The sequence below is a fragment of the Ostrinia furnacalis genome, unplaced genomic scaffold (assembly GCF_004193835.3).
Source record: "Ostrinia furnacalis isolate ACB-3 unplaced genomic scaffold, ASM419383v2 OfSCF1580, whole genome shotgun sequence".
Lineage (NCBI taxonomy): Eukaryota > Metazoa > Arthropoda > Insecta > Lepidoptera > Crambidae > Ostrinia > Ostrinia furnacalis.
In genome coordinates, this window is record NW_021131819.1 from 1 (window position 1) to 51,023 (window position 51,023).

At 37.2% G+C, this 51,023-nt stretch overlaps 4 protein-coding genes across 4 annotated transcripts; 3 read left to right on the forward strand and 1 right to left on the reverse strand.

Annotated features, from left to right (window-relative positions):
* Positions 1-1,672: 1,672 nt before the first annotated feature.
* On the forward strand, positions 1,673-16,339 carry LOC114353059 (titin homolog; the record flags this gene model as incomplete). The annotated part of the gene is made up of 13 exons (XM_028304878.1): positions 1,673-1,795; positions 2,097-2,291; positions 3,460-3,611; positions 4,682-4,744; positions 4,964-5,090; positions 6,089-6,217; positions 7,831-7,923; positions 8,612-8,729; positions 9,599-9,702; positions 10,336-10,411; positions 10,601-14,260; positions 14,366-14,447; positions 15,130-16,339. Coding segments are annotated over 13 exons (4,950 nt in total), but the record flags the coding sequence as incomplete, so codon positions are not given.
* A 6,398-nt stretch (positions 16,340-22,737) lies between these two features.
* LOC114353060 (protein FAM98A-like) lies at positions 22,738-31,219 on the forward strand. The gene is made up of 8 exons (XM_028304879.1): positions 22,738-22,848; positions 23,307-23,539; positions 23,880-24,019; positions 24,493-24,628; positions 25,594-25,768; positions 26,616-27,114; positions 30,192-30,392; positions 30,815-31,219. The coding sequence occupies exons 1-8, from the start codon at positions 22,811-22,813 to the stop codon at positions 31,217-31,219; spliced, it is 1,827 nt and encodes a 608-aa protein (XP_028160680.1). The 5' UTR covers positions 22,738-22,810.
* Positions 31,220-31,490: 271 nt separating this feature from the next.
* On the forward strand, positions 31,491-32,738 carry LOC114353061 (WAS/WASL-interacting protein family member 3-like). The gene has a single exon (XM_028304880.1). It carries the CDS (start codon positions 31,491-31,493, stop codon positions 32,736-32,738), a length of 1,248 nt encoding a protein of 415 aa, XP_028160681.1.
* A 2,174-nt stretch (positions 32,739-34,912) lies between these two features.
* Positions 34,913-39,539, reverse strand: LOC114353062 (probable cation-transporting ATPase W08D2.5). Its single transcript, XM_028304881.1, has 2 exons — positions 39,403-39,539; positions 34,913-36,161 (listed from the first exon to the last, which is right to left on the reverse strand). The coding sequence occupies exon 2, from the start codon at positions 36,113-36,115 to the stop codon at positions 35,321-35,323; it is 795 nt and encodes a 264-aa protein (XP_028160682.1). The 5' UTR covers positions 36,116-36,161; positions 39,403-39,539; the 3' UTR covers positions 34,913-35,320.
* Between the last annotated feature and the right edge of the window lie 11,484 nt (positions 39,540-51,023).

The window sequence follows — 51,023 nt, forward strand, 5'->3', positions numbered from 1 at the left end:
GGTTTAAACGATCGTTTTCGAGATTTAGGATCTTCAAATCTTCCGAAAAGACATGGAATGAGTTATTTTGGCATTTTAATTTTTTTGAATGCACACATGATGGCTGACTGCTGTTGAATCATTCAGAAGAGCTGTCTGCCTTCAGCATCAGCAAGGAAGTCAAATAAAAGAAAGTTTTTTCAACTTAACAACTTCATAGAATAGGATCATCTCTAAAAAAGAGTGTTTTTTTACAAAATTATCATATTTTTTTAACCAGAGCTGATACAGATATTTCAATCACAGATTTAAAATCGTCAAAAAATTGGACTAATATCATGTAACATAACCCAATCATCAGAAATGCTGTTGTGCAGTGTAATTGACATCAATCGTTCACCTAATTTTGAAAAGTGACCGGTCGTATACAAACGTTTCATGGATTTAAAAAACATTCGCTAAACCTCATTTTTTTTAACAAATAATAAATCAAATTCATGTTTAAATGCAGTTTATGACATAATTTTTAAATTGTCACTATTAATATTTTTTACTGAATAACCTGTAAAAGTTAATTCTACAATTTCTGAAAAGTAACCTAAAAGTAACCTTTTCATTAGTGTAACCTAAAAGTAACCAATGCAGTTCAAAAGTAACCTAAAAGGTTACAAAAGTAACCTTCTGGCAACACTGGGGAGGAGTAATAAATAGGCTTGTGTAGTACATGTACTATGTACTAATAGGAAGCAATTCCTTTAGTTCACTTTAGTTAGTTAGTTAAATTGACAAGCGCGCGCGTGCGAGATGGATTCGGCTCTGCGAGTGTGTTGCGAGTATTTTGCGACATTGTACTTAAAGGTGATAGTAAAAAAGACATTTTTCTTCCGATCATATTAAAAAAAAATCGGTTTACTAAAATGAACTAACTACATTAGACCGATTGTACTAGTTCGGAGCGATCCGTTCAGTGTCCAAGTAAGAACAAGCCTAGTAATAAATAATATTGCACGTTTTGTATTGGTCATTTTGTCGATTCTTGCTTTCATTAGCAGCGTTGGGGGATTCGAGTGGGAGTCGATGAAGACTGAGTGTGGGTTTTTGCTTAGAGTTTAATCCCAGCTCAGTGGCATTAATACCCGCATTATTAGTGCAAAAAGTACCCGTTAATATTTTGATTGACAGCGGGTCGGTCATTTCGTTAATTTCCGAATCAGTTTTGAAGCGTTTTAATTTTATTTTAATAGAATCCCAGCTTATCGTTTGATGCGAGGAATCGGAAGTCAGGAGGTCGAATCAACTTCGTACGTGACGACTTTTGAAAATCTTGTAAGCAACGCGATGGTTCTTGTGGTTTTCATGATGGATCACAAGACCATGTCTTGGTGAAAATTTTGGTTTGACCGGGCAGAATAGTTATGTGGTGGGTAACCTTCCCACGTCTTCGTCAGTAGTACTACCGTCGACTACATTATCGCGCCCTGACCCTGAGTGTCGTGCGCTGCCTTTGCTGGATTCCGAGAGGCGCATTCCTGTGGATCCGGTGGCCCTGGGGGCATGGAGCAGGAGCAGCAGCGCGACCCGCGCATCTACCAGGGAGGACGTAGTGAACAGGAATATTGGCGCTTTGTCTGGTATGCTACAAACAAGGTCCTGTAACTTTTGTATTTCTTTTNTCATTGTAGCTCATCTTTAGGCTAACACTCGCATCGTCACCTGTGACTTCCCTCACTACCTCGCTGTAGTGTCCAGAGTCAGGCAGGAGGTGCACATCATCGGCCCTGAAGGAGGCACCGTCTCCAGTGCCCATATACCACAGGTAATCATCATTGTAGCTCATCTTCAGGCTGTCACTCGCATCGTCATCTGTGACTTCATTATCACCTCACGGTGGTATTTATTGTCAGATTTCAACTTCCACAGATGGAAAACGGAGCCTGACTTTATCATTATCATGATCATCAGTCTCTACTGCAGGAGGAAAATCATAATTAAGTTTCTCAGTTTACCACAAGATCATAATGAGAAAAATTATCCTCATGATGATTGTAGTGAATACTTAGTTTCGTCATAAGCGTTATTTTACAAATTAACACGGTGTTTTTCATTATTTTGTGCAGGTCCAAGCGCTGTTCCCGCCGGCGGCTCTGACGAAGCGCATCCGCGTGGGACTCCAAGCGCACGGCGCCGCACCAGCGCTCGCCCGCCGCCTGCTACCACGTCACGCTGCAGTCTCGCCCGTGTTGACTGTCGAGCCACGCCGCCGCAAGTTCCATCGCAGCATCACGCTTACGGCGCCCCTGCCGCAAGCACAGGTCAGTAGCGGAGCGGAGAGGACGCTGGCGGAGCGGAGAGGATGCTGGCGGAGCGGAGAGGACGCTAGCGGAGCTGCTTACTACCGCGTCATGCTGCAGTCTCGCCCGTGTTGACTGTCGAGCCACGCCGCCGCAAGTTCCATCGCAGCATCACGCTCACGGCGCCCCTGCCGCAAGCACAGGTCAGTAGTGGAGCGGAGAGGACGCTGGCGGAGCGGAGAGGATTCTAGCGGAGCGGAGATGACGCTAGCGGAGCTGTTTACTACCTTGTCATGCTGCAGTCTCGCCCGTGCTGACTGTCGAGCCGCGCCGCCACAAGTTTCATCGCAGCATCACGCTCACGGCGCCCCTGCCGCAAGCACAGGTCAGTAGCGGAGCGGAGAGGACGCTAGCGGAGCCGCCTGCTACCACGTCACGCTGCAGTCTCGCCCGTGCTGACTGTCGAGCCACGCCGCCGCAAGTTCCATCGCAGTATCACGCTCACGGCGCCCCTGCCGCAAGCACAGGTCAGTAGCGGAGCGGAGATGAAGCTAGCGGAGCGGAGAGGATGCTAGCGGAGCGGAGAGGACGCTAGCGGAGCCGCCTGCTACCACGTCACGCTGCAGTCTCGCCTGTGTTGACTGTCGAGCCACGCCGCCGCAAGTTCCATCGCAGCATCACGCTCACGGCGCCCCTGCCGCAAGCGCAGGTCAGTAGCGGAGCGGAGAGGATACTAGAGGAGCGGAGAGAACGCTAACGGAGCAGAGAGGACATTAGCGGAGCCGCCTGCTACCTCGCCATGCTGCAGAAAGTAGCGGAGTGTTGAGGCGAGAAGAACAACGAAGCAGAGATAACTGTAGCGTAGCAGAGAAGATGCGTAGTAGAGACAACAATAGCGGAGCAGAGAAGAGAGTCACAGACCAAGAGGATAGTAGCGGAGCGAACGCTGTTTAGAACTCCCAGCAGCTCGACTATAGCTTATTTAACACACCCGCAGTGGTGGTAGAATAACTAAGCTAAGTGCCTTAAGAATGTACACACGCCCACACTGTTAACTATCCATTTCCGTTTTTGCTCTCGCTCTAATCAAATGGCGATTCTTTGCGATAGAACGAGATGACATGACTTTCAATGGGCAGTTAACACTGTTGGCGATAGTACAGAATAAAAAAAAAATTCTCTTCTGCAGGGCATGCCAGCAGACAAGCAGGGTCAATCACTACGACTCTTATGCTCCATCATGGGAGGACAAGCGCGCGCCGTGTGGGAGGACGTCACCGGATCCACGCCGCTCACCATCACCGACGACTGTGCCTCATTCACCACCACCGTCTCCGCCAGGTACCACCAAAAAGCGACATGAAACTAGAAAAATTCTATAAATTATCATCTACAGGATGGAAACGATAAGTGATCTCACTCGATAATTTTTAAACTACACAAGATATCGAAAAACTGGTTACTGATCCTTAAAGTGCTTCACGAGCTCATTCAAACGGTACCAATAATAGGTTACAGAATAAACTGGAACTATCCGAAAAATTAATGTTTCCAGCTTCCATACTAAATGTATGCCAACTACACAATATTAGAAGTGTAATTTATTTTTTGTTAAATAATAAAGTTAAAAAGTCGGTTAAATAAACTCGTAACTTGCATCTTATTTAAAATTATTTATGAAAAACATTACTTTTCAGCTTTACTTGCTATAATTATTATCAAGAGATGAGTGCCATGACTGTGATAGTACTAAATGTGTGGAAGATGGAAACATTGAATTTTTGGATAGATCCAATTTATTCTGTAAGCTATTGTTGATACCGTTGGATAGAGCTCGTGAAGCACTTTAAGGATCAGTAACTAATTTTGCGATAACTTGTGTAGTTTTTAATATTGTGGAACTTTACCAAATGTATGGAAGCTGGAAACATTGAATTTTCGGATAGTTCCAGTTTGTTTTGTAACCTATTATTGGTACCGTTTGAAAGAGCTCATAAAGCACTTTCAGGATCAGTAACCAGTTTTTCGATATCTTGTATAGTTTAGAAATAATCGAGTGAGATCACTTATCGTTTCCACCCTGTATATCAACAACATAAGATCCATATCAGGTAATTCAGTCTTCAATGCAAGGGGACGATCCTCTCTAATTTACTTGAGGCAAATGGACACTTCTTCAAAAGAGTGGAGGAAACTTGATTTTCGCACTTTTCTTATCGAATGCTACATGAAGTCCGGTCGCCGAGCAGATAGAATTTCGTCCAATGTGACTGTACGATCGCGACAGCAATATAATTACGCGTGAGCGATAAGGATGGGTAGCTTGGGGTGATTGGATGAAATTCTGTGTGCTCGGCGACCGGACTTTACCTACATAAGGAAAGGCGTCTAATACTTTAAAATTATTTCAGATTCTGGCTGATGAACTGCCAAAATGTGAGCGACGCGACCAAATTGGCTACCGAATTATACAGGTAATTCTAATATTTCTTTCTTTTTTACTGAGACTTAAAAAAATAATATTACGTTGCTTTTGAATTCATCGTGCCTGAGTATATACGAGTATTATTCGTTTACCAGATGCCGAGCAATGCCTTCATTAAGCTTAAAGAAAACAATAAATCGAATGTCATACGTAATTGAAAGTATGAAACTATTCAATCTATATCTTCACAACCCACCTCTTTCCCCAGGGACATGTTACTGGTCCCGTTCGAGGTCCGGATCGTGGTCCTGGGCAAGCGCCTGGACGCCCTGGAAGGAAGACTACTCGTGCTTTACATCACTGACAGATATGCCTACGACACGCTATTGCAACAGGTATGTAATTTTTGTGCTCCTCCTAGTATTACCGACTTAAAAAAGAGAAAGTCAGTTTGTCTGTATGATTTTTATTATGGTTGATTTCGGGACCAATACTATTTTCCCGTTCGGATTCTATTAACGATCATGCTGTAGATAGGAGTTGCAGCGGTGAGAACGAGTGGTGTGAGTAGTCTCGTCTCGAACCTAGTTCTGTTTAAACAACGAGTGTCGTCTAATGAGGGCTATCGTTTTAGCGCTCACCAGTTGGCGCCACTGTAGAGTAAGGTCCTGTCACTTGCTAGTAGCGAAGACAGTAGCACCAACTGGTGAGCGCTAAAGTGGTAGGAGGACTATCGCATTTGCACTAATCAAGATGACGCCACTGTAGAGTAAGGTCCTGTCAATCGCCAGGGGTGCCAACTGTTAAGTATAAAAACGATAGCCCTCATTGGCGCCTAAGCTTATTTCTATAGTCTAGAACTTTTTTTAAAGATATAACCTTAAATTGGGTTTATATGTGATCATTAAACTTATTCTCTATTGGGATTGGATTGCTTGAAATATTGGAAAATTTTCTGTTGAGTAATTGTTTCTTATGTCATGTGTAATAGCGACCGAGTTTCTTGCGCTGCTTCTTCTCAGCACTGGCCCATTTGGTCGGCCGTTTGGTGTAGTGGTTCAAAACGGACTACTATACCGAGAGGTCCCGGGTTCGATTCCCGGCCGGGCAGAAATTGAAATGATGAATTTTAATTTCTGTGATGGGACTGGGTGTTTTCTATGTAAGTATGTATTTACAAAAAAAAAAGTATTTAAGTATGTTTATATCCGTTGTCTAGTACCCATAGTACAAGCTTTACTTAGTTTGGGGCTAGCGGCGCAGTGTTAAATGTCCAAGGATGTCCAAGGATATTTATTTATTGTCCCGAAGCAGTGGTAGGGTTAATACTGGGACGTGTAAAGAGTTTTTTAAAACGCTACTTTCAAAAAATAAATGAGTTTTAATTGCTTAGGAGCACTACACGGAGGTGGCGCAGTCGACGGCGGTGCGACTGCTGGACTCGCGGCCCGTGTTCCTGGAGTTCAGCGGCAACCTCGTGCCCGTCACCAAGTCGGGCAGCCAGCCCATGCTCAACTTCGAGGTGAGCTCATCATCATTATCATCGTTGAAGCCAAAGGACGACCACTGCCAGACAAGAGGTTCCACAACGACCGACCCTGCGCCCTTCCTATCTGTCACCAATTCCGGCAGCCAGCCCATGCTCAACTTTGAAGTGAGGCGTCCCTTCGTCATCATCAGCCAGAGGACCTTCACTACTAGACCAGGAGTTCTACAACGACCGATACTGCGCCCGTCGTGCTCGTTATCAAGTCAGCCAGCCCATGCTCAACTTCGAGGTGAGCTCATCATCATCACCATTATCATCATCACCAAGTCAAGAGACCCTCCTAAAACCCTCCCTCCGGTAGCCAACCCATGCTCAACTTCGAGGTAAGGCGTCCCTTCATCATCATCATCATTGCTTCCAAAAAGACGTCCACTGCTGGATAAAACCATTCCCCTGGCAGCTACCCCATGCTCAACTTCGAGGTGAGCTCATCAACATCACCATCATCATCATCACAGCCAAGAGACCCTCCTAAAACCCTCCCTCCGGTAGCCAGTCCATGCTTAACTTCGAGGTAAGGCGTCTCTTCATCATCATCATCATCACTGTACCCAAAGGACGTCCACTGCTAGATAAGACCCTCCCTCCAAGTCACCAAGTCCGGCAGCCAGCCCATGCTCAACTTCGAGGTAAGATGTCCCTTCATCATCATTATCATCATCGTAGTCAAGAGACCCTCCTAAAACCCTCCCTCCGGCAGCCAACCCATGCTCAACTTCGAGGTAAGGCGTCCCTTCATCAACATCATCATCATCACTGTACCCAAAGGACGTCCACTGCTGGATAAGACTCTCCACCCAAGTCACTAAGTCCAGCAGCCAGCCCATGCTCAACTTCGAGGTAAGATGTCCCTTCATCATCATTATCATAATCGTAGTCAAGAGACCCTCCTAAAACCCTCCCTCCGGTAGCCAGTCCATGCTCAACTTCGAGGTAAGGCGTTTCTTCATCATCTTCATCATCATCACTGTACCCAAAGGACATCCACTGATGGATAAGACCCTCCCTCCAAGTCACCAAGTCCGGCAGCCAGCCCATGCTCAACTTCGAGGAAAGGCGTCCCTTCATCATCATCATCATTGCAGCCAAGGATATCCACTGCACGAAAGCTTTCCAAGGATATCCAGAAAGACTGGTTCTGCGCTGCCCGTATCCAGGTCCTTCCCATGACTTTTATCAGATCTTCAGATCATCATTCGACCCTGGTCGCCACTTGAGAACTTTTCTGCCCCAATAGTCATTAAATATACAAGCTATGTGTCCCGCACACTGCCACTTAAGTTTGGTAACTGTGCGGACTATATCGGTTATTATGTGGTTCTTCTAAGGATATTCTCATTTCTGATTCGATGTCGTAAGGAAACTCACAAAGGGAATAGCACGACGCTCTATCGCCCTTTGGGTAACCTTGAGGCCCATACTTAGCGACCATATCTCCGTTCGGCAAGACATAACGGTTACCAGGAATGACGACACACTGGTGAAAGAAAAACTTTATTCTTGAGATACTGCGGCAAGTGAATCGAATCATTACCCCCACATGCATACGTGATTACTAAATTAATATTATATTGATTTAATTTCAGGCATTCAAAGATAACCGAGTCGAGTTCACGGTACGCGTGAAACACCACGAAGAGAGCCCATCTGGAAGGATTTATTTCATGAACGAACCTAAGGTAAATTTCTTAATGTTCTTAAAGTCAGTTTCACTCTTTGCAATCAAAATAACTGTCAAATAAAAGAATTAAAACATTAAAATGACACAACTTAAGGGATTTTATTACTAGGAATCGATCACTTCCTTAAAATTTTAGATAGTTGCCTTGCCTTACATAGAACTCTATCCTATGTTATGTATAAATGTTGCTGATCACATCACACTACCTTGTTTAATATACCACGCAATTTTGTATACCCATTCTTATAAGATACACTATACAATAATGCATGGTAAATTCAGTGAACTGCTCCTGAATCGAATGTACCTACTACTGCTATTTCTATTTATTTATATTAACCGGCAGACAGTGGTGACTGAGTTTGTGGCGGCGCTTCTTCTCAGCACTTGCCAAATGTTGGTCTCGAAGCGCTGGTAGGGTAAAAAGATTATGAGACATGTAGAGGCTCCTTAAGAGCAAAATGACGATTTGTAAGAACTATTTATTAGTCTAAACAAATAAAGAAATTTTGACTTTGACTTTGATCATCGATGTCTTTCTTGCCGGATTACCGGATATGTTTATGGAATAAATAACTATGACTACCGAGATGTGAAATCAAAGGTTATTCATATACTTTATTTACTATTTTAACAGGGATTTTTTGAGCAAATGGCTCATAATAAACTTGATTATATTTTGTTAGGTGCCCAAAGGCGAACAGTCACAGACACCAGCCTGTGTGCTGGACGTCGAACTACCCGACAGGATCGCGCCGCGGGCCGGGAAGAGCCAGGTCGACTACCTCAACCTCGACCAGTCAGGTATGACGTCATAAAACGTGTAAATGAGGTATTTGTCCTATCGCCGAAGATGTACGAGAAGCGAGTAGAGCTAGATACGAAGCGAAACGAAAAGCATGTTCTGTTACTTTTGGCACATATAAGAATGGGCGACCCCCAGCATTATAGAGTAGAATGACTGCTGGTCGGTGTCTTAGCAAATGTTTCGTAGTGACCATTTTTTGCTGTAAATTATCTTTGACAGCTATTTTCGCTGCGACGAAGTATTGCAGATAGAGGCGAGATCTAAGAGTTCAACTGCAGGCTTAAACTCGTATTTTTTTTTTCACGGGATCTTGCATCTGCAGTACTGGAGCGCCAAAATATTTAATAATTAGTAACTCTCTTGTCAAAGGTTGGAAAAGTGCTTATGAAACAATAAATGTCTATTACAATGAAAAGATTCTTATACAGGGTGTTAGGTAAATGGGTATATGAGCCGACACTAGCCCATGTTAACATGGTCATATAAATGGTATGGTGAAGTCATAAATTTGATATCTTCATTTTAATTATTTCATTTTTCATACAAATCGGATTTTATAAAATTTATTTTGTATGAAGATTAAAAAAATTAAAATGATGATATCAAATTTCTGACTTCACCATACCATTTATATGCCCATGTTAACATGGGCTAGTGTCGGCTCATATACCCATTTACCTAATACCCTGTATAAATATTTTGTTTGTAATGTTTTTGGTATACCAACATTTTCAATGTATCGCTGTTGGTTTCTATAAATAAATAAATAAAAAAACAAATACCTTAATAAATAAGATTAAAACACTTCGTCGTTTCGTAACTATTTTGTAGCAGTAGCTATATGTATACAAATATGTTTCCTTAGGCTTCGACGCGCTAAAAGACGAGCTGAGCTTCCACTGGGGCGGCGAGCACCCCAGCCTCGGGCCCGTCTCTGTGCCCGATGTTCCTGCGCACTTCAACGGACACGTAAGTAGCCTGATAGTTACTGTACCGCAAGGAAATCTTCTATATCTTAAAAAGTACCTACCTAAAGTCCGGTCGCCGAGCACATAGAATTTCGTCCAATGACCCCAAGCTACCCATCCTTATCGCTCGCGCATAATTATGTTACTGTCGCGCTCGCACACTCACTGCGGGCGCCCGTCGCACAGTCGCGATTGCAATATAAGGAATTGAGCTTTATGAAACAAAACATAGTGGAAAAACTACGCATTTTTATATATTTAATATTATTTTTATTAAGAAAAAAACGCATTAATTACGCTTTTATTTCATAAAAGCTAGGTTAGGTACTTTTGAAGATATTGGAGATTTTTTAACACTTTTTTTTACGGTCCAGTGTAGATGTTTATATTACTGTCATATAACTGGTGGTGCACAATAATACGTCTTACTGTGCACCACGCAAAACAGATATTATAAAAGAAATGAAGTCAGTCCCCTTCCCCCATCTGTCCTTAAAAACTTTAGTAATACTTACTACTTTTTTAACCAGATACTGTTTGTTTTAGTGTTTCCACAGGTTTTTTCTAATTTTAAGAAAAACTTTTCGTTCGTTTGAATAAAAATTTAAAGACTAAATAGAATATTTATTTTCAGGATAAAATTATCTCCAATGGTGGCGTAAAATATACTGAGACAAAAGATACAAACGACAAAGACAGCAAACCTCAAGGTAAGACAAACTAATTGAAACAAAGTTTGATTGAAAATTAAACAATAACCCTTCTCCCGATGTATTTGTGCTAAATCCATACACTAATATTTATCCTGTGTTCTGTGTCCCAATACACCGATTTGTGTTTCTGCCAAGCTCATTCTCACAACCTGTTTCAAATACCCACAATAAATTCTTCCATTTCAGTCAACGGAGACGCGTTGCACGTGGATTCTAACAAAGTGAAAGCCACCTTCGATTCAGACGAAGACAAAACTCCAATGAACACGCTAGAGAAAGGCAAGAAGAAGCCGGAAGGAGGCTTCCTCAGTGGCATCACAGACAAAGTCAAGAATGTGTTCAGTCATAGCGACGAAAAAGATGAAGAAAAAGAATCATCGCCCAAACCCAAGCCCAGAGAATCCAAAGAAAAGAGCCCGCCTAAGCCAGCCCCCAGAATCATCAACGAGGAGCTTCTAGGCAAAGTTGATGATATGTTCAGGGATCTCCACTCAAAGCCTCATCAGAAAGAGGACGAAGACTTACAGAGCCAAGTTTACAGCACCAAACTAGTTGTGGACGAAGTAGACAAGCCTCTAAGTGAGGTAACTGCGGAGCTATATGACCAGTACGCCAATATGCAACCGGTCGACACGCCTCTACGTCAGAAAGTACAAGATCCATTCCAATTCCCGAAATGTTGCGACGGCAAATACAAACACAGCCACGACGAAACCTCCAACGCGGTTGACATCGTCGAACACGTTAACTTCACAGCGCACGAAAAGTTAAACGAAGCAGGAGACAGGCTACACAGTGATCTACACGAAGGTCTGGACAAAATCGAGGAAGAAAAGGAACTTATCAAACAGAAATCCAATGATATCAAGGACGATCTGACTCAAGGATTCGAAAATATCAAAGGTGACTTGATAATTAAAGAAGATGAAGTTAAATCTGGAGTGCAGGATAAGATTCGCGATGCTGAAAAGGAAGCTAACAATAAATTAGATGATTTATCTAAATCTGCAGATAAGTTAAGAGATGATTTCAGTGCTGAAGCTTCTGACGTCAAAGAAGACATTGCGTCTGGATTCGACAATATTAAGTCTTCAGGTAACGACGCATTTGGCTTCTTATCAAACAACGCTAGCAGTGCTAAGGATGAGCTAAGAAGTAAAGCCAACGAAATGGACTTTGCTGCTAGAGAAAGAGCCGAACAACTCAGACTCAAAACTGGTGAATTCGTCAAAGATTCCGCCAACGATCTCAAGCAAAAAGCTAAAGATGCCGAAGAAAATGTTAAAAACAAAGCCCAGGAAGGTTCGAATGCTGTTGTCGAATCCGTCCACGAGGTCAAAGAAAATATAAACCAAAAAGCTAAAGACTTAAAGTCAGATCTCAAAGAAACAGCCGACAATGTTGTTGAAACAGTTGAAAAAACTAAAGGAAAAGCCAAAAAGGAAGGCAAAAAGAAGTCTAAGGAAGGAAAGAACTTCTTTACTGGTTTTGTGAGTAACATATTTGGAGAGAAAGATAAGATTGAAGAGGGAGTCAAGGAAAAAATTGCGAAAGGAAAACAGGCAGCTAACGACCTCGCAGAAGAAGCTGCAGCTAAAAAAGACGAGATCGAAGAAAGTGTGTCAAAAAAACAAGCCGAAATCAAACAAGACGCCGAAAATGTCACAGACAAAGTTGGTGAAATTAAAGAAATTGTACAAAACAAAAAGGAAGAAACCAAGAAAGCTATCCAAGATAAAACACAAGACATTGAGAGTACAATTGAAAAGAAGAAGGATGAGGTTTCAGATGCTGTTCACGCGAAGGCAGAAGAAGCGAAGAAAGCTGCTGAGGCGTCTAAACAAGCCGTTGAAAATAAGGCACATGAAATGAAAGATGCCGTCAATGATAAGAAAGATGAAATTGCTGATGCTGTAAAAAGTAGAGCAGATGAAGCAAAGAATGCTCTTCAAGACTCCAAAAACGCAGCGGTAGACAAGGCACACGAAATCGAATCTTCACTACAGAGCAAGAAAGATGAAATTGTAATAGCTGCTCATGACAAAGCAGATGAAGCCAAGAACGCGCTCGAAGATACCAAAAACGCTGCGGTCGACAAGGCACACGAAATCGAGTCTACACTTCAGAGCAAGAAAGATGAAATTGTAGCAGCTGCTCATGATAAAGCAGATCAAGCCAAGAATGCGCTTCAAGACATCAAAAACGCAGCGGTTGACAAGGCACACGAATTTGAGTCTTCGCTTCAAAGCAAGAAAGATGAGATAGTAACAGCTGCACATGACAAAGCAAATGAAGCGAAGAACGCGCTACAGAGCACTAAAGATGCTGCTTTGGATAAAGCACATGAAATTGAGACTGCTGCGCAAAAGAAAAAAGATGAAATTGCATCAGCTGCCCAAGACAAAGCAGATGAAGCGAAGAACGCACTACAGAGCACTAAAGATGCTGCTTTGGATAAAGCACATGAAATTGAGACTGCTGCGCAAAAGAAAAAGGATAAAATTGCATCAGCTGCCCAAGACAAAGCTGATGAGGCGAAAAAAGCTTTCCAAGAAAAGAAAAGTCAAGTAATTGATTTCTTACAATATGAGAAAGAATCTATGTTTGATAAAGTTGATGAAGGAAAACAAGTACTTGGTAATAAGAAGGACCAAATTGAGAATGCATTTGTCAATAAGACCGATGAAATTGGAGCTGCTATAAACGATAAGAAGGGTCAAGCTGTAAAGTTTGCTGAAGACAAAACATTCGAATTAGGAAATGCGATAGATGGCACTAAAGATGCCTTCCATGAGAAAGCAGAAAGTGCAAAGGGCATATTAAAAGATACAAAAGATAATGTTCACGATTTTGTACAGAAAAAAACGCATGAAACCGGCAAAGCGATCCATGACACAGAAGAAAACTTAGCGAACACATTACACGACACCAAGGAACATTTAGAAGCCAAAGCGGGTGATGTAAAGAGTTCTCTACTAAACAAAACACATGAAATAGGTAGCGCTGTTGAAAGCAAAAAGGATGAAATTCAACAAGGTCTGAGTAATAAGAAAGACGAAGTACAAAACGCCGCGCAATCAGAATTGGATAGGATACGACAAGAGGCTGAATTAACGACCGAACAAATCAAAAAGTCCGCAGAAGACGCCATCAACGCTGCCGCAGAGAAGAAATCAGAAATCCAGTCCAACGTCGCAGACAAAATAGACGCCGTCAAAGTGTGTGGGAAAGAGCAATTTGAGAACATTCAAAAGGCTGCAAGTGACAAAGCGAACGATCTGCAGAGGTCGTCGAAGCAAGCGTTCGATCACGCACAAGATTCGACCTTAAGTTCTTTCGATAAGATCGAAAGTTCGGCTAAGGACAGAGTGAGCGACGCGAGAGACACCTGGGAGGACTTGCAGAGTTCGACGCGCGATACCTTCGCGGACTTCAGGGACGATTCCCACAGCCTGGCCGGCTCCGCACAGGACACGCTTCACAGCTTCCAAAGCTCCGCTGGCAACACCTTTGACAGTCTCGACGACTCCGTAAAAGAATTCGCAACCGGAGCACAAGGGTCGATCCAGGAATTCGAAGACGGAACCAAGGGTGTGTTCGGAGACGCCAAACACTCTTTCGAAGGCTTCCAAGTGTCGGCTGATAACAAACTGGAAGATGTCAAGGGCTCGGCGAAGGGCTTAGTCGAAGATGGCAAAGCGAGGCTCGGCGACGCGAGCGAGAGCGCGATAGCTGGCGCGAAAGAGACGGAGCAAGCCGTCGTCGACGCGGTGGCGACTGAGGCCGACAAATTCACGAGCAGTCTCAACGATTTGGGCAACTCAGTCTTCGGGTCCTCAGGGAAAGGTAAATTTTACCATAACGCTTTTTAATTACCCCTTGGTGTTGCTAGAATATAGCCTGTATTTAGTGTGTTGCAGCTAAATGGTAAGCTAAAATGTATCTTTTCAGGATTCATGAAAGATTCAAGCACCAAATTATTGGAATCGGAAAAATCACAATCCTCGCCATCGCCACACAAAAAGGGATCTGGGTAAGATATTTTTGCAAATTCATACACAATACACACATAATTCATATAAAAATCATATGTCACGATTTTGTACAAATGTAAATAACGGCACGCCAGTTCTAGCACAGAACTAAATCACAAAAACGAATGTCAAATATCAAGTGAACTATTCATTCAATTTTATACACAATCGACTTTTCACTGTAATTTCCATTATTTTAGAGCTGCGAAACCACAATTTTGATTTCGTAAAACTGCTTAGTTAATTTAAGAAATATTGTTTTATTATATATAAAAAGTTTTAAAAACTTCATATTTTTTGGTTTCACAGTTTTCATATTTTGATAGGCGTTTACCAGGAGTACTTTCAGTTTTTTATAGTCCTATTTTAATTACACTAACAATTTGTTAGCTCTCAATAAGACTACAATGTTTTATGACAGAACAGAATAATTGTAAAAGATTAATGCTCGATTTCACCTTCAATCTCAATTTTTTAAGTGACCCCTATGGTAACACCTAAAATGCATTTTGTTTTCATTAGGGGTCACTTAAAAATTAGGGATTGATAGTGAAAACGTGCATAAGCATCTTTGAACCATAGACTACAATCAATAGACTCCATTTTTTATTGGATAAAACTCCTGTATCGCGCCATTTGTAAACTAATGCCTGCCCTTAACTCCACTCGCACGCATTTCAGAATCCCGAAGCTAAAGCGGAAGAAATAGACGCCGAACGAACGCTCCCGACCGATGTATGATATAGTTGTCTAGTTGTACTTGTATTTATTTATTGTTACGAAGCTTTACTACGGAATGGTGGTTTCAATGTCTATCGATGTATTTTGTTGCGGTTTTTTACCACAAAGTAAAATTCGACAATGTAGAGTTCATCAAATGTGATGAATCACTAAAATAATCGAGAGATTATCATGTTTTAATGAAAATAACTACCTACATACTCTTTGCCACTCACTTGCACCACAAAGAGAGGTAAGGTGTCTGACATTATGAAATTCATGAATGACACTAATTGACATTATTTTCATTTAATGGGTAGTACAATGAAACGATTATTCCGTGCGCACTTACTTAGGAGCACTGTACATGTTAAGTTCCAGTGATTTTTGATCTAAAGAAGTATCTGTATATCCAATCGGATTTTAGTCAGACCCGTACTAAGCGTTACTCAACGCTTATTTAAGTATTTCACTGTGTCAAATTTGAATGTCTTAACTTTCGATTTCAAAGAAATCATTAAATTACAATGTCTAGTTATTAACTTCGAAAACGAACGATGGTTAATCTTAAATTTTAACAAACGTTTAATAATTTATCACAAATGTTTAACGTCGGTTAACGTCTTTCTTATAAGTTGTAATCTTGCCTGTAACTGATATTATTTTTATATTTTGACGAGATCTATTAATAATGTTGACATTTATATTACAAATCATTTTTGTAGAATTTTAACGCAATTTTAGTGACACCGAATCAGATTTTTTGCATTTTATATTTTATTTTAATTAAGTGTTTTTACAAATTAGATGCCATTTATTGGTGATTTATGTTGCATAATTTATTGTATTTTAATTGTGTTTCATTTATAAAGTTTACATTGCTTTGTACAAACATTTGTCTGCTTAGATCAAAATATATTAAATGTAAGCATGTTGCAACGCTTCGTAGGTAGATGTTAACGGATATCCTATGTACCTACAGTAGTCCTGACTACTAGAATAGATCTGCTAGTTTATTTATTTTCTGTAATAAAGATTACAAACACTATTTTTAATTTTATGTGGAATAAATTATTACAAATAGTGCTTGGAATGCTGTTGATGTCACAAAGCGACTTTCTTGTATTTTGATGTTAAATACACTATCGAAAGAATAAATATTTACTATTTATAACTCGTGTATGATACTTTTCCCTTTATTATACCTTATTTTAAAACGGTTTATATAAAATTCACTAGCTGATAAAGGTAGTTTCTGTAAAAAAATCTTGATATACCTAAATATTTACTTTCAGTAACATAAAAATAAAAGTCATATTTTTACGAAAGAAATGGACAAATTCACTGTAAATGCACACATCCTATTATTATAATATCCATTGTTTATTATAGTAGCTCGATAATTTCTTTATTATGCCTAAAATAAAGGCGAATTTTGCATTTTGCAAGGACACATCAAATTAACAAACACTATATTATTACAATTCATTTTCAACTATCACTGTTTGCGACACATCGCACGCACGTTTTTTTCACACTTTGGGTAAGTTACTTTGCCTCATTTTCTTTTTGTTGCATATTTTTTGTAAAGTTTTTCGTCATTTTTCACTGCACTTTAGCTTGTTAAGTGTAATGCCAATACCATAAAGCATTTTAAGCTTGCAATTTTAAATAAAGAAAGAATATTTTAATCACAAATTCTTACAGCCTTGACTCAAAATAAAGTTACATTACTTACGATCCTCGTAATGAGTCGTGAAAAAAATAATAATTTTACAACTAAATATTTGTTGCGAGTACGGCTGTAAAAGTAACATTTTTATCGTTCCTATATTGTAATAATATTTCATATTCAATAATGTTGTATTATAATAATTTCAGTTTCTTCAAGAAGCTCCGGCGTAACTGATGAAGGGAAGTTCATCGAAGGTCCTGACGCCATTTCTTAGTTATAGCAGTAACCGTAACGTTGTTCACGTAGGTAGCCTAGACAAGTACAGTTCGAATAACATACGAAGAATTGCCTGTTTGTTACCTTTGTTCAAAATTACCTGTAACTTACAATCCGATCGAGGAAACTGCGCACCTCGTTGGAATGCGACTCTCTCGCACTTACCCGCAGTGTTGCCAGAAGGTTACTTTTGTAATCTTTTAGGTTACTTTTGAACTGCATTGGTTACTTTTAGGTTACACTAATGAAAAGGTTACTTTTAGGTGATTTTTCAGAAATAATTGTAGAATTAACTTTTACAGGTTATTCAGTAAAAAATATTAATAGTGACAATTTAAAAATTATGTCATAAACTGCATTTAAACATGAATTTGATTTATTTTTTGTTAAAAAAAAAATTAGTTTTAGCGAATGTTTTTCGATAATAAAACGCAAATCCAAGAAACGTTTTTATACGACCGGTCACTTTTCGGTCTTCATGGAATGGTCAAAATTTCGAATTTAGGTAAACGATTGATGATCAATTGTATTCATTTTCCATCCATGAACAACCTTACACAATNTTACTTTTCTCTATGGTTACTTCTTATTCAAAAAGGTTACTTTTTTTTTATATTTCTGGTAATTTCTGACAAGACCCGACTGGCAACACTGCTTACCCGAGTTTGCCCCGTCCGTAACAGAGCGTCGATGTGACGTCACGGCTGCCAGGTCAGGTGCGCAGTTAATTCGACCGGGTTGTAAGTTTAGAACTTTTTGTAGGTCGCCAGTGCCATTAAAGTCTACTACAAAAGTAGGGTCTTTACAAATATGGCTGGATTTACCGAAATGTACGTAGAATAGCGAAGTATGAGCAACCAGTGATCAAATTCGATTGCTTTTAATATTGTATTATATCCATCCTTGGCTCATTAAGGCAGATACCAGTGATTTTATTAGGTACCACAGAAATGTAAAATTTAAACTGACATCGATTGCGATAAACTTCGAGTAAATAAATAAGGAATCAGATTCGTTGAGAGATCGTTCACTAAACTGAATGTCAAATTTTTGATTATGTAATAATCTTAATTTCACCCTGTATCTGATTTGTGATTAAAATAATGCCTCAATTTAAAGAATTACAAAATTAAACAGTAGGAAATATTATGCTGTTACCATAGGTGACTAAAGTAAGTTTAAAAAACTTTCATAAATTACTAATTAATTAAAGATATACGATAGTTCTACTAATATTATTACGCTGACGTCTTTTCATAGCTCTTAGTTACTACTATCGATTCGTTTGTTTAATCTTATATAAAATAGCCCACCTAATTTGATATTAAAGTTCATAATATCCATATTAAGAATGCAAGTAAAAATTGTGATGAGAAATTCGTTTTTCTAGGCCACTTTGTATGAACCCAAAAATCCTTTTTATTTTTCATATTAATAGCATAGAAGATTAGAGGTGCTTTGTAGTCTTCAAAGGCTTAATAAATGGAAGAATGTATGTTTTCGGTCCGAACATTACCTAATAATTTGGGAGGGAATATAGTTCCCACCATATTTTTAATTTTTTTATGGTCCAAAAACAATGAAAAAAGGGCCTTTTTCCCGCTAAAGGCTTAAAATTAAATAGGCAATTTGGATCTTTGTCACTTCAGGATTGTAATGGGCGGTTTCAGGAAAATGTCTATTAGGTTAGGGTCTAGGTTTGTAACCTTATAATCTGATGTTCTTGTCGCATTACATCACACTATAATAATCCTATCTGCACCAATCTATGTACGTTTACCCTTTAAGAAATGATACACATTTGATCTTAATATACTGGTGAACAAAAAACCAGGTCAACTGCTAAAACAAATAATGAAAAAGTTAAAAATACACAACTGTTATATGGACTTGATTTTACGGTAAATATTGTAGATTGGTATAGGGAAGACCATTTTTTGTCCATCATTATTATTGATGTTTAACAGATGTTATGTAGAATCTACACCAGTTATATACTATATTATATAAAAGGTAGACTATATCTTAACAGTCTGCGCCAATGGGTATCGTTTCTTAAAGGCTCTATATTACGTATTACATATTTACTAGGTATCGCAATTATTTCAAGTTTTACGCCATGTTTCAAATAAGTTACAATACAAAATATGACTGTTTGATTAAATAATGTACCTAAGTAATTTCGGTGTGATTGGAGTTATATTTTAAAAAGTGCATTTTTTTATATTCATATACATGTACGTTAAGAGTTTTAAATTTTATAAATTTGTTAGATCATTAATAGGGTGTAAGTTGATCACAGTTCATTTTTTGGAGGTCAGTCATATAAAATATATTCACTAACATTGTATATTCAATGTTTATATAATTTTTGTTGAATAAATTATATACTTTTTAAGTACTGCAAATTATAAATGTAATGCCTATTAGTGGTAAGTAAAAGTAACGAAAAGCAAATAATTTGAAATCTGGTAGTACTGTGATGCCAAAGTATATATTATGGAGATGGTGAGTTGAACATTTTGTTAATTTATTCATAGAGTCTACGTTCACTCTATTTATTGCTTTTTAGTAAGTAACGTACTCGCGCACTCGTCGTTAGGTTCGGCGGTAGTTGGACGCGCACGCCTGCACGCGCTTTAAACCGAACACCGCTTGCTTCTTACTNCATTAACCTCCTTTTTATTTCGTGAGATTCAAATATTACCTCAGACAGAAGTATAAAGAAAAGTTACTTGTAGATCAATTACTTATTTATTCAAGATACTAATTTATACATTTCCAACATTATAACACCTTAAAGTTAGTACTTCTTGCTTTGAATGCTCCAATCGAACTCCCTGTCCGGCGGCATGCCCGCGATAAGGCAACTTCCCCTTCCATTCGGTAAAGTCAACCGGCTCGAAACGATTTATCGACAGCATGCCCCGGAAGTAGTCAAAATCAATACTTAAATAACAATTCATTTCTAAATTACTAAATTGTATACAATAAAAATTCTAAAATAATTACATTAAATAATAAACATGAAATATGTAATTGAATATAATACAGAATAAATTCTAAAACCATTCTAATATCTGCAACAATGTCCAGGAAGTAATCAAGTAAAGTATTTAATTTTAATAATGGGTTTTTAAATTCTACCAAAATTATTACAATAACTATTTATAAGCAACTAATAATCGTATAAAATACAATATTAATTCTAAAATCATTACATTCGGCCATCCGTCACCGTGATGCCTCCTGGCATTCACGTCTCATAAAGATAATAAAATCATTACATTCGGCCTGGTATTCCCGTCTTAATAAAGATATATTCTAAAATCATTACTATTAATTTTCGAAACAATTATTATTATTTATACAACTTTTAAATAAGTGTTATTATCATGTGCAAATTTTGTTAAGAAAAGGAAGAAGATCCTGAATTTACATTAGGAAACTTAAAAACTAATCCACGTAACTTAGGTACTATGCACACACTGTTGGGTACAGCAGTCTTTACACAATAACTTTCCTTAGATAATACCTATTACTTATAATATTTACTTTAATTGCCCACAGAGAGCATAATAATATCGATACCTCTGGGCTCAAAGGTCGTAAAGGACAAAATACCGAAAATGAGTTATTTATACAGTTTTACTCAGAATCTTACTAACAAATAGTGATGTACCGCACTCGACAATTCGTGTATCGATAAATTATCCTTTTATCGTACACACACAACACGATGGACAAATATCTCACAAGATCCTCGTCAAGCAGCAGCCTCAACTCCAAAAGGCCTACAGATGATCAGGAATGGCGAACCGCCAAGCGTACTGCAATCATACAAAACTCAGACCAGAATGGCAGGCCACGCGAAGTACCCACTTTCAACAGATTTCAAGACCTTACGCTAGAGCACGATAGTGAACCATCTGAAGCTGCCAGTATCACTGCACCGGGAGGAAAGCGGGCTGCACGTATCCCCCCCATTATATTAGAACTTCATGAAAATTGGACACATGCCAACCTACAGGACATGGTAAAGAAATTTGCCAACCGCTTTCACTTGCATTACAGAGGAAGAAACAAAGTGGCCGTTATATGTTACACACCAACAGCTCACCAGGCCATCAAAGACGGACTTCGAGAGGAGAACATAGCGTTCCTTACTTACTCCAGAAATGATGAAAAAGTACCTAAGGTGGTCATACGAGGGCTTCCAGCTAGCCTTTCCGATGACATCTCACAGGAACTGAAGACTAAGGGATTTAATGTCAACTCCGTCACTATTTTAAAATCTCCAGGACTGCAAAGCGCACTGTTTCCACCCTTCTTAATACAACTAGCCCCTGGAACCGACATGGCTAAATTTAAACAACTTAAATACCTCTGCAACTGTGTCATCACCGTCGAAAAGTTTAAGCCGAATCGCTCAGCGGGAACTCAGTGTTATAGATGCCAGAACTTTGGACACTCATCGAAAAACTGTAACATGCCTCCACGCTGTGTCAAATGCATTGAGGATCACTCGACTACCGATTGCCCAAAAAAAGATCGCAAAGAGCCTGCGCGATGTTGCAATTGCGGCCAGGATCATCCAGCTAACTACCGTGAATGCAAAACGCGCGTTTCATATGTTGAAAGCCTACACAAAAAGGCTAGTGGTGCGCCGGCATAACACACACACACACCTGTGACAAGAGGCGCTCGCGCAGGTAGCACGCAAACATGCACAAAGGAACTCACACAGAGGCGTATCTATCTGATATCGGACCTAAGTATGCATGCGATAATGTTGTGATGAGACAGAGTGAGTATGTATGACTTGAAAATACTACGTAGTTAGAAGACTTGCAGAAAGAAATAAAGTTTTTACTGCATTAATTAATTAAGTTACATGTTGTTTGATGGGTTTGAGATTAATTTTGGAATCATAAAATCGCAAAAAGAAATAATAATATGTTTCCATTAAATAATAAAAAAAAAGTAATAGAGAACAATAAATACAATATTCTAAAAATAATATTGTTCTGTAATTTTTCTTCTGTAGTTCTTCAGGCTGACATTATAGGAAATTCTTTGGCTTAATTAAAACACCTCGGGACTCAGCCTCATGCCCTCAGATCACGAAATAAATATGTTTGTGTTTTGTGCTCAATTTCCGTGAGAACCCATGACCTTTCGCTTGTATTGTAGGGCGACTGATTTAACCACCGAGCCATACTTCTACCGCTTCAACGCTCACCAGATTTGACCAGATAGCGCCACTGGTTTGCAATAATGATACCATTAATAATTACCAACTCCCATGATTTTGGGAGTTTAAAAAAAAAGTAATGAAACTCAATCAGTACACTTTTTTTTCACTACAATTGTATTAACTGCACTTTATTACTTATACGTATTTAATTATTTTGATCTGAATAAAACGATAAAATGTCATGTCAAAATAAAAAGTGTTTTGTAGTTTCCGCAAGTTTAATAACAGAAATCAATTTTGTGGCCAAATGTTGTCTTACACACTGGCAACACCGCTTTTGACAGTCAGGCAAAAAATCGTGGATTCGGGAAATCCATCGAAATATTTTTGCCGATTTTCGTGAAGAAAACTAAGATAATAATTTACTACCGGTTTGAATTTAATTGGTTAAATTACAACAAAATCAACACTGCAAAGGTGTTTTTAACAGTAAAATGGAGAACGATATATTAGATTCACTTACCGACTTGGGGTAAGTTTCACAATATTATTTTTTATTACTCTGTTATTGATTTTATTACATATTTATCTTTAAAAACATAGAATAAAACTACTAGTCGTGTTTAAAAATATATTCAACCTGCTGACTTGGCGAAATCCTTTAGAAATATGCTTCGATTTTGAAATATAGGTTATGTTTTAGATCTAAATTTTTTGTAAGGTAAGCATTTTTTCTACAATTTTTTGATAGAATTATGCAAAACTCAATAAATTAATTTATACATTTAAATACGGTGCTGGTATGTATGTTTGTTATTTCCATTTCTAGTGACCATCTGGAATCATTTCTAACCACTATTATGTCTATTTACATTTTAAAAACGAAAGTAAAAGTCATAAATGAAGGAAAGTTATACAATTTGATAGTTTTCTGAACTTACAATGCAGTAACTATTTAATTTGTAAACCACAAATAATGTTTTTTCACAGCTACGATGGTCCCCTCTCCGATGAGGTGGCATTTTCGAAAGCTCTTGACGGTGGGCCCAAATCGTTAGAGTTCACCAAACTGGTCCACATACTAGCCGAAGAACTAAAGAAGCTGTTACAACTCGAAGAGACTGTCAACATGATGACCAGCGTAGACGAATCTAGTTCGTTTTTGCTAGAATTGAGCTCATTTTTGAAGGAGTTGGGTTGTCCTTACAAAAAGCTGGTTGTAGGTACGTATTTATGTAATGATTAACAAAGAAAGATATAAATAAAGTAGGAGATCTATCTTAGATTAGTGATAAGACTACCAAGAAAAAGTATAGTCTGAATAATTTGAGTGGGTAATGAAAGTTTATAATTATAGGTAGGTAATTGATTTTGACCTTATTTAACCCCTTACATGGTGGTGCCTAAATTGCCTCAATATTCTGGACTTTATTGATATGAAATAAGATTCATAACTTGAACATATTGAATAATTATTGAAAATTATGAATAAATGCTTAAAAATGCTGCTTATTTATACACGACATAATAACATGGATAAGACTTATGCCTTAATTTCCACAGGACACATGTCAGCCCGACTTCAAAGCAAGGAGGACCGACTTCTGCTGCTAGACTATCTGGTGTCGGAGCTGATGGCAGCGAGAATGCAGCGCGTTGACTGCCCCAAGGAGAAGTCTACGTCTGGCATGGACATTATTGTGGTATGTTACAAAGATCTGGTCTACTTTCATACTGTATTTTAAATGTGAAAAAAATTGTTGTTTATGCTCAAAAGCATGAAAAAACTGCTGTTATTTGAACACTATTTCTAATTCTCACAACAATTAAATTCTATATGAAGCAATTTAGAAGAAGGGCAAGTTACGCTGCACCATAATAAAAAAATTGGGGAAGATACTAAAAACACAGCAGAATTCACATCTAAGCGATAAAATTTTACATTTTCGACCAAGATTTAGCACAGATGAAAGCTAAAAAACACAAGGTGGACCTTAAAAGTAGCAGGAAGGCGCTGGACGCAGGCCGCTAGTCTCTACCAACCAGGCAGCATTGAAAGCATTGGGGGAGGCCTATATTCAGCAGTGGATGTCCTATGGCTGAGATGATGATGATGAAATAGGTTTCCCATACATACTCTTCATAACCATAATGTCAATACATATATTTATTCCAGCAAGAGTCACCAACTGCGAAGAACCTGAAAGACATTCTTATAGCATTGAAGTTTAACAAGCCTCCACCGAACATCACCCCCGAAGTGCTATTCGCTAAGTTAGAAGCCAAACTAAAGGACACCATTCAGAAAGACGGTATGTAGTATTAATTATTAATCGATACAAAATTCATTCATATTAAAATGATTTTATCATGTTCAGCCTATTGAAGTTTTTGTAATTCTAATTACCCTTTCACTGGATCATTGGTTACATTAAATAAATGTAATTTAAATAATTTGACAGCACCAATCAATTGATATACTTTTATGAGCTGTAATATTGTAATTCTTCTATGGGAATCTTATACAATCTGCTGATTACACAATTTTTAAAATATTTAATGTAAAACCTTAGTAGTAAAACACTGATGATTTTGAAGATGAAAGTAAATTCTCTGTCACGGTTAAAGGGTTAATAAATATTATCGAATTTATAATGACTTATCATTATCATTCAGCTAAACGAAAGGACACTGTAAAAGTTAAAGTACCAGGTATGTGCATCATCATCATCGTTCAATATTGATGTTGTAAAATCTAAAGGTACATTCACATTAGTATATTGTGCAGATTGAAATATTTGCAATTTTGCATGAGAAATTGCTGTCAACTTTTTGTAGGAAAAATAGAAGCATTATTTACTGTATGGATGATATCTTAAACTCATATTACAAGGTTTACTGTATGGATTCGAAAAGTTTAAGCCGAATCGCTCAGCGGGAACTCAGTGTTATAGATGCCAGAACTTTGGACACTCATCGAAAAACTGTAACATGCCTCCACGCTGTGTCAAATGCATTGAGGATCACTCGACTACCGATTGCCCAAAAAAAGATCGCAAAGAGCCTGCGCGATGTTGCAATTGCGGCCAGGATCATCCAGCTAACTACCGTGAATGCAAAACGCGCGTTTCATATGTTGAAAGCCTACACAAAAGGGCTAGTGAGCGAAAAGAACAAACGGCGACATCCAGATTGTTAAGTAAAACCCTGAATAGAACTTCAGCTTCTCGTCAACCTATAGGCGTTTCTGGACCTACACTCAAAACATGGGCCTCAGTATTATCTGAAACACCTAAGCAAGCGTCTTCAAGTAAGAAACCCGCTGAAGAATTAGGCAACAACAGCAACCTGACCACGGACCCCGTCACCAGGGAAATACTCGACATAATGGAAACTATTAAGAATATCAGGACTAAATTCCAATCTTGCACATCAATGTTCGACAAAATCATGTTAGTTCTTGAGCATCTCGGTCATTATGTTTAGTCGTGCGAAACTAGGTATAATATCATGGAACGCTGATGGTGTAAGAAACAAAGTGCATGAACTACTTGACCTAGCGGTGAGTGACTTATTTGTCGATGTAATAGCGTTATGTGAAACCAAACTTACCAAAAATGTTATAATTAATACTCCGGGATTTACTTGTTACCGTAAAGATAAAAACACAAATGGTAGAGGACAGGGTGTAGCAATATTGGTAAAAAACCGTATTCACCATTCTGTTGTCAGCGTACCTAATATGACAAACATGGAAGCTATAGCAATTAGGATCAATGTATCAGGCAAAGAGTTGGTAATTGCCTCTGTATACCAGTCTCCTAATTTGCATCTTGTCCACTCAGATATAGATACTCTACTTTCATTAGGGCCGAATGTTGTGATTTGTGGTGACTTTAATGCAAATCATGATTATTGGAATAGTAGTTATTGTAATACCCGAGGTAGAAGCCTTTTCAGACATATGCTTTCGAATAGCTACTTTATCTATGCACCTCCTTCACCAACACAATTAAATTACCGGTCTGACTTTAACGCTACGACTCCCGACCTCATACTGGCGTCAAATGCAGATTTGGTGAGTGATTTGGAGGTGGTTACAGCACTGTCATCTAATCACTTACCAATTTTTGTCCGCTTGTGGGGATCATCAGTCTCCAGTCATAAATCCAAATCATATCGATATGACAAAACTGACTGGAAAAAGTTCCGTAGTTCAGTGGATGATAACATTGTGCTAAGTGCAAAGCCTCTAAAATCTAAAACAGAAATTGATAATTCGGTTGCCACTTTTATCAGCTGCCTTATCACAGCTAGGGACACCCAAGTGCCAACTAGCGTGCATCACGACAGTCCTCGTAAGCTGCCGAGTTATATTAAAAAGCTTATACGTCAAAAGAACGCTCTGCGCAACCGAGAGCAAAAGCTACCTCGTGGTGACTTAAAGAGGCAATTGCGCTCTTTGGTTAACAAAATCCAGGCATGCATACGAAGCCTCATTACATACCATCAAGACAAGATCTGGAACGATAAACTGGCGAAGGTCGACAATGCTAACTCTGACCTCTGGCGACTCACTAGGTCCTTTCAATCCAATTCTTCTATCATTCCTCCGTTAAAAAGACCTAATGGTACTCTTGCCACTTCGGCTGTTGAACAAGCAAATGAACTTGCCTTAGCATTTAACTCAAATATGTGCCTTACTAAGGATTGGTGCAGTGACAAAGTCATTGAAAATAAGGTGCTTGCTTCAATGAATGTTCTGGATAGTCACAAAGACAATGTTCTCCAATACCCAGTAACACCACATGAACTTCGTTCTTTCATAAAAAAATTAAAAAATCGCAAGTCACCAGGTGAAGACGACATACACAATCTTATGCTTAAAAACCTGTCTCAGAAAGCTCTAGTACTTCTTACTAAAATCTTTAATGGTTGCTTTTATCTTGGCTATTTTCCTGATGCTTGGAAAACTGCTAAGGTAATAGCCTTAAAAAAACCTGGCAAAGACAATACAATACCTACCAATTTCAGACCAATTAGTTTGCTTTCCACCACTGGTAAGCTGTTTGAGAAGGTTATCTATAAACGACTCTTAAAATGCACTGATCAGTCAATTCTAAATGAGCAGTTCGGGTTCCGAGCATCTCATTCTACTGTTCAACAATTAGCTCGCGTATCCGAACATATTGCGCACTCTCTCAACATCAAACAGTCTACTGGAATGTTCTTACTTGACATAGAAAAGGCCTTCGATACCGTATGGCACGATGGCCTTTTGCATAAACTGATTGGTTTTGGTATCCCTTTGTGTCTGGTCAAATTGATCAGATCGTACCTACAAAATAGAAACTTTAAGGTACATATTGGGTCGGCTGAGTCGTCGTTGCATTTAATACCTGCTGGTGTGCCCCAAGGTTCCATTCTTGGTCCATATCTATTCATTTTATACATCAATGATATGCCAATACAGCCCCGAACTCGCTTAGCTTGTTTTGCAGACGACACAGCCTCGTTTACATCCTCGGAAGACATTAGTTTAGTAATAGACCGGCTCCAATTGTCCCTTGATGCACTGCACACGTACTTCACAGACTGGAAGCTTAAATTAAACAGCTCAAAAACTGAAGCGATTTTATTCACTCGAAAAAGACAACCACCTACAAAGAACTTAAAAATAGACGGCTATATAATTCCCTGGAGTAATTCAGTGCGATACCTCGGGGTTGTCTTAGACCAGAAGTTGAATTGGACAAAGCACGTTACCAACGTCAGGATAAAAGGTGCTAAAGCGTTAGGGTCACTTGGGCCTATAATGAATCGCAAATCTAAACTAAGCCCAGGTACTAAATTACTCATTTATAAAACACTTATAAGACCATGCTTAACTTACGCATGCCCTGTATGGAGTAGTACATGTCTGACAAACTATGACCTACTTCAAACTATCCAAAACAGGGCATTGAAAATTGCCTTTAATACTCCATTTAAAACGAATTTAAAAACACTACATGTAGACATACAATTTCCATTTTTAAAAGATTTTATTTATAAATTAACTTTAAAATTTTATGCAATGAATAAATACAACACTAATGAGTTAATAGCCAATATTTGCAAAACCACATTAACTGACTTGCGTTACATCGACAAATACGGAACTTACCGTTTACCGCATCACTACGTTTTGTTCCCGCCTGACCAGTCTCACGAGCCCCGCGTCTCGGAGCGGTGCCCCCTCGCACACCTTACTAACGTATGACGGTGGGAGGCAGGGTAGCTCCTATCGCGGCCCGCGCCACTGGTTGCTAGCTCCGGTTTGGTCAATCGTTTTTTGTAGCTAATAAGTTTTTTTTTGGCGCACATCTACCGCCTTACTTAATAAAATAGATAGCAATAAGCAATGTTTATCACAAAAATGTTGCACCTAGTTTATTGATTAATTTAGCACTTACAATACGTTTTATCAGTTTGAACATTGGTGTGTAAAATCTTTGGAGGCGCTAGTAGCCTGGTAAGATTAACGTTTAGCGAATGTTATAGTTGTAGCAATGTACAGTATCTTTGTTATTCACTTGTTTGTTACGTATTTATGTCAATAAAGAAATTTTAAAACTAAAACTAGTAAGTAATAAATATTTTAAAAACATCAAACTGTTTTATTATGTTCTCATTCTTACACTATTCATAGACAGGAAAGTAAGCCCCAAAAACATAAGAAATACCTATGCGGGTAGATATAAAATAGTAAAAATAACGCCTGTCGCTGCCAGTATCAGTTTACGATAATATGGACAAACCCTCTGTAAAAATACTCTTGAACAAAAAAATTCAAGGATAAAAAAGATAAGAGACAATAAAAAACGGAAATTTCATGAACATTCAATATATTTTTATGTTCACAACATAAACTACACAGCGACAAATATCTTACATAAAGTAGGTAATTAAATTATCACAAAAGAGATTGCATCTCTTTTTCTAATTATAACTATTTATTATTTATTAATCATTTGGAATGTCAAATTAACTTTTAAACAAGTAACATAACAGTTTTTTAGATCCTAATTTGCAATGGAAAAGATTCTCAATTCCATTAGGAAATAAAACATCGATATCTAAAAATACAGGTTTACGGTAGTTCGTGACACTCAGTGTCCAAAAAGGTGACAATATAACCTTATTCCAATAGGCTAGATGACAAAATTTCAATTATTTGTCCGTCATATAGATTACACTAGTTNTTACCTCTCAGTGTCTTGAGGCAACTTAAAAAAGTACATTCTGTGATTTTATTATTATTATTTAGGCAGTTAAATACTGCACAGTATTTTTTTTTTTTTTTCTTCCATCATACACAAGAATACGCGTGCGTGAGTCAATGTTCGCTCGTATGTGAGGCCTTGTCGAATAGTATCCTGTAGGTGGGCCATTGTGCGTGTTTTGTTTTCGATGTAAACTCGCGGAGATGAACAGGCCTGGTACGTCTTCCAGCTCGTGGTCGCCACTCGAGAACTTTCCTGCCCCAACGGCCATCAGGTCTGCGAGTTATGTGACCCGCTCACTGCCACTTGATTTTACCAATTCTGTGGGCTATGTCGGTATTTGTACCTTTGGTTCTCCTCCGGATCTTCTTATTTCTGATTCGATCACGCAGGGAAACTCCGAGCATAGCACGCTCCATTTCATTTAATTTATCCATTCCATTTACAATATTGTTTAGGAAAATTAATTAGCTTCAACATTAAAAAATTGCCATCGCTTCATCGCCGTTTTGGTGAGCCTTCTTATGAGGCCCATTAGTAAGTGGTAAAATAAAGTTATTTATTTCACTCTTAAAAAAATGGTGGATTATAATGAACATTTATTTTCTAGTGGTCCGATCGCCTCAAAACCAAGAAGGACGTCATCCAATCCACGTACCGTCCGAAACGCGAGCAGCTCAAAGTCAAGCCGGACGTCCGGCTGTCCGACTTCCTAGCGGCTCGGACATCGCTGCTTCAAGTTGAGAAAACCTCCAGCGTATCTGTCCGGAAGAACACAAGAAGTGATGTCAATAAAGTTGTCATAGGACAGGTAAGATTTACCAACGACTCAATTGTCAATTTCTTATTTTATTTTCATAAGGTAATACCTACATACGAGTATGTACTCCATACTAATACTAAATAGTTTATTGCTTCCATAATGTTTACAAAAGATACAATTATGGACCCTACCTACTGTCGGGCACTGCATTTTAGGTTGACACTAGAGTGAGATTATAGGAATGTTTCCTGGGTAAAAAAGCAAGAGTTTGAATTAGTCTGTCAGTTAACTTATCAAAAAATACTCGTATTTTTCACCTTTTCAAACTAATGAAAATTGACAGAGTTAAAGCGGCCAACCCGTGACGTCAAGGCCTGATTAAAAGTGTAGCACGGTGTGACGTCACGCGGAACTTTCAAGTCAGCATAACTTCGTAATTTATTGTTTGATTGACAAATCTATTGTTTTAGGTTCCCGACAGAGGAGGGAGGCCAAACGAACAACAGCCTCCACCTCCAGAAATGCCTTCGTGGCAGCAGCGGACTGCGGGCCCTCAGGTATACGGGATTCATCATCATCATCATCTTCCTCCTACTAATATGATGACAGAATTTAAGGATTTACCCCAGGAAGGCACCCACGGCGAAGAATCTAGACCGCTCTTTCCCGCGTATTCTGGAGACAAAGGATGCCAAAAGTCAGCTTCAAAGGACCTTGCCAAACTCGTACAAATACCGACCGCTTCACCGAGTGATCTTCCGACCACTTTACCGAGTGACCTACCGACCACTTCACCGAGTGACCTACCGACCGCTTCATCGAATGACTTACCGACCGCTTCACCGAGTGATCTACCGGATCGCTTCACCGAGTGACTTACCGACCGCTTCACCAAGTGACACCGTAATACCACTGCAACCGTGGACCGTTGTACTACAAAAACGCCCTAAAAAGGGTACAAAGCAAAAGGGCCGACCGGAACGCAGTCGCAACAGCCGCGCGAGACGGAAGGCCCGCAGATTAGAGAAGCAAATCGCAATCGCAGCGGAAACGCAGCGCGAATTGCCTTCCACCTCTAAGGTGTTGAAGGCACAAAGTGTCATGATACCACCACCACATATTCCCCCCATTTCCAAGGTTGCTACTATGGTACAAAGTGTCATGATTCCTTCACCATATATGCCATCCATTTCTAAGGTGACTCAGACACAAAGTTTCGTTAAACCACCACGATCACCAGATAATATCCCATCCAGCTCCAAAGTACCACCCCCGACCCCCATCTCTAAAGTGTATACTGAGGCACAAAGTGTCATGATACCACCATCACCAGAGCATATCCTGTCCACCACAAAATTACCACCAGCATCACCAGAGCATATGCCTTCGACTTCCAAGTTACCACCATCACCACCACGACCCAAGCCCATCTCTAATGTGTCGACTGAGGCACAAAGTGTCATGATTCCACCACCACCAGAGCATATCCCTTTCAGCTCCAAGTTAGCACCAACTACGCCTATCTCTAATGTGTCGACTGAGGCACAAAGAGTCATGATACCACCACCACCAGAGTGTATGCCTTCCACCTCCAAATTACCACCACCTATGCCCATTTCTAAGGTGTCGACTAAGGCACAAAGTGTCATGATACCTCCACCAACAGACCATATGCCTTCCACCTCCAAATTACCACCACCACCGACGTTATCTAGCCAGTCAAAGAGACAAACTCCGAGAGGGAAACGCGGTCGGCGGACGGCTTCGGCGACCCCTGAAAAGCAACCTGGGATTGTGCCTTCCAAAAAGCGCCCTCGACTTGAAACCAAGTCTCCCGAGGAAGCCAAACGCACGAAAACCACCGCGAATCCTACACGGACGGTGATAGATCAGAGTCAATTGGAACTGCAAATAGCAGTCACTACTGTCCCGCAAGGATCCCTTTCTTCGAGCCAGGCAAGACAACTTCAGGATGCCATCGTAGATAGCATCGTGGAAGTAGTCCTGTCTCCGTCTCAGACCGTTCTAGCTCCATCTTTCCGCGGGCGCCCTTATCTCTACCAAGGGGCCCTGGCGATGTGGTGCGAGAATGATTACACTCGCGACTGGCTAGAAAACGCTCTGAAATCCATACCATCTCCCATCCCTGATACCACTTTAGTAGTCGTGAAACTTTCCGACTTGAAGAGGAAGATCAGAGCCGGTCTTCTTTTGCATACCTTTATCACCGACGCGGCGATGATTCAGAAAGTCCTTTGCTCCCAGAACCCTTGGTACCAGGTCGATACCTGGCAATGCTTGAGTATGTCGGTGAAGGAAGGTGATGGTCATAGGCATTTACCCCCCAAATACAAGGAGGTATATATGACCTTGGGGATTCCTGAAGNTTATTAGAAAATATTAGACTCATATTTTTATTTTCTTTCATAATTGAATAATAACAGTGCTACATCGATTTGAAATAGCGCATTACGTCACGCTTGACATATTTTACTCAAAAGTGACGTCACGCGACATTTCAACTCAATTTAATACTGTAATTATTCGATTATGAAAAAAAAAATGTGTCCAAAATTTTTTTATTATCTGTCTGACGGACTAAACAAAATTTCGATTTCATTACCCAGTCATCATCCCTAGTATTGTAACTAAGACTTGTTGCGAACTTTTTGGCTATTGTGGGTGTCATGAAGTATTTGACACTGACTGTACCAGAATAGTCGATATCAGAGACCGACAATCTTGCAAACAAAGCTGCAATCTCAGCAAAACAAATCTCGAAAGCGAATTAATTATTCGCCAAGTTTTGTTCACATAGGAGCGAAGTAGAGAAGCGATCACAGTCGAATCTTTGAATGATACATAATATAAATTAGATTGTTACTAGTTGTGCGAATTTATAGAAACAAATTATATTATTTTAGTGGTTCCTAAAGCTGACACATATAATTTAATGCTTAATATAAATACAAAGTTTAGTAAAACTAACATAGGGGAGAGTTCAGTATTGTACCGGCGCCGGGTAAATTGTACCACCCTCATATTTCGTAAAGTATTTATTGAATGTCTGTAATTGCAACACTCAGCGATACACAACTAAAATCAATTAATATCGGCCATGTGGTTTTTGCCGTGACAACAATAACGTGTGTTTTATTTTGAAAAGTATTTTTTCATTGTTTTCAAGTAACTTTTGACAATTCATGTTTAGTTTGTAATTTTGTTAAATTTAATCACAGGGTGTTTCTAATATATTATTTAGAAGCGTAAATTAGTGTGGATTACAATTATTTGAAACATTTTTCGGTACTTATAAGCTATATTTTTTACCAATTTTGTAAAGGCACTATCACCTAGTCGGCTAAATTGTACCACACCAAGTTGTATGGAACTTTACCAAAGGATTTTGAATTTTTTTTTAGTAAATCATATTTTGAAGTTATAATAGCGTAGTTATGTTTGACTAACAATAAATGAAAGCAAAAGACTGGCAAAGTAGATTAGGTACAAGTGTGCGTTACGATAATTGGAATTACAAAACTTGTACTCAAAATCGTGATAACGTGTAAAACAATATCGATTGTCTATGTTATTAACTACTGTTCCTTTTCGTTTCCTAATTTGTTAAGAATGTATCGTATAATATTTTGCCATAGTTTTTTTATAGGCTTGAAATTTATTGAAATTCAATTTAGTAACCCTGTGGTACAAATTATCCAACCGGTTGGCTAAATTGGACCGAAGCTCTGAACTCGTACTTTGTTGATTTGTGCTAAATATACAACAATCATGTTAATTAATACTTATGAAATAGTAAGTTGAATAATGTATCTTTTATTATATACCATGGACATTAGCAAAAACAAAAGAAAACTATGTGTAAAATGGGATTGTAAAAAACTGGTCCAAATTAGCGGACTCTCCCTTATAAGGCACTTATATGTATAAATTAATGGCTTACATTTTTGGTTGACAGCACCAAAATAATTGGAATGTTTCAACTTAAAACTAATAAGGCACTTACAATGTACGTTTAGTATGTATCACATTTGTGCTTAGTACATTAGTAAAAATATTAACATAAAATAAAAATTGAATTAAATAAGTAGGTATATTATAAAATTGAGTAGATGATAGAAAGTAGATAGGTAAAAAATAAGCATATTAACCACTTAGCAGTTAGTTATTAATATAATTAATTGAAAAAAAAAGTAAGTTTCTTTAAAAGTTATAACCTTGAATTGCATTAATAAGTCCAAAATTGATCATTACTATGTATTATTCGCCTAATTCTGATATTAACTAATTATTATAAATATATTAATCAAACAATACGGTGTTATGAGGTAACCACGTACGGTAATAATACATTTAATTAAATTCTAATGTAAATAAAAACATTTTGTTGATCACCTAAATTACGTTTCATAAGTTAAGATCGGCTCTATGTCATAATATGACTCATAATTTGAACTATTCTTTCATACTTAATAATAATACATGTGTAATATTAACTCCTTTTAGAAGTCATGAAAAAAACATAAGTAATGGATTTAAAAAAGATTAAGTATAATTATAGAAAAAACATGGTATAATTGACCTAAAACGTAATGCACTGCTAAAATATAGACTGCATTAGATATTCGATTTAAGAAACGTTATAAAATTGCGATTCAAAAATATAATAAAAGCTTTTTAGATTTACCAGTAAATCTAATATAACAAAATACAGCGAAAATATTTCATTTAAAATTGTAGAATACTGTAAAAAAATCGACAGTAAATAAATAATTTGCCTAGTATATTATACTTTCGTGTAAAAATATAACTTTCTAAAATTGTCATAATAAGGTCGTAATTAAAATACTGAATAGTATAAATTCATTGACCCGTCATTGATATGGTTGAAAAGTAATACAATATACATCAACTATTGATAAATGGTTTGTTCACGTCTTCAAACAAGTTTAAATAGATCAGCTTTCTTTCCCCGAACTAGAATCAGAAGTAATAATAACTTCCTTATCAAAACTGACTGAGCTATCATAATCTAGGTAGTCCATATCTGTCAGTTGCCTTTTGATCATTAGGTGAGGAGTTTTCATCACTTTTTTCTCTTTCAAAAACTTAGGTATAAACTGCTTACTTTCCATCAGGAACTGTATTATAACCCTCTCAAAGAATAAAGCTACTATGAAATTAATTATTGCTAGTATAATAATCATGTAGGATAGCAAAGAATCTTTCGGCATTCGCAGTTCCAAGAACGTGGCCAACCATTGCGCAGGGGAGATCGTTATGTATGCACTGATAGCTGTCATGATGACAGCGCTTATCATAAGCTGTTTGTTTGTAATGACAGATTTTCTATACGGAGACCCGTGACTGAAAACTATAGCCTGAGTTATGTACTGGAACATAGACACAGTAAAAATGGCGTAGTTCTCCCAACATTCGTTCGCTTCTTCTCCTGCATAAGTGTGTCTTTCGTACCAGGGGAAAGTCGTCAACGCGTAGTAGCTTAAATACTGCGTTATAAATATGAGCCCGAGTTGTCCTATAAGAGAAAATAGAGGGACTAACCCTAGCAAAGATGTTAAAGGTGGTATCTTACATAGTTTTCCCGTATAAGCCTCCGTCATGCCGAAGAAAAACGCGAAGTTGACGATCAAGGCGACATCTATGTATAGGAACTGGAAGTCTGTGAGATTCGCGTCGAAATAGTACAAGAACGCCACAGAGAGAAACTCGGTGAGTGAGTACGCGATCATGAACTTGAACACGCCGAACGATGTGGTGAGAGCGGCGCGGCCCTCCCTGGAAAACAAAATTATGTTTTAGAGTCAGAGACAATGTATTAGTTTGAAATAGATTGAGCTATAATTAATTGATTAAGACATAAATAAGCCCAATCGTTTATGAGTGAGCAACGGACTGCGAATTTGAAAGTACACTAGTTCGTTAAGGGTTTGACGCAGACACCCATTCGCGAAATGGTCACACTCAGATAAAAGTTAAAGCCTACCATTTTCGACACAATAGTTCAACTTGTAGGTTGAAAATTTTATAGCCTGACCAGGAACATAAAAACCCTGGCATAGAGGCGCGTCAAATGCATTTGATAGTGCAACACTGAGTATAGTCGTACCTGTGTTAAATTAATAGGCTAACTTTATGTATCAGGATTCAGGATTACGGGCTAATTTGATATTTTCATGAATTAACGAAAAAATATTATTATAGGTAACCTTGTTTAAATAAATTAAATGAAAACATCAATCGAGCTAGTAGGATTTATTTTATTATTCATCAATAATCAAATTCAGAACTTGAATATTCAACTGCAATGTTTGCTCATGAACGCTTCAAACTCGGTACTTCTTTCCCAATTCCATAAAATTCAACACTTAGAAAGTGACAAATTTTTTTAAAATAGGTAGTTGAAACAAACCACAACTAATTTTCATAGTGGACTGTACTATGCGATAAACATGTCAGTCAATTTGACAACCTTTGTCGGAAACATTATTCAATGAAAATATTGTCCGAACCCTTAGTATTTCTCTTCGACAAATACTTTAACACATTGTAAACCATTTTTCTTTCACGACTATAAAAAGATTTTAGCAATTTAATTCACAAAATCAATTGCGCACATCCCAACTAATATTATAAATGCGAAAGTAACTCTGTCTGTCTGTCTGTCTGTCTGTCTGTCTGTCTGTTACGCTTTCCCGCTTAAACCTCGCAACCGATTTTGATGAAATTTGGCATAGAGATAGTTTGAGTCCCGGGAAAGAACATAGGATAGTTTTTATCCCGGTTTTTGAAACAGGGACGCGCGCGATAAAGTTTTTCTGTGACAGACAAAATTCCACGCGGGCGAAGCCGCGGGCGGAAAGCTAGTTTAAAATAAAGTTTGTTTACACTTTGACAGCAATAGACTGACATGCAAGGTGACATGACAATGAAGTTATCAGTTACTGTTGCCATTAAAAGAAATTAGTACCATTAGTTTTCCGCAACATGGCGAGGGTTTTTATGTTCCTGGTCAGGCTATAAATAACTTTTATCTGAGTGTGACCATTTATATTTCAGGGCCAAGCTATTCTCCACCTGTCATACTCGAGTCCCCTAGTGTAAGATGTGGTGTCAAAGTAAGACTGATGTCAAGATGTCAGACAACTACGCCATATCAACCGCTGATGGGATTTATTGAAAGACGTGTATTAGCTGCCGAATGCTTTATTGCACTGATAATAAAAATGTTAGAACTAACAAAGTCCCAAATGTAGGTCAGGCGTAGCTGGCCAAAGTGCATGAATAAAATGCAAGTTAACAATAAATTAATTACTAATAAAAATGTGCGAGTTGACTCGTACACCTAGGACTACACCACTGTCCCCTGGCCATTCATACCTGAGCACCCTGGAGACACAGACGATGTCGGGATGCGCCGAGCTGAAGGGCGCGGCGACGCTGCTCTCAAGTTGTGGTGCTATAGTCTATCCAATATAGCTTGATTAGAATGACAGCTGCCATCAAAAGTAACGACATAACTTTGTAGTAGCGATCAATGAGAGCTAAATATTGGCGGACAAGAAATAATTCACGTCTGACCTACAAACAATATTTTCGACGACAGTGCTTCCAATAAAAATGTTAATTTCGTGTAAATGCAGCGTTAAATTACACCAATAAGTAGTAATTCGAAATTATAAAAATCAAGCTAGAGTATTAACGACGTCTCTACAAGGTTATCTCGAGTTACAAAAATGTTAGTGTTGGGACATATCGACAAATGTCATATTAAATTAAAACTATAATTTCGTGTAAATGCAGCGTTAAATTACACCAATAAGTAGTAATTCGAAATTATAAAAATCAAGCTAGAGTATTAACGACGTCTCTACAAGGCTATCTCGAGTTACAAAAATGTTAGTGATGGGACATATCGACAAATGTCATATTAAATTAAAACTAATTTTTTAACATATTATTTAACAAATTTTTTTTCTAACTAATTTTTTAACATATTTAAGTCAAGTTATAAGTTTTTCTAAAAAACCAAAAAACATTTCATTCTTAAATAATCAAACATCGGAAATCAATCACCGGTAATTTTTTGGGTATTCATAGCACCGTTGCTCTAGAAGAGATGCCTACCGCCCTCTAGCGAGAGGAAAAAACCACTGAAGAACACTGATGATAATGACTACGACTTAGGTTGTACACCCTTGACATGAATTTTAAATTTTACTGTCTTTAAATTTAAATTATAATTGACATTTTTATGAATAAAGATATGAAGAAAAATTGGGTGCATTTTTTTATATCATTTTTTCGAAAACTTATCGATACATCTATGTGAACCGTACGAAACATACCCAGCACTAGTCACATTCGTTTGACAGCTGTCATTCTAATCAAGCTATATTGGAAAGACTTTAGTAGTGTGGCGTAAGGCAGGGTACTCACCTGCCATGTAGCACGTAACGTAGCATGTAACGTAACCGACCTTCAAGTGAGTACGGCTCGTCCACGGTCATCGTGTATCTGGCTGCGAGCTCCTGAATCCTACTGCGAGCCGCCTTTGTGCTCGCAGTGATACCGCCACTCGGCGGGTCGCTGCGATCTCCCTGCGAACCACGCGCGAGCAGCTCGCAGCGGGCTCGTGCCTTACTCACTTGATACAGTATCTGATACATTACATGCTACACGGCTAGATGAGTACCCTGTTTAACACTACTGCGTCCCCTGACTACAACATGCATTTCTTGGCCAACTGCATCCCTTGGCTACAGCCACTTACCTGAGCACCCTAGAGACGCAGACGATGTCGGGGTGAGCTGAGGTGAAGGGCGCGGCCACGCTGCTCTCCAGTTATCATACCTGAGTCTTTTGGCTATACCACGCCAATCATGTCCTAATCCCTTGGCTACACTAGTACGCCAGTAGTACCTTGATCCCGTGGCTACACCCTGCCATTGCGTCCCCAGGCTACACCACTTAGTCCCCTGGCTACACCACTTAGTCCCCTGGCTACAGCCATTCTTACCTAAGTACCCTGGAGACACAGACGATGTCGGGATGAGCCGATGTGAAGGGCGCGGCCACGCTGCTCTCGGTCTGCGACAGCGAGATGCCGGTGTGCGCCGCCCGTAGCGCGCCGCAGTCGTTGGCGCCGTCGCCGCACATGCCTAACAAAAATATTACATTAATCATAACGAATACAACTGGGAACGAAAAGCCAGTTCGTTCGTTTCAGCCAAATTAAGTCCACTGCTGGACAAACGCCTCCGCCAAAGATTTCTATAGCGACCGGTCCTGCGCTGCCCGCTGTACTTTCCGAGAACCCGAGAGTGGAAACTCGAGAACTTTAGATGACGCCCAACGGCCATCAGCTCTACGAGCCATGTGCCTCGCCCACTGCCACCTGATTTTAGAAATTCTGCAAGCTATGTAGGTCACTTTGGTTTTTCTACAGATCTCTTCATTTCTGATTCGACCACGCAGGGAAATAAGCCGAGAAAAAGCCAGTAACACCACAAATAATGGTGTTATTATTAGTTGGCGAAAAGCGTGTACGGTTCCCATAGTTTAGCCACTGGACTATAAACGCGTGTGCGGATTGTGAAGCTTACTATCACACTAGAAATAACAACCACGACTACTGTAGTAGCCTAAATCCTANCATGAACCCTAATGTGCATGACTTCATACTCAAATGTGCATGACTCAACTCAGCGATTACTCAAAAATAAAGATATTAGCATAAGACAAGTGTTCTGCAATTATTATTATAAATTAGCCTAAATATAGTATAGTTTTTAAGTTTGTAAATTACCTGTACAAATTTAGTTTGTTATTGTTTAATAAAACCCATTTTATAGATAAATAATATACAAGTTAGGAAAAGATCAAATCAAATTATTATTGTAATGTAGAGATAAAATAATGCAAAACCTTATTGATAATGTGACATTTGGTTAGTGAAGGATTGGTCTTAAAATTTTGTAATTTTATCATTATTTCTCTGATAACTATTTCCGATATTTTTTATTTCCTGTATTAAAAACAATGCTACTTATACTTCTTCTACTGCTACTTTATTCTAATTGTATTATTTGTTACTTGTGCTGTTAATTACAATTCTCAATCCGTTAAAAAAAAATTTTGTGTAGCCCCCTTGTTGGCCTAAAGTAAGTTACCTATTCTCAGAACACAAATAACCCATTTGTGGTCTTGATTAATTAATTTCAAATATTTATTTTAAAGTGTCGATGTTACGCAGTTTTCATGAAATCCGATAGAGGTTTTCGACATTTTTCAAATATTATATTTACCACAAACATAGCAGAAGCAATCTGGATTAAGCACACAACATCTTCATAACGAAGCAATATCGAAAACACCAACATAATATATTTTTTTGTCCAATTAAATCAAAAATCTAAGTAAAAATATTAAATGAAGGTAGACAGCTATAACTTAAAAACAAGAGCTGTTAGAGAAAAACTGTTGCCTTATTTAAAAAATATGCGTCAATTTGAGATAGAAACTGAAAAAAAATCACAGGAAACAAACAATTTTATTTTTTTTGTTGACCAGTGTTATTTTTGTTCGATAGGGTACACTTCTGAGGTGGTCCCATTGTCACCAAGTTAGGATCTGATGATGGGATCCTAGGGAAATCGAGGGCAACCCTCAAATTTTATAGGCACGTATATCGTTTTTCAAACTTTTTCTTAAGTTATTCAAGTATTTGCTCCTGGAAATCATCATCTCATATTGATGAGCTGATGATAGAAGGTAAAACTCCTTAATGCTTAGGAGTTGGAAGATAATTCTTTTAATTTTATAGATAAGTATAGTTTCTAAAGTTATTCAAGTGTTTACATCAGATATTCATCATCTCATCATGATGAACTGGTCATGGTAGGTACAACTCCTTAATGCTTAGGAGTTGGAGGATAATTCTTTAAATATTATAGTTACAAATCCGTACCGCGCGGGAATAACTTGACATGTCATTTTTGCGTACTTTTCAGGGGAGCGATTTTAAAGTTTAGAGTTCTCTGGTAAATCCTAATTAATGATAATTGATATTTTTATGATTGAAATAAGCTAATTTGATGCGTATCTTTCGATTGGCGTAAGAATTTGATTAAATTATCTTCTTAATCTATTAAAAAAAAGACTTGTCAAGTTGTGTACCGACGACTTGTCAAGTTATTGACCCAAGAAAAACAGATATTTAAGGTCTAATAGTTGTGTTTATGTTAATTATTTTAAATAAAGTATATGTAAATAAAACAAAATATGAAAAAATAATATATTTTTATTATTATACAATGAATTTCTATCAAAAATAAAGGAAATTAACAAAATTACGTTGTTTTTTCATTTTACATACGTTGTATGCATAAGTTTTAATTAAAATGAAATTAAAAGTGACCTAATAAATCATCATTAGCTTGTGTCACTAATAGATATAAAAAGAATATAACTTTTATTATTATAAAACATTTTTTTATCAAAAATAAAGGACATTAACAAAATTGCGTTGTTTTTTCTTATGACATACGTTGTGTGCATAAATTTTAATTATAATGAAATTAAAAGTGACTCAATGCATCAGCATTAGCTTGTGTCACCAATAGAATATAAAAATAATATAACTTTTATTATTATAAAAATTTTTTTTTATCAAAAATAAAGGAAATTAACAAAATTGCGTTGTTTTTCTTATGGCATACGTTGTGTGCATAAATTTTAATTATAATAAAATTAAAAGTGACTCAATGAATCATCATTAGCTTGTGTCACTAATAGATATAAAAAGAATATAACTTTTATTATTATAAAACATTTTTTTATCAAAAATAAAGGACATTAACAAAATTGCGTTGTTTTTTCTTATGACATACGTTGTGTGCATAAATTTTAATTATAATGAAATTAAAAGTGACTCAATGCATCAGCATTAGCTTGTGTCACCAATAGAATATAAAAATAATATAACTTTTATTATTATAAAACATTTTTTTTATCAAAAATAAAGGAAATTAACAAAATTGCGTTGTTTTTCTTATGGCATACGTTGTGTGCATAAATTTTAATTATAATAAAATTAAAAGTGACTCAATGAATCAGCATTAACTTGTGTCACCAATAGATATTAAGATTTATAATCTTATGTTTAGTCTTCCATGTTTTCTTCTGCATCAGGGTCATCTATATCAATATCAGGGTCGACATTCTGAGTTTCCGAGTCCGTCTTTATGTTTTTAAAAAAATCATGAAATACTGGATCTATTAGTGGTAATAAATCCATCAAATCCTTCTTTTTTTCCTTGCTTATTGGCAATGGTTCTTTGGATACTGCTTCTAACTGTACGTTATCTAAATTGCATAATTTGCCTCTCCTCCTAAAGTTGATAACGTTAAAACGGCTCTCCCTGTCGAGATCTGTCTTGAAATAGATATCTCCACTGGGTTTTCTAAATTGCAGCCACTTTACAGGTTGCCATTAAAATTTATTACCTGAAACATCCCTTTTTTTATCAGGAACGGGCCTTTTTTAGAACTCAAATCTGAGAACTTGAGAAATTGTTTCAATTGCATTGGTATCACATGGAATGGGTTTTTTATTTTAGAAGACCTCACCAGCTGCATCCAGTCATTCAGGTGATTAATTTTAAGTTGAGTCTTTTTTTTCGTCCTTTCAATGATAGCATGATCCGAATCACATTCCATATGGCTGTGTCCGCTGATAAGAAACTTGTGGTTAATTATTTCTAACGTCGGATGTTGATGCAATAGGAACATGAACATCATAGCAACTATGTTATTTTTATTCTGACCCCCACATGTATCTGAATAAAATGTGACCTCTTTTATATTTGGAGGCAAATTCTGAAGCATATGCCACAAGCAAGATGCGATTTGATTGGCACCACGTGCACCAGTCGTTTCGTCCCACATATAACAAGTAGCTTTATCATCAGCTAAATTATGTATTGTGAGATTAAAGGACCATAACTGCCTCTTATAAAAAGAGACTGAAGTTTTGAGGTTTGGAGTTGGCAAGCATTGTTGTAGATCGAATGTGTAGACTCCAATTGACGAATCGCGTTTCGCATCTTCTTTATCCTTCCTTTTTTCGGCATAAGCTTTTTCAGCTAATCTTTGATGTTCAGCAAGTTCAAGTTTTAAATCGAGGTTTTCCTGTCCTTTAGCTAACGAGATCTTCGTATTCAGCAAATCACATGTATGACACGTATCTTTTGCCGGTTGTTTAAAAGATAAATTTAAATCGTGAAAACATTTAGAGTACAACTTTAATGATACAGGGTTTGTGCAACTTTCTTTGTACAAACGATACATAGCTGCAATAGACAGGTCTGAAGATAAGTATTTTCGATTTGTTCTTTTTCTGCAGTAATGACTCTCGTAATTTGGGAATAAAAGTATATGGTTTATGGCTGTAGTAGTATCATCTATAGTTTTTTTTGTCGTAGGTGCTTGACAACCCCTTTGATCAGTAGGAATGACACCACTTGGAGAGTTTTTTTTCTTTTCAATAACTATATTAACAAATCCTCTAGTTTCCCCAAGTGTTCTACACAAATATTCTTTACAAATTGGCCTCTCTTCATTATTTATAAAAAGTTTATATTTGCAAAAATAATCTCTGTTAACTATTCTGCTATCAGTCTTCTGTGATTTCTTTGGTAATATCGTAACAAGACCAGCTATATGCATTGATCTTCGATCTCTACTTCCTAAACCCCAATATGCGTCAAAACATTGCTTTCTTTCTATTTCAGAAAATCGTTCCAAACATTTTAATCTACAAGTGCTTAGTGAACGCAATTGCCTCTCATCTTTTATTTTTCCTTTTTCAGTAACATAGCTTTTACCAGAATTTCTTAGTCTCTTAGATTCTTCTTTCTCCTTTCTTGATCTTCCCTTTTTTTTCTTTTTAGTACGTTCTTCGTTTGTCTCTTCAGTTTGTGTTCTTATCGGTGTGTCTTCATCATTGGTTTCCGTCGCAATGTTAATATCTAAAACAAAATAACAGATTGTAACTTTATAATATTATTATCATTCACACGTCGGTGGCGTTTTTAATTTATATCAAACTTAACTTATCTGCATACCTGAAATAAAAGATGTAGTTTCCTGTTCTGTATTATCTTCCCCAGAAGTATTAGGTAGCATTCCTTGCTGTTCTGCTCTTTCGTTTTCATTTTCTACAGAAACAGTTGCTTGCATCACATCGTTATCGATTTTATTATTATTAGATATGTTTTTATGTGTATCTTTAGGAGTTGAAATATCATCACAGGACTCGCAATCAGTTTCTGAATCATCGTTTGTATTGTTCATTATTTTTTCCATTAAATCAGGATATTGCACCAACTCATTAGACCTCAAGTCAAATTCTAGATCTGGTTCCATTAATACATCGTACATTTCTTTCGTTCTCGGTGACATATCCCGAACAGGGGATGATGTTTGATCTTCATTTTCCAGATCTTTTAGTAATGGAGATGATTCCAAAGTTACTGAAGTATCACTTCTTGCATCAAAATTCGGTTCACCTGAAATAATATTAAATTGGATATTATACTGAAGTAAATATCAAATTTCCATCCAATCTAATACAAAAAAACAGTTTAAACTAGTAATCAAGACTTTCACCGTTTTGTAATAAGGGGGGTGAGTTTGTTTGTTGAGTTGAATAAATAAATGTAAAAAAATGTTAATGTGTTAAATTGTCAGCTGTAACGTTGCCGTTTGCTGTTTTTCCACAAATTAATATTTCTTCTCAATATTCTGATTTTGGATACCACTAGCGACATCTATTGGCGTGATTTAGAATTAATTTGCAATAGATGGCGCTTTTTGCTCAGTTAATTGAAATATACTTTGATGAAACATTTCCTAGTGTTTTTATATTGATTATTCTATTTTTCAAATAGAATGTTTTCAGTGTTCTGGAAATTGTTTTCATCATGGTTTTATTAGTACAGTATTTACTTTTTCAAACGGCGAAACGAAACGTATCGCGATGTCTATGACAGAGCGGCTGTCAGTGGAGCTGTCAAATGACTTAGGAATTTGTCGATCGTGCGCAACCGCAATTTGATTATTTTCGGGAATGTAATTCCTTTTATTTCAAATCGGGTGGTGCAAAATGCATCCACGATAATTTCTTGATGAATAAATAAAAATAACACACATGAGGTAAGTTCCCGTCGGAGAATTTATTTATTTTTCGTGATTGATATTTTTCGTATTCCAGTACGTGGTTATTTCATGTGATCGTTTCTTTTTTTTCCTCCAAAATGGCCGGTGTTGTTTTTGTTAGGTTGAATGCATTCTTGTTTTCTTAGCCATCGTTTATGAGTTCTGTGGCCCTATTAAAGTATTGAAGAGTCGAGTCAAATTCAAGTTCATTCCTTCGTACCTGCTGCTGTTCTGGTTCATCGGAGTTTTGTTCGTTCCTTCGTGAATCGCGAAGAAACTTTCTGTTATGTTAACAAGTGATCTGAGTTTTCTCAAAGTGCAAATGCTTTTTTAGTGTTGTTGAAAACTTTGCGAAAAGACGCTTTTGGTGTATAATATTATGTGTGTTCATAAATAAAGTAAAATTATTAAATTGAAAAGTTTTTGTTTATTTGCATTTCCATGTGCAATGTAGAATTTTTCCAAATCCATTGTTTTGAAAATAATACAATACGTACACCATAAAGATAAATACTTTCAAAATAATGGATTTGAAAAAATTCTACATTGTACATCAAAAAAACAATAATTCTTTGAAGGTTATGAGGGCCTATGTGTGCGTGAACTGTGTGTATGTATGCGTGGACTTTATGTATGTATGTGTGCGTGTACTATGTGTGTATGTGAGCGTTACGTACGTAGGTTAAGTACAGCGAATTTAACACCAGGCTGTCAATTAGTAGGCTCAAAAATTTGACAGAGAGGGTTCTCTATTTCCTATGTATTACTTTTCTCTATGGTGACAATGATCGACAGACATCAAGACATCACTGTGTCATTGACATTTGACATTTGAGGTTAGGTTGCGTTCAGAAATTGTAAAAAACGAGTGATGTGGCGCTGGCGAGTGGCGACATCGATTCAGCACCAAATCACCAATCGATAAATTTCGTTGAACAAAATAATCGACTAAACTTTTCAAAATCTCGAAGAAATCAAATCATGCGAAATAAAGTATTTTTGTGTACTTTATTGTTCTCATAAAGTATAGAGTACAATTATCTAAAATAACGTACAATACTTTATAATAAAGTACGGGTGGCAACCCTACTCACAGGCCTCGGGCGCGGTGCGGGAAAGAATACCCTTATTTAGGTATTCCTGAAAAATATCGTCATATTTAATTTTTAAAGTAGGATTATTAGCGAACTTCTTTTCGAGAAGTAAAAAGCGTTTTTAGCGGTATTATAAGAATTTCCTAATTTCTGAGGGTCATCATTAAAAGGAAGATCAACAGAATAACTGCCGTCAGAGCAACGAACAGTTGTAGATGTATAAATAGTTTCACAAAGTTGGTCTTCAGGGCTTAAAAAGGTGCGCGAGGGAAGTTCCTCGACAGCCCAAAATTTTTCAACGACTTGATGAAGCGAGTCAGAAGNTTTAATTTCACACAAGGAACGGTACTTATATAAATTTCTGCAAGCCGGACAACCTCTTTTTCACGTGCAGACAATTCACCATCTTCTCCGTCTGCACCGGTGGCGGTTCAATTCCAGTCACCAAGCCGCCAGGAAAAAATCCTTTCTTGCACAGCTGTATGTTAAAAAAAAAAGCAATAACCTTGAGTTATATTATTATGTCTTGATGGCTTTATTAATGGAGTCAATGGGGAAAATGGGGGAGGAGAGATGGATGGTGGCTCATTTGAAAATAATATTTCAGAACTGCATTCATCTGAAAAGAATTAAACGCTATTAATTACTCATCCCACATAACTTCCTTCACTAACAACCAATGGCTATATTATTTTGACGTACTCTACTTTGAAGACCCGCCTAAATACCTAAACAGCACCTGCACGAGTAGCACCTGGCCTATTCCACTTAGAGCACCTATCGATATGAAAATAAATTTAATTCCATTAATTTATTATTATGCTGCTCAAAGTGGAATAAGTTATTTAATTACGCATATCAATAATAAAATAATTAAGAATAATTTTCTGTTATGAAAGCAAATATTCGGTTGCCATGACAATTACAGCTTAGAACCTATTTTTGATAAACTCGTGTGTTGCTGTTTAATTTTATTTCAATCTTTTAAGGCTGATTTACCTAATAGGACTAACTAAACTTAAATTTAATTTTAAGTGATTGCATGTAAACACGACTTGCAAGTTAAAATTTAGTTGTTTATTAAATTATAACTGGCAGCTTGCTACTGAATGCAATTTGATCACTTAAAATTAAGTTAAAATTTAGTTACTTATTTATTTACCTACGTGTAAATCAGCCTTTAGTGCATCTTTTATAATTTACTTAATAATTACTTGTATGAAATGTTTCTTTAATAAATCCTATAAAGTTCGTTGCAGCCAAATGACGTCCGCTGCGGGACAAAGGCCTCCCCCAAGGATTTCCAGGCACTTCGTGAGTTCATCTAGTGGAGCCGGGGGGCCTGCCCCGAGAACTTTTTTTATACGCGAGAACACTACCACTTGATTTTAGCAATTCTCAGTCGCCCTTTGGGTGACCTTGAGCCTTCATAAGAGGTCCATTAGTAGTACGTAGGTACCTACTTAGTTTCAAACAATGAAAAGTAGGTCTGTCTAGCTATAGAGTTCGCTATATTGAAATAGATATGAATAAATAAAATATGTACCATATTAATTAATCCTTCTACACCTATTAAAACCTATTTTGTATAAAAACTATAAGTAAGGACTTGAGAGTTTACAGTTTAATAAATTTCATTGAATGAATCGCCAAAGTAATGAATGTAACAATACATCAAACATAAAAGTTTCTCACCTTTTTCATCCACCAATCGATTTCGAGGTGATTTTAACATAACAACTTGTCGGAGTTCTAGTAATTTGCGCTTTTTCGATAGTAAATTCATGTAAAGTTTCTGCAATAGGATAAAAAAACATTATTGTAAAATAAGATCTAATAAGTCAAATCTCTTATAACTTAAAAACATTCTATATTATAACAAGTTTATTTACTTATAACTTAGGTTAATATGATAAACAAATGAATGAATTTCTGCGTACTTACTTTTTCCTCGTCATCACTCATAATTACAAACCACAATAATGCTTTTGTACCTACTTAATAAATTAACTAATATTAAACACTGTTCGTATTAGTAAGAAAACCGACTCGAGCAACGAGATACACGAGACTGACAAGTTCCGACACGATCTGTTGAATGAACGCTCCGAACCGATTCGTTAGCAAGTACCTTCAGATCGACGAAAGACGTTCAAACAAAAACCAGCCCTATGCGTTTACTTCGTTCAACGAATTTTGTGCTTAATGTCGTTCACGATAGACTTCAAATTATTTTGAACTCTAAGTTGACCTTGAAGTGGATTAAGATGAAATTTTAGTAAAATTCGGTCATTTAACGAAATCCTATTTTCTGATAATACTTAGAATATTTTATTATGATAGTACCTATTTACTAAGTTTAACCTTTTGTTTTCCAATAATAAGCAATTTACGCTATATTTAATTACGGTCGAAATCCTGACGATGTTTCTAGTTTAACAAATGCTTATGACACATAAAAACTATGATTTTATGGTGGTATTATCTAGATAACTCCATATATTAAAATTCTTGACAGCGTCCATAACTAGACAACTCTAAATATCAAAACTCTTGACAGCGTGCATAACTAGACAACTCTAAATATCAAAACTCTTGACAGCGCGCATTACTAGACAACTCAATATGTAGTTTGTGCTCTATACTCAAAGAAGATCATAACTTGATAAGTATTCTTGTCCAACCATTGTTTAACAGATCCGTTAATCTATAAATGTATGTGTTGCGCATAACATACACACAATGTGTAGGTACATACACATAAATCGAAATATAATAGTTTATAACTAGATAACTCTACGTATTTTATAACATTAAGACTCTTAGCAGCGTGCATAACTAGACAACTCCAAATATTCTTTAACATTAAGATTCTTGGCAACGTGCATAACTGGACAACTCAATATATCAATTTTGTTCTATAAACTCGAAGAAGATCATAACTTGATAACTATTTTTGTCAAAATATTGTCTAACATACCTGAAAATCCATAAATGTATATGTCGAGATATTAACATATACATGTTCTGACTTACATTGATAAATCGAAATATAAATGTTTGTGCAAAAAATATTAATTGCATATATCGTTATGTCAAATATTTATTGCCTAAATTGTAGATATTTACTTATGAACAACAGCTGTATTTCAAGATTTTTTAGGTATTTCGAGTTGATTTTTTTTTTACCAGTAGGGTATAGGGTAGAGGAAGCGTTTAAGCTAAAAAAAAAAAAGTGCAGGTCGAGATGTCAAGTTATTCCCGCGCGGTACGGAAATAGACCAACAGTTGTATTCTTTCATGTTTTTAAGGTGGGCTGACGGTTTAAGGTCTTTTTAGGTTTCCTGTACTTTGTAGGGAATGTTATTTTACAGTAGACATGAAGAATATGGTCTCAATGTACTGCCTACCTTCAGTGGTAACATCAAGGTAATAATTAGTTAACTAAAAAGCAAGAAATAAGTAAAATTTTATAAAAAAAAATAAAACCGACTCCAAAAAACCTACACTAAAAAGTAGAAAAATAATTACTAATTACCTACTTATTTATTAGGACGAATTAATATTTATGTAGGTATACCATGATTGATACTTTTGGAGTCGGTGCAGGCAAACTTTACATGTTTCATAATCTGGGCACCGACTCCAGAAGTAAAACGTCTTGAAAATCACTACGTAGTTTATCTATATTTGTGGCACTTGCACAAAATACCTTAAAGTTTTGTGTGTTTTGTTCGGTTTTCTGTGCAAGGTCGTAAATATTTTCCATGCGTTTAAAAATAACATCTCGTTTAACAATAAAAATAGTGAGTTGATTTTTATTAGTATCGCCATTCTCGTCCACGAAAGCATCGCTTCCTCGTTTCTTAGATTTAACCATTGTAAGTTCAGTTATTTTTGCGTGAAAGAGTAACAAACATCCATCCAGACATCCAAACTTTCGCATTATAATATATTAATTATGAAATATATTTAATTAATTATTTAATATATTATAATGCGAAAGTTTGGATGTCTGGATGGATGTTTGTTACTNCTGAACAACGAAATGAATAATGGAATGCAAATACGTTATTATGTAATTATGAAATCTAAAATTCAATTATTGGAATTGAGAGTGAATTAGCGGTGATGTGATATAACCAAAAGTAACTTGAAGTCACGCAAATGCGGTGCGGAAATAAAATAAACAAAAATAAAATAGTTGTCAACGCGGTTAAATAATTATAATGTCGACAATCTACTTTTATCTGCGTGATACAAATACCTGTACGTTATATCCAAAATGGCGGGTTAAATAAAATAAAATTGCGGGTTAAAGATATGC

Bases quoted from the DNA above. Each gene is read 5' to 3' on its own strand.
- LOC114353062 (XM_028304881.1), bottom strand. From the start codon at position 36,115: ATGATCGCGTACTCACTCACCGAGTTTCTCTCTGTGGCGTTCTTGTAC.
- LOC114353060 (XM_028304879.1), top strand. From the start codon at position 22,811: ATGGAGAACGATATATTAGATTCACTTACCGACTTGGG. The intron at 23,540-23,879 runs GTACGTATTTAT...TAATTTCCACAG, and splicing joins TTACAAAAAGCTGGTTGTAG to GACACATGTCAGCCCGACTT. The intron at 25,769-26,615 runs GTTAGTTCTTGA...CACTTTTATCAG, and splicing joins TCAATGTTCGACAAAATCAT to CTGCCTTATCACAGCTAGGG.